This window comes from Mya arenaria, chromosome 10 (assembly GCF_026914265.1).
Source record: "Mya arenaria isolate MELC-2E11 chromosome 10, ASM2691426v1".
NCBI lineage: Eukaryota > Metazoa > Mollusca > Bivalvia > Myida > Myidae > Mya > Mya arenaria.
In genome coordinates, this window is record NC_069131.1 from 24,259,425 (window position 1) to 24,331,513 (window position 72,089).

General features: G+C 33.2%; 3 protein-coding genes across 6 annotated transcripts; 1 reads left to right on the top strand and 2 right to left on the bottom strand.

The window, feature by feature from the left end:
- Positions 1 to 17,267: 17,267 nt before the first annotated feature.
- LOC128206474 (perlucin-like protein) lies at positions 17,268 to 22,150 on the bottom strand. The gene is made up of 2 exons (XM_052908907.1): positions 21,781 to 22,150; positions 17,268 to 20,470 (listed from the first exon to the last, which is right to left on the bottom strand). Exons 1-2 carry the CDS (start codon positions 22,087 to 22,089, stop codon positions 20,096 to 20,098), a joined length of 684 nt encoding a protein of 227 aa, XP_052764867.1. The 5' UTR covers positions 22,090 to 22,150; the 3' UTR covers positions 17,268 to 20,095.
- Positions 22,151 to 37,223: 15,073 nt separating this feature from the next.
- LOC128204489 (hepatic lectin-like) lies at positions 37,224 to 37,490 on the top strand. Its single transcript, XM_052905902.1, has one exon. The coding sequence runs from the start codon at positions 37,224 to 37,226 to the stop codon at positions 37,488 to 37,490; it is 267 nt and encodes an 88-aa protein (XP_052761862.1).
- A 4,220-nt stretch (positions 37,491 to 41,710) lies between these two features.
- Positions 41,711 to 54,772, bottom strand: LOC128206626 (uncharacterized). Of its 4 annotated transcripts, XR_008256523.1 has the most exons (6): positions 54,466 to 54,772; positions 48,251 to 50,362; positions 47,856 to 47,976; positions 47,501 to 47,541; positions 46,935 to 46,975; positions 46,324 to 46,628 (listed from the first exon to the last, which is right to left on the bottom strand). XR_008256523.1 is itself a non-coding variant. In XM_052909209.1 (4 exons), the coding sequence occupies exons 1-4, from the start codon at positions 48,315 to 48,317 to the stop codon at positions 46,498 to 46,500; spliced, it is 360 nt and encodes a 119-aa protein (XP_052765169.1). In that variant the 5' UTR covers positions 48,318 to 49,128; the 3' UTR covers positions 46,324 to 46,497. The 4 variants fall into 4 exon arrangements, 1 of the variants encoding a protein (XP_052765169.1); XR_008256524.1 differs by lacking the exon at positions 46,935 to 46,975; XM_052909209.1 differs by lacking the exons at positions 46,935 to 46,975; positions 54,466 to 54,772 and having other exon boundaries at positions 48,251 to 49,128.
- Between the last annotated feature and the right edge of the window lie 17,317 nt (positions 54,773 to 72,089).

Genomic DNA, 72,089 nt, shown 5'->3' on the forward strand with positions numbered 1-72,089 from the left:
ATTATTTCTTGAAAGGTGCGTGAAAACTGTTTTATGGTGACATGTGAAGCGAGAAATAATTAATAAGCGTTTTAAATATTGCAACAAGACAAGGTTTCCATGATGCTACAGACGACAGTCTTCAACAAGGGAGGTATACTTACAATGTTGTGACCATTAAAAAGGAGTTCCATACGGGAATGTTATCTTCGCCCGTGGGCATGATAAGAATTTCTAGCATAGTTAAATTATTGGATCTACTTATCTAAGGTGGGAGAAAATTATTGCTTCAGATTCAATTCAGACTGATAATACTGTATTTCCGAAGGCGACACACTACTTTCATTATCGAAATCTGACGACGTATACTTGCTTCAAATTTAAATCATATACCTGAAAGGATCGGTACAGCAGGATCCGTTCAGGGAAACGAAATCGATTACGTTATTCTACAATATATGACTAATTACTTGTTGCAAACTATTTTCGTGAACATACTATTCATTTAAGTCATTTTATTAATCGGCGTATTTTGTTCCTTAAAAGCCTGGTAAACGGAATGTTTTGCTAAATGCTGACATGCTTAATGTTCTGATGTCATAGCGGAGAGTCATATTCCATGTGTTATGTTGAAATAAAAAGAGAACTAAGGCTACAAAGTCTATCTTTCATCATGTCGATGGTAACATACATTCAATAAAAAGAGAAATAAACGTAAGTATTTATTAAAAACTCGTGTGACTATTCCGCTTGTTTGGTTGGAGTGGGGAGCAGGGCGTGACTGTTTCAGGACTATTTTAATTTAAATGATTGTTCTAATGAACTTTTACGTCCTGCAAAGTATAAAATGTCCATAAAAAGCTTCATTCGATCGTGACACAACCAAAGATTAAAATCCAACAAACATGTATACTGTAATACACGATTTTACTAAACAAACTAATAATTTTGCAACCTTATAATTTATATTATCACCTTTCATAAGTTACATATTACGTGGCTGAACTTCGTCAGAATAAAGATCTCTATTTGAGTGAATATCCCAATTGCACATGTTTGAGTACGCTTAAATAGTTTCAGTATACTCGTATCTGAAAATTAGACGACCAAACAATGTTATCAAAATGTGCAGGCTTTGTTTATTTTATAAACAGCACGTTGATTACACTAACACTTGAACGCTTTATTTGCTTTATTTTATAAACAGCACGTTGATTACACTAACACTTGAACGCTTTATTTGCTTAAGTCAGATAAACATGCCCTTTGTGTACAACGTATTACTATAAAGGGTAAATGTCGCGTTGGTCTTAAAATAAGCCTTTGATAAAACGATGAGGTATAACTAATTTTAGACAAACTGTACCTAATCAATTTAAAATTGTTTTAATTAACAAAACTAGCTTGTAAATCGCTATTAGATGGATTTGTATTTCGTTTGTTTATTTTATATACATACACGTATATTAGTGTATTTAAAGCTGTCTAACGTTATTGGTGAATATCAAAAAGGGTTTCGTAATATAAAACAAACTATACTTGAAAAGTGTTTATGATAAGTTTGTTTAATATTCTTTAGTAAAGTAATACGAAACCTCTCTGAGTCAAACAGTGTAAACATTTTTTTTTTATTTATTTCAATTGAACCCTTCTTTCACGTTTAAATCAAGTGTCATCGGGCACAACGCTTGCGACAAGGTAGCTTGTTAATGTTTTCGTTTGTTCATTTTAAATACATTCACGTGTTTTGGCGTAATTTAATGTTTTCTTATGCAAGGTTCAAATATAAAATAATGGTTTCATAACTTATATATAAAATATGTTAAGTGTAGAATAGTTGATGATATGTTTTCTGGTGGTTTATAGTATTTTTTCTTAAATTATCAGTGGATTGAAATTATATTTTGAAATATATTTTACTGTTTTAATGTTAAAGCGACTCGTGTTGCTCACTCGGTGAATTATACGCTTAAACAAGCCATTGTCATCAGTGTCTTCATGAAGATTGTTATACATTGGAATGTAATTATTGTACTTGTACGTTAAATTATGGCAAAAGTTAGTTGAATTGATATTCATATATTAAATGTACGCTATTGTATATAGGGTGCACTAAATATATAGAAACATGGTTTATAATGACACAATATACCGTACAGGGACAGACCCAACATTTTTGACTTGCACTTATAACGTTGATACGGTCAACAAAATCTTAATAAGAACACACTGTATGTTTAAATAGTTTATAATGATACTATACAATGACTTAAAATATAGAAAAACTGTAACAACGAAATACCATTCATAATGTTTAGACATATTAACTTACGTACATTCATAAAGTTGATTTATCCAAAGTCCTTAAATATGTAACGATGATTCAATTGAGTAAACTCTACCAACAGCTCATTCTTTTTCAAATGATTAAGTATTGATCGGTGGGTACTTAAACTTTGTGATCGTATATCAATCTAGAAAGACAAACAATCAAATGAGTTTTAAAACATTTTAAAGGCGCATAAGAGACTTTGGCACACATTTATTAGAATCAAGCAAATAAACATAAGGCTGACACAGATGGATACAAAACTTGCAATGTATGATTTAATCAACAAATATGTGATTACACATTTTCTTAATTTGAATTACTTATGTCACATCTTAAATACATTATGCAATATTTCATTTAATGAGATTTATGGACGTGCGAATTTTTTTCAACTGGCTGTAAATAGATCGATTCCCAATACGACTGATGCCTTGTAGACATTTTTGTTTGCAACTCCACCAACGACGTATGTTTCCAACAAGTACACGAGTACGTTAGGCACTATGGTTACATCCATAATGTGCTACTATGCTTTTTTCAACCAGAAATAATATGTATAATATTACAACGAATGATCCACCCATATAAATACAGTTTTGCACATTTGTTTGTTTGAACAATCATTGTTAGCGTATCTATTATATTAATTTTAAACTATTTATTAACAGATTGTCGTATTTTTTGTTTAATCCTCATACTGCCCCTTTAGCTATAAAATATCTTCCGCGTAGGTTATATTACCTTGTCCTTCACTAGTGCGATCTTTTGTTAAAATAACACCTACGGTATGCTATAAATCGGTCGTATCTTATATCTGCTTAAACCTAAATTGGGAGAAGTATTTTGTCATTAATATTGGTATTGTTTTGTATAGAGTCGATATGACCTATGATTTAACACCTGAACATATTTATTTCAACAAGCTATATTCTTATTGAATTGTTTTCAATTAGTATTTATTATTATCATTATAATACCAATAACAAATAATTTAACTGACCGCATTAAGGTTATATAAATGTGTATTGAACGTTACTTGGTACATATCTATAACTACGACTTAATATTATACAATTATTATCCTCACCCATTGACGTCACTGGCATGCATTCAACTTATGGTCAATTTGATATAAAAACGTGCTCTGGGAATAACGTTAAGTCTTAAAAATTGCTCACCTTTCAAATCATTTTAATCATAGACAAAGAAGGAACAGAAAGACATCATGTCTTAGAAATTGCTAACCTTTCAAATCTGTAAAATCATAGACATAGAACGATCAGAATGACGTCATGTCTTAGAAATTGCTCACCTTTCAAATCATTTAAATCATAGACATAGAAGGGTCAGAATGATGTCATGTCTTAGAAATTGTTCACGTTTCAAATCATTTAAATCATAGACATAGAAGGATCAGCAAGTTTCCGGTTCCGGTGTAAGCAAACGCATAAAAAGTGCTCTCCCGATTTAGTTTAAATAATGTGCTTTAAATTGTGAATTAAGCAAAAGTGTTTGGATATTTAGGACACTCAGTGAGTCATCTAACTTTGGCAGAAATACAATCGCATTTTGTTAATTGATAGCAGAGATACAGAACATTTTAGTAAATCTCTTTGTTTCCACTGTACTTTTGAATAAGCCATTGTGTGTCACTTGTAAAGGTGATAAGTGTTCACCTAATATGATTGAAAAATCGTCACGCTTGCATGGACAGCAGAGCGTGTAATGTAACGGCAATTTCACTGCCATTCAAATAACAGTTACCAATTACGATCATTATTAAGTACTTAAGAGCTCTACTAGCAGTCAAACGCAACGGCCTGCAGACATGGATGAAACCGACCCAAAGACGTTGATAAATAGCAGCTTAATACGTATTAAGCAAGAACGATGTAACAGTGGGAACCTTAATAATTCATTATGGGACGCAGATAGCTGTATCACCGAAGATGAAGACTGCTCCCAAACGTTTCTACCCCAACGGGTTTTCCAAGACATGGACAGCAACCTAACTGGCTTAGCTAAAGGCGACTATGTTATACAGCTTTAAAGCGTTTGTAACAACAATAATCGTCGCATTGACAGCTACAGGAATGTACTCGCCGACAAAGCGCGCGAACTACACGGATGTCCACACACCCGCCTTATAAATCGCAAAACATTCTCGCAGACATCACGAGAACGGAAGTGTGCTATAGACTGCTATGTACTTAACGCATACATCTCCGGAGAGAACACGAAATATGTTTACGACGTATTTGCTAACACTGCCTCTCATGAAACTACCATTATCGATAATGACCTTACGCAGTCACAAAACCAGATATCCTCGCCTTAGTAACAAACCTAAGTACTGAAGTTCTGAAAATATCTAAGCAGCAATCATCTGACTCTGCGCTTCTCAAAACCATCCAATCTGATGTTTCGAACATTGTGAGTAGTTATAGGGTTCTGAATGGGACAATGAGAAGTGTGCTAGCGAGATTGCCTGAAACAACTGCAGATTCGCAGTTAAATAAGCTTCAAAATGATGTTGATGGATTGGGGTCTACGACTGCCACTGTAAATAAGAGATTTGTAGAGGCTACCCGATCAGCAACCAAAAACCTACTCAGAAGCTATCAAAAGCCAACCCATGCAGCAGACGGCCGATGTTACAACAAACCCGCGCATCAAATCAGTGACTGCTCATAATGTGTCTTACAGTACGGTATTAACTGAGAATTGCTTTACGGCCAATAAGATCATTAACAAGACTGTGTCGAACAATCAGAAGCCGAAAGCTATTGCAAACGTGGTCGATAAACCAGTCAAGACAAGAAGAAGTAACAACGACACTCATGCATATAATCCAGTGGAACGTGCAGAGCCTCCAGCAGCTCCCGCTACACTGGAACGTCCGCGCGCAACGTCAGAAAAAAAGGGTCCAGTGAACATACCGGTTTCACTGCCACCAGAAGGAGAAAGAACGTCTCGTACTACATCGGAAACATTGATCATAGGGCCACAGAGAATGATATATACACGTATTTCAAGGACAACGATGTTTATGTATCCTACATTCGTGTATTCCAATGCCGATTTGGCTCATCGGCGAAAGTTAACGTGCCAGAGAATCTTGAAACAATTATTGCGGTCCCGTTACCAATACCAGCGTAATGACAGTTATGATGGCTACAGTGACTACGAAGATGACAGTTATCACTTTAAATCGGCATCTAACGTTTGGTACCGGTCCGATAGATATAGTGATCGCAGATGACGCATGCGTGACGACACTTGGCGTAACCATGATAACAGTTACAGTGAAAACTAGGAGCGACACACGTACTGGGATATATAAAACAACGGGAAGAGAACACTGACGATTGGAATCCTGCGTCATACTAGAGTGATCTGCGCTTTTTGATATTTTATATATTTTTGTTTAGTGTCAAATTTGAATTATGTTTAGGTTCACGATGCTTGCGCACCTACTTATTTTAATCTGTGTTATGTCATTGAATCTTCTTTGTTGGAATTGTAGGGGAGTTATGTCATCAGCCTACTCTTAAGCAAAAATGTTAAATCAGTATAACGTAGATATTGCACTTATAAATGAGCATAAACTTTTACCTAGATCTGCAATGTTTATTAATAGCATTCACTTAGATTACGATTGTTTTGTTAATACTGACAAAAATTGAGATAATATTGGTCCAGTTATGGCAGTTAAAAGCAGGCACAGCGATTATGTTTAAGAAATCACTCTCATTTAGCATAAATCAGTTACCATATAAGGAAAACCATCGTATACTTGGAATTGAGTTTAATAGTCATGATAGATTGCCCTTATATATGTTTTGTGTGTATATGCCATCGTGCAACAAGTCGGTTTTAAGTGAAATCCAGTCACTAATAGCCTATTACACCCAGGTTGGGGACGTTTTACTAGCAGGGGATTTCAATGGACAGCTAATTGGAAACCATAAGTTCAAGAGTGTTAACACCATGTCCAGATTGCTGACAGAATTAATAATGACCAATAACTTGGTATCATTACAACATGTACTTGGAAATATATATGACGGTACGTTTGTGCCAACGGGGAAAGTAATCGACCACATATTGCTTGAATCATCATGTGTTACTTTGTGTACTAACTTTATGATTGAAGACAGTGCAAACATTATGACATCAGACCACTTGCCACTAGTCTGCAGTCTGAGTATGACTCCTATTTGGAAACCGGATCCACCACTACGTGTCAACGTTGCTTGGAATAAATGTACAATTGAAAATTATCATAGCTATCAATATATGTTACAAAATGAACTGAACTGTATACTCATAGCTGAAAGAACAAATTGCTGTCCAGACCTTCTTAACGAATTAATAACTAATGCAATACACCGTGCAGCTAGTATTCTTCCAGTAAGCAAATATAATAAAAGGGTGCAACCCTACTGGTGTGAAAAAGTAAAAGCCGTCCACACAAAGGCGCGCCATCTACGCCGATTATGGATCAATGAGGGTAGACCGAGAGGCTATATCATCGATTCATTTTACGGATACAAAGTCGCTAAAAGGGAATTTAGACGAGTTTAGCGCTGTAAACAAAAAAAATGAAAACAAAGCTATCGATGACCTGAACATGGCTGCAGAGCTAGACTACCGATTATTTTGGAAACTACTCCGAAAACGAAGCGGTAAAAACTATTAATGTGTAACGAATTATCTCTTGATAACAAAACATACGCAAATGAAAACGTTATAAGAGGTTTTGAAACATATTTTACCAGGGTGTTTGAAGATAACTTCGCGAATAAGGATGAAAAACATAACGAAGATTTACAAACATTTTTAAGGGAATATAACGATATAGCAATGTCACTAGAAATTACGAAAGAAGTTACAAACGAAGAAATTACAAGCGCAGTGAGAAGCCTGAAACTTCGTTAAAGCCCCGGAATCGATAACGTTTTAAATGAGCACATAAAACATGGTGGTGAAGTATTTACAAGAGCATTATCTATTCTTTTCAACTCCGTGCTGTACAATGAACGAACACCTAACAAATGGAGCACCAGCCTTCTTATCCCTATTTACAAATGCAAAGGCAAAGACAAGACCGACCCTGGCAGTAACAGGCCCGTCTCCCTCAGTCCATGCTTAAGCAAACTATTTGAAAAGGCTATATTTAACAGAATCAATGACGTTATAAAATCGCAGCACATAGACTTTCCAAATGAACAACAACAAGGTTTCCGTAAGGGCCTCAGCTGTGTTACCACCGATTTTAATCTACAAGAGACTATTTATCAACAAATAGAACGAAACAGCAACGTGTACGTAGGCATGCTTGATCAAAAGGCTGCGTTTGATGCTGTGTGGCATGATTGACTGTTCTTAAAGCTTGGCCAGTTTGGAATTGTCGGAAAAGCCCTCCGTACACTTAAAGCATCTTATAGCAATCTAAAATGCGTTGTTAAGCTTCATGGCGATACATCAGATAGCATCAACATACAACAATCAGTTCGTCAAGGAGGTGTTTTATCTACATTTTACTATTAAATCTACGTCGAAAACCTTCAGAGAGATCCTGAGATCAGTAACAAAGGCTGCTGTGTTCTTTCAACCAAGTCCGGCAATCCTGCATACGCCGATGATATTGCCCTGTTGGCGTTATCTCCCTTGAATCTTCAAGAAAATAATGGACATAGTATATCGCTACTGTAAGTCATGGCGAATAGACATGAATGTAAACAAGTCAGAAATAATCGTATTTACAAGGAAACGTGATCCACCCAAAGTTGCAATAATGTTTGGTGACCAGATAATCCCTCAAACTAGTAGTGCGAACCACCTGGGTGTGAAACAAGTTTCTAACATGAAGAGCAAAGCAAAAATTAAAGAGAGATGCCAAAAAGATGAAAATGCATTTTTTTGCAATGACTGCTCAAGGTGTACATCCACATGATCTTAATCCATTAGTTTCGGTTAATCTCTTAATGCCAATTGTTCTCTTTTGTAGTGAATTATGGAATAATATTGTACAAAGCGATATAGCTTCAATTAATCGCTTACAACATTTTATGGTTAAGAAAATTCAGGGATTTCATTTTCGCACGAGATCTGATATGTGGGAATCAATGCTTGGGCTTCATAAATTGTATTCATCGGTGATCATTATGCTATTCTTACATTTGATACTTTGTCTAGACTCTAAATGCACCACTAAGAATATTTTTCTACGACGACACTTTCAGTTTGTAACAGATAAAAATGTTTCTTTAGGTTTTATTCCTGATATATGTAAAATCACATGTACACATGGGCTTCAAAGCTTTATCAACAATGCTTAAGTTAATCCAGAACGAATTCCCTCTAGACGTCAATGGAAACATGGCGTGAGACCACAGTTATTTTTACTATATGTTTCATATAGACACTAACCTGGCTTTTGACTTAATAAACATCCCAATTGAACAACAAGCACATGGCATCTCAACAATTCAAGATACAAAATATAGTCACAAGGAAACACCATGTTGACCATTGACCCGACTGTCAAAATTAAGTTCAAATACATAACCCCTCCGCCAAGGAGTCAATCGGCTACAAACAACTAATTGTCAGACTTCCACAGGCTATGATTTTTCCAATATTTACACTGAAAACTATCAATTTCTGCAATAGAGTGTTAAATTCAGTCAAGGTCTCTGCAAAAAGAACATTTTTTTGCTTCTTTTTCATTCAATTTTAATAAAATATTGATACTTAAACACAAGCACTCTTTTTTCTGTATTCACATCCGGATCTTGGTCAACGGGGGGCAGATAACTGTGGTCTTGAGCCACATACAGTTAAGACTATTGTTCCATTGAAAGATACCTCATTATGGTCAGCACGAACTTTGTCAGACGAGAATTTTGCAACCGGGTGCAGTGTATGATATATTTGACTTAAACTTTTATTAACATATTCGAATGTTTATTGCAAAACTGTGGTGCAAAAGGCCACCACAATTGCCACAACGATGTCATGGATGTCAAACAGTAACTGACAATTTGGATATAAACATCATTCACGGGTGCACCAAACATGAGCGTGAAAGTTGGCGTCTAATCACTGACGTCATGAAAATTGACATGGGCCTTGCACAAGAACTGTTGTCAATGGATAGCATAATGTTTTTCTTAGCACTTCTTGGGGCAGAACTAAGTGAACAGAATTACCAAGCAGGGCGAAAACAATTCTTGAGATGATCGTTTGTATTTATTTATAACTGTCTCGTGAATAGTGAAAACACAAGCTCAATATGCATGTTGATATTATATGCTAATTTTTGTGTATGTACATATATCATGTATATAATTGCTCCATAGTAACTATGTGTATATAATATTAATATCACCGTTAATGGTGGAAATAAAGATTAGTTGAGTTGAGTTGAGTACTAACACAGTTCATTTATCGGAGTTATTCGTTAATTAAAGTAATTGTTTAAGGAATGGCTGTCTTGTTTATCCGTAGTTTTTTAGCCTTATGTCACAGCAGAGTGCCACATTATCTGTGTATTGTTTAGTAACTAATTGCCAATTAACAAATTGTTCAAAGAAAAAGGGTTGCACCGGGCGACATACCATTCTACCATGTTCATTAATCTGATTGTTGAAAACATTAAAATATTCATCAAAATAATATATACGCAAGCTAACAATGATTGTGATAAAGGCTGTCGTAATTGGGTGTATAACATTAAAAGGATATTGAATGATTTGGTTTTTGTTACGTTTATGATGATATTTGAAATATTGATGTTCATATTTTTTTAGAAGTTCTCAAATGTAGAATACATGATGCGTTTAAACAAGATTGGTTTGGCACTTCAGAAAAAGCACGGTGCTAGATATGTTCAGAAATTTTAAAACCAGACTAGAATATGAGGGTTGTTTAGACATTTTATCCCAAAATTTAAGATTCTTCTTTTGTACACTACGGCTTTCAGTGCACCCACTTCGTATTTAGACCGGTTGATACGCTGGACACAATATTGTACAAAACCAAATCTACGGTCTTTGTTGTAATTCCAATGATATTCGAGATGAATTCCACTTCGACTGTGGGTATCAAGCTTTTAATGATTTAAAAAAAAAATATATTGAAAAGCTTATTAAACTATGTCTGTTTGTTAAAGATTCGCTTAAAGTAAGATCCACAATAATAATTGTTAGAACTTAATATAATAACTGTTAGAACTTAATATAGTAAAATTTGTTCATCCTCTGATTTAAATAGATGGAATTTTGTAAATATACTCGTTTGTATTACTTTGTTTGTTATTATGCATACAAGTTGACATCGGTCATTGTAATCATATGTATTTATGACGATCTACACTGTACAAGTCGAAATAAAATGTTTGTCTGTCTGTTTGTCTAACAACAAACATAAGAGTGCAATAAGAGCTGAGACCAAATATTTTTTATTATTATTTTTTATTTATTATTATTATTATTATTATTATTATTAATATTATTATTATTATTATTATTATTATTATTATTATTATTATTATTATTATTATTGTTATTATTATTATTATTATTATTATTATTATTATTATTATTATTATTGTTATTGTTATTATTATTATTATTATTATTATTATTATTATTATTATTATTATTTAGTTTCTAGCTCGCTCTTTAGCTCGGAGGAAATTTGGATTATAGAATCACAAAATCACCCATGTTTTAATGAATATAGAGCTAGATATATTAAGAGGTACTATAGAGTAAGACCAAGTATGTTTAAATTTATGGAGCTGTTGAAGACAGAAAACAAGACTATATTAAGAAATCTTAGTTTGTATTGTAAAAGGGCATTGGAATACAGAAATACTATCAAAAACACTATTGTTAATTAATTTGTACTGTAAGAAATATAAATAATTAATCCTACCACAGAATTTGTACCAAACACATGATCTGTTTATATGGAGTATTTACAGGATAGTAGAATCAGCCACTGGCACTGAGATATAAAATATTTCACAAAGAATCCTTGCCAATTTAAAGTCAATACAGACTACAGTATAGTTAAATATAAGTTGTTATAAATGTATCCCTGTATATTTCTGTGTTGTCTACATTTAAGCTCTGTTGATTAAGTTTAGAAGGTAGATTGACCGTGATCTTAAGATGTCTTTATTGTATGTATTTAAATTATATAATTACTGCATATTTCAACAATGTTTACTTATCTGACGTGCAAGTTGGCATTTGCTGTCTCGAAGTTAGTTAGAAATGTTAATCCTATGCTAAGTGTCATGACTTAGTTTACACATAGACATCCTCGGAATACATACAGATTTATAGTTAAACGACACATATCATATATTACTTCTTTAATATAAACAATCATACTTTATGCTTTTCAAGATCATAACATCACGTGTTATCCGATTTATTAAATGTCCGGAATGATGCGTATATTAGGTCACGTGATCGTATACGACTACAGTCCGGTTACCGGTTTCCGCGAATGACTATAGTTAAACTTGAAAAGCTTGATACGTCAATAATACTTTCTTTTTTTTTAAATATACTCTAGGATATATAATGTGCTACGATATACTATTAGCGTTGTACAGTTTGTCTATAAAGGTAGCATTAAATAGTTGTTTTAAGAATGCTACATCCTCGTTTTCATTTAACTCACAAACAAGTATTGCTCTATGATGTTGTATTTCTTTTCCTTTATTTGTTTGTCTGTCTGGTGTTAGTTTGGTGTTCTGTCTTGTTTTTTTTTTTTTTTTTTTGTTTTTTTGTATTTACCTGACACGTGATTGTTTACTATATTTATTTATATATACATATCATCATACATATTGAATGTTATTTGTATATTTCATGAAATATGTATATGTTTATAGACAATGTACCATGTACACGTCGGAATAAATATTTCTGTCTGTCTGTCTGTCTGGTAAAAGCGACCCTGATAGCGCACGATGGCATGTCTTGATTGGTGTAAAGTTAATATAACCAAAAAACTATGACACTGGCAACACACCACATCATAAGTTGATATATATTTATGTTGATACGCCATTTAAAAAGGATGTATTGTAAAAACAATTTTAAGTTTCTTTCACTTTTAAGATATACATGATCTAACGGAAGTTTTCATTCGATGTAATGGTCTTGTTGGATGACTGGTCTTGTCATTGTAGTAGTGATTTTGGAACTATTTATTTTTATTAAACATAAACATGTTCATATGTTCTTGGTTTAAGTAAACACCATCTACAGATGGCAGAATGTATGAATAGGCAAATCTGTTTAAGTTTCAGATAAGTCAATCAGAGATTTTTTATTCAACGGATTTTTTTTATTTATGAGCTTTCATCCCATCCGTATCAAGTAATTGACGAGATTTAGAATTCGGCAGAAACCTCAAAGTAGAATCGGTCTATTGATAAATGTGTCCAAGCACACATATATCCCGAAGACAATATTTACCAGTAACAGTACAAAATCACGACCAACATTCCTCTTAAGTTCAGAATAAGCTTTGCTGACGTTCTCATATTATGGATCGGTCAGGTAAGAATTACAATTGATAAAAATACCTTATGTTCTTATTTCTAGTTAAACTGTCTCTTTCTAATATTTACATACTTAAATCTATTATTTAATATGTTTCAGTGATTTTAGTACCTTGACCGTCTGTTTAAACAATATGAACATAAAAAAATAATAAAATCGAAAATCGGAAGTGAAAAGGTTCTCAAGATTTGGGATAATTGTTTTAATTATCCGTGTTTACGTGTTCATCTTAATATATTAAATCAAAATTAAATAATGTGCTTAAAAAGTTAACAATTATTTCGTTCATGAAGTAGTTAACTTTAACTAAGTTCTGAACAATCGCTCATGTATCATAAACAAATTAACAATTATGTCGTTGATGAAGTAGTTAATTTTAACTTAGTTCTGAACAATCGCTCATGTATCATAAACAAATTAACAATTATGTCGTTGATGAAGTAGTTAATTTTAACTTAGTTCTGAACAATCGCTCATGTATCATAAACAAATTAACAATTATGTCGTTGATGAAGTAGTTAACTTTAACTTAGTTCTGAACAATCGCTCATGTATCATAAACAAATTAACAATTATGTCGTTCATGAAGTAGTTAACTTTAACTAAGTTCTGAACAATCGCTCATGTATCATAAACAAATTAACAATTATGTCGTTGATGAAGTAGTTAACTTTAACTCACTTCTGAACAATCGCTCATGTATCGTAAACAAATTAACAATTATGTCGTTGATGAAGTAGTTAACTTTAACTTAGTTCTGAACAATCGCTCATGTATCATAAACAAATTAACAATTATGTCGTTCATGAAGTAGTTAACTTTAACTAAGTTCTGAACAATCGCTCATGTATCATAAACAAATTAACAATTATGTCGTTCTTAAAGTAGTTAACTTTAACTAAGTTCTAAAAAATCGCTCGTGTATCATAAAAAAATTAACAATTATGTCGTTCTTAAAGTAGTTAACTTTAACTAAGTTCTGAACAATCGCTCATGTATCATAAACAAATTAACAATCATGTTGTTCATGAAGTAGTTAACTTTAACTTAGTTCTGAACAATCGCTCATGTATCATAAATAAAATAGTGTATGTCCTTGATTGTATGTCAGCAAACCTGCTCATATCTACTCAGTTACTATAATTAGCACAGGTGCAGTACACAACGAGTGCACAATGTGTAACGACCTTGACTCGGAACTGTGGGTGTAAGTAAGGTCGAGTTTGTAACTTATTTTTTCTATCATATATTATCATATCGTTATAAACGTAATATATTTTATACTGCTTTCTACCTCTTTGAACATACCGCAAAGGAAGGGACAGTAGTCTGCGTAGCTCAGTGTCGTAATTGTCTTGTAAGAGTTTAAGTACATGGATGTACCTAAATTAGCTTAATTGTTATGGCTTATTATTTGATTCAAAATAACAGCAATATTTCGATAAAAAACAACAACAGCTAGTGGTATCGTGCTTTTTCACGCTACTGAAGTATTGTTCTGATCTAGTAAACGGTTTATTCATATGCTGCATACACTTATATTTTATGTAATAGTATAAATATAAGCAGAATACACCAACCATATTATCTTAAGATCAATACAAATGATGGAATATTATTATTGTTCAGAGAAATTTAAAATCAATGAATAAGCAATGTTTAGAATACTATTTTATTTCTGTTTGATAGTTCTGTATTATTTCTTTTAAAACAAAGAACATAAAAAAATTGTTTATTGACTTACTAGCAGCCCAAAATAACTTTGTTTCTCATTGTCTGTCTGTATGTCTACTCAGCTACCTAAATAACGTAGACTTGACACATGTTTACTTTTACCCAGGTCTGTGTATGTAATGCCAAGGTTGCAACTGTTGTTTGCCATCATATCGTAATTTAAATGTGTGTTTTTTTTTATACTTTTCCTACTTCTCTAAACCTATTGATAAGGGACATTAGTCTGCACAGCTCAGTGTGGCATTGAAAGACTTTGGGTCCATAGATTTAACTAAATTAGAGTTGGATTCGAAATAGATGCAAATTTTAGTTTCGATTTAAAACAACAGCAAGAGGTTACGTGTTACTTCATGTCACTGAAAAAATCTGGTATGGTACACGTTTGATTTTACGTAATTGTATGAATATAAGCAGAAGTTAATAACACTAAACATATTATCTCAAGATCAAAATAAAATGCAGGATTATGATTATTGTTTGGAGAAAATTAAAATTAATTAGGAGTGTCGAAATTATGTTTAATTGCGCTTGGTAATTATTTGATTATATAGGTTCTAGATACTCTCAGTTTTTTTTTTAATTTCATTCGTCTTAATAATCCACATACTATGAGAACGGCTGGTACGGAAGGTTACCCCCTAACATACGTTCGACTTTGATCATAATTTTATCTTGATATCGTTGAAGAGCCGGTCCTTCATTAATAACTGTTTGAAACGCGTTCATATTTTCACATATTTTCGTTTAAGAAATAAACAGAATTTTCATATTTATTTATGAATACCAGAGCTTTGCTGCTGGATATTTTCATGAAATGGATCCTTCCGGTGTTTATATTCTAGATAATAATTAATTTAATGGTGCACATGCGCGTTGTTCTTGCGTGCGGTGCCCGTTAGGCCTTGTTTTATAAAGAGGGGATACGTTATAATATTAGCAACTTGGATTGTCCATGTAGTTTCAAATTTGAAAAAGGGAACCTAATTATTAGATCTGTATGTTAATAGGAATACCTTAATCATAAAGCGTTACCATTTTGGTCGAAAGCAAACTGTTTACCCTTTTGAGTGTCTGCAAATTGTATGGTGAAGGGGGATGGTAGAAGATGCATTCGGCGATTTCATATATCTTAGATTAACCTCTATTAATTTTGATTACATAATAAGTTCAAACATAATAACAAGTAGACAGAGACGTCACAAAGAATCATGAGTGTCAATATTTGCGAGTATGAGATGGCAAGAAAAAGCTCAACAAGCAATCAAAGTGACCATTTACAGAATTGAGAAGTAAGCATAAATGCTTTTTCTTAGTCTCTCTTCTAACGCATTACAAGCAATCGAGGGTTATATTTATAGATGCGACAAAAACAAACCCAAATGGCGTATCGTATAATCAAACGTTTAGCTCAATATTAAGTTACATATCTTATTGTCAGCTTTGTTTGCAAAGTCAAATAAATTCTGCCAAAACTAGCCACTTACAGCCTTAGTTTCGAAACAATACTTAAATTTACATATTAAAAACAATAATTCGAAAAAGCAATGGAAGGATATATGAGTTGACTAGGTGGGGTAATGAAGGACATGTTATCCCAGTATGAGGACCTATATGAGGTGGTAGATGTATGTCTCTCCTACAACACCTAATAGGTGGTGCTCCGCCTTCTGCACTCTAGTGAGTACCAGATCAAGCCGAAAAACGTTTATTGTGTCTTTTTTTTAATTTTTGGCTATCTTTGCAATTGGTATAAGCGAGTTAACGAGTTTTCCCAGTATGATGACGTATACGAGGTGGTAGGTGAATGTGTCCCATACAACACCTTAATTGGTATTCCGTCTTCTTCACTCTAGTGAGGACCTTCCCTAGCCGGAAAATGATTATTGTTTCAATTTTTGTCCAATTTTGGCCACCCTTCCAAGTGGTTTAAACATGTTAACGAGAATGGCTACCGACCAATATGGGGTGGTAGGTGCATGTGTCCGCGAAGGCCGGCCATAGATAATATCTTGTAAGGCGTTATATGTATACAGTGTTTAAAGAGTATTATGAAGATTACAGAAACCTGCGTTTGGAATGTATGGACTGCTGAGATCAGTCACTCCCTACATCGGTCACAGTGTCGTTATTTATAAACTGGTCATGTGTGCTCTTTGCGTTTAACAGACGAGTCATATTATAAGATTTTTCTACTATCATATACAAATGTAATGATTACTCACTCTTTGGTAGTCAGGGTTAGTATTGAATATCTCTGTAAAACAAATCTAATTACCGCAGATACCCTAAATTTTGATAGGCAAATTTATATTTAAAACATGGAAAGGTTAAAATTGTTTTTAATCAACTACTATGACCATCATTAATGATATTAGTTTATATCTGAGGACCTATATCTAGTATGCTTCGTTTCAGTCCAAAAATGCAATATCACAATACAAACCGAATGTTCACTTCGACACCGAATATGTATTGCGTTGCGGAAATCGATCATATGTTCAGAGACCGTCGTATATTAAATGTAAAAATATACAGAAAAAAAAAATGAATAAATAGTTTATTATTACAAAAGCACATTTTCTAAACAAGCAACATTGAATTTGACAGTGCATATTATAATCATAACTTATCAAATGCCCTAGCAATGTTTTTGTTAATTTTGGAACACGCGTTTGGGAAGAAGTGTGAAATTATGTCATCGAGGGAGTCATAAGGTTTTGTGCATGATTTGTGTATTTGGGACCGGCTATTGGCTCCACTCATCGACTTGTTGGGGTTTCGATGCGGTATATTTTATATGAAAAAGAAGTTATCATAATAATGATAATAATAATAATAATAATAATAATAATAATAATAATAATAATAATAATAATAATTATAATAATAATAATAATTATAATAATAATAATTAGCCAAACCTTGTAAAATAACAAGTGAAACACCGACGTTTCTGACGTCACGTAAAAACAAGACGCAATTACGGCATTAAAGGAAGCAGTTCCTGATGTATATGGTATATGTTTAACCAGTTTGATATATACTCATTATAACATTATAAATGGGTACGTAGTATTACTTTTGAACCGAAGTGTTACGTTCAACACAGGTCTATATTTGCAACCTCTGAATCTGATAATGATTATGGAGACGGTAGTCAGTGTAAACAAACATGTTTTACCAACTGTTTACAACTAGGAAAATAATTGTAACTTAATAAATTGTCATCAACATATGGATGTTGTTATATCAAGACCTTCGGAGATTGATGGAATCTAACAAGTTGAATCAAGTATTTAGCTAATTGCTTATATTTAAATATTTATGCGCAAAGCTACAGAAACAAGCTCAGTAGCAAAAAGTTTAAACATAAACCCGGTTCAATGGCACTTTGTAAACGCCAAAGACATAGATAATAAAATCACAAACACGAAACGTGGAAGAACAGCACAAAACTCCACAAGTACCACAGTGCATACATACTAGATATAAAAAACTAGGTATGTTTATCAAGGATTGTTAGGTACCGCCTTGGAACGATTAGTAAAATGTAAATTTACTGGGGGTTTAAACCAGTTTATGTGCACAAACCTCACTCTTTTCCCAACAATCCTAAATAAAGATAAAATGCAAAAGGTAAATCTTATCAAAGTATGCATTAACTTGAGGAAACTTAACAATAAAACAAATAATAAACATATAGGTAAACCCCAAGTACTTCTATGATTAGAGATCTGAACTCTATCTGCAAACGGAGGAATACAATTCAGATCACCTAATGCAGACACTTTTCAAAGAACGATGTAGTCATTGTTTGAAACTATGAACATCACACACAGTTTGCCTTATAAAATAAAAGGTTTAAAACTGTGTGATCATAGAGTTTCATAATAATAAGCATCATTGTACTAAAACTGGGAACAAATAAAGAAACCATTATTAAAAATAAAAGCGACATGAATTAGCTAATATTTCCTTCCAAATGATTTGAACATGTACAATTGTTGAAGAAAATGAATTCACATGCCAAAACACTCCGAGTCAGCCAAAAAGGTTTCAGCCAAAAAAGGTTTTAAAGATAACATGAATTAGCCAAATCTTCATAAAATCAAAGGACTCAAAGTTTAGTTATGTAAGGATGCTATATTCAACCCTATATTTTATTTTAGGAATTCATCTTAAAAAAACTAGAAGGCAAGTGCTCTTCAAAATATGGCCTTTATATCCACGGTTTAAATAAAATCCAAGTTATTCATTTAGTCTATCTGCCCATTTACCTGCTGGAAACATTTTAATTTTACAAATTTTCTTTAAAACATCACCATAAAAATCTGGATGAGCAATACTATTAGCAATCAGCGATTTAAGACTACTATTGTACTTTGAAATGAGATTATAATGACCACAATATACGTCTATATAATGCTCAATTTTTGTTTTGTAAACGTAGCATAACATTACAGATATGATTTCAACAATGTTATTTCCCCTTTGACAATTAATTTTGAAAGCGTTATGAACGCGCTGCTTATTGAAGTATTTAAGTTGTTTTGCATGTCAAATTAAGACCTCAGAGTTATTTACATGACACCATGCAAATGTTACCTGTAGGTGATTTGACTCCATTAGCTATATAGCTATTTACTTTGTTGTCATTAACACACTCATCGGGCAATTAAACTCAACTGATTGGAATAATTTGGAATAATTAATCATATGTTACAAACATTTTAAAAAGATAAAGTGATCTTCAGCAATAACATTGATAACCTCTTAATTATTAACATTACATATTATACACTTATTAAATGGCTTTTACGAGAACGTACAATACAGGATTAAAACTGGTCTTAATTGGCAAAACACACGGTGTGTTATCAATGCACCACTGGTTCATTTTAAATCATTTTTATTTTTTTTAAAAATGCATATTTCTAGTCCGGTTCAACGAAATGCAAACATGTTTCCTATCGTAACAGCATGGCTTGTAACTTTCGGAAAAATCGGCTGATGTTTGCGTTATTTTTTTCGATAATTAATATATCAATCAAGCGAAGTAAAGAAGGAAATTACTTCTTAAATAAACGTGTGTTTTTTGTTAAAATGCCCGTAGCCATAGTATAACGAGTTGTTGTAACACATTTTTTCACCAAAGCTTTTTACAGTATATAACTTTAACCGAAATGTAATTAACCCATACTATAGCTATTATATACTTAAAAATCATTCAATATGCATATGTGACAGCAAATATGGTCAGACATATCAGCCAGCAGTCCTTAACCTTAACATTTTAATATCATTTTTAAATATTTGTATTAGTGTATGTTGGTAGGTCTATTTAAATAAAATAAATCCTGTATATTGATGGGTTTATATCCACACAATTTTTAAAGTGTATGTTCATAGGAACAGTTATGGCCCTGTATGTTAATGTATTTTTATGCACAACTGTTTACTCGCACACGTATGCATGTAGATCGCTATCACAAGGATAGTCCCCCCATCCGCTGCTGGATCGAAGAAGACAGTTATTTTGATTGTCACCAACGTAATCATTTAGCCAGAGCGTAAAGTTCCACTCCGCTCCAGTAACCCAACGCCACGAGCCTTCCAGATCTTTGTCCGACGCTCCAAGCCAAGCAAATTTGTGTTCCAACGTTTGAATAAGTTTCCAAACAAACTCATCCTCATCCTCATCCGTGACAACAGCTAGCGTTGCTCCTAAGTTCAGACAGCTATTTCGGGCATCGTGCCAGTTCAGTTCTTCAGTCGAAAGAAAGTAGCAGGAACTTTCGTAGGAATGCCAACCCTCCTCACACCCAGCATCCTGCCAAGAAATAATCGTTTTTAGTGTATGCTGCATAATTAGTAAATTGGGGGAACATGAGTTTTAATGGAATTTACATCAAATGGACTAAATACAATGTCACAGGTCAACAACACTACATTAAGTTGCTGCATGTTCATATACTTTCAATACCAATTGTACATGCGTTCTACATTGTAGCTCTGTGTATTCCACTACCGGAAGAAGATGGAATGGGACAGACCGAAACAGATTTTCGTTTACCGTTCCTTGCACGCCCATTGAAACAATTGAAACAGCGAGCATTGAAGACCCAACTCAAGAAAAAGAAGGGTCATCACTAATACATTTGGCCAAAAAGTGTTTTTGAGTATACTATTATTATAGACAATTTATCATAAATTTAAAAAAACAATAGAAGAAAAACATTGTTGTTCAATCGAAAGATTAAAATTATTTTTTAGTTTAAAAATGTATTATATAAATCAAATGGTTTAAGATATTTTATATGTTGCATATTATTATACGTAATTTTTATGTAGAAGAGTCTCATTGAAATATGTATTTTGACGTATCGTAAATGTTTATATATAACACATGATTGTTTGCGCATATGGTAATGTTATCAGTGTTTAGAACATTTTTTAAAATAAAACAAATATATTAAACGAAGTAAATGGTATGAATGGAATAAGTACTGAAGACGAAGGGTCGACAACACTGAGGACGCGACGGTTACGACAGCGACAGGGGTTGTGGTTAACACTGGTTACGGGACTATAAAAAGTAACGAATTCGGTACCAATGTACAGTGAGAAATATAAATTGTAACGTAATAAAAAGAAAAGCGACTCATAGGTAGCATTCATTTGTAACGTTAAGAATAGAAATGACGACGGGATTGGTACAAATAATAACGAGGCTAATTGATTGTTGTTTGATTTATGCAAACAAATAAATTAACCATAACAAAGAAATAAATCAATCGTAACATTTCTGCCCGTCTGTGGCCTAAAACATGAATATGTTTTTATAATTGTGTGGAACCATTTTAAAGAACATATTAACATTATACAGTTTGTCATCGACTTTGTACAATTTTATTTTCGATTAAAAAAATAATAGCGCTTATGATGCAAAAGTCATTTATTTCATTGTTTAAATTCAATGCCACCATACCTGGCTGAAATGTTTTTATTTTATCGTCAGCCACTCTACCTGACCACAAACACCTCGCAATGTTTGTGTTCCGACTTAGTTTAAGAAGGCTCCATTGGTTGTCTGTCAACATACCGGAATTGCAAATGCATCCGAGCTGTTTTTCAACATACCCTGTTAACATAGACCTTCCATTCGTTTGCTGACATCCATTCAACCGTTCCCAATCTATCGCGTGATATCAGTTCACACGCGCCTGTACCGCTGTTGTAGCGCGCTGCGTAACATACTTCGCTGGAAGTGTGCTGATAACCAGCACACAAGGTCAGGCACTGGACAGCCGACGGCGCAGTGCTTAACTCCAAAGGTTTTCCCTTCAGTGTTGATGTCCCATTGTGTCTCTTATAGGCTTTGGTTGATACGGAGCCAAGTGCATTTGCAACGAGCTGTAGTAGCAAAATACAGATTTGGATAAAGTCCATTTCGATCAGACACAGGTCGCGATAAATATTGCAGTCGTCGATTAATACTGAACAGCGTCGTTCGACGGTTTGCTTCAAACTGAAGGCGGCACGCTGCCTCAGTAATATATGGCTGATATATGCAGCCTTGACGACCAGTTGCGCAAACTCGTTAAAACATAATAGCTTATTCAATATTCGTTTATCGGAGCTTCGCAAGCTGTGTAACCAAAGGTCCATGAATAAACAATGTAGTAATGTCACTGTTTCATAAAACAAAGGCTATCTCTCACACTGATTTTTCTGTTTACTATCGAAATGCAATTGCATCACATTGCAAAAAAATCGTGGAAATTTGCAATAAAATTAATAATATCAATAATAGTAATAATAATAATAAATAATATTAATAATAATAATAATAATAATAATAATAATAATAATAATAATAATAATAACAATAATAATAATAATAATAATAATAATAATAATAATAATAACAATAATAATAAGAAGAATAAAAATAATAATAATAATAATAATAGTAATAATAATAATAATAGTAGCAATAATGATAACATACAATTTATAAGCATTGAACTCACCTGAAGGTATACATGAGTTATAAAACATTTAATAATAATAATAATAATAATAATAATAATATTAACAATAACAATAATAATAAGAAAAAGAATAAAAATAATAATAATAATAATAGCAATAATGATTACATACAATTTATAAGCATTGAACTCACCTGAAGGTATACATGAGTTATGAAACATTTACTATGATCGACAACAAAGACTTGCTCTCTAGCGGCCAAGGTTACTCATCAAACTGCGCATGTGCACACGAGCACTTTACTTATCAGTTTTGAATAAGCGTCATTTTATATAAAATTGTCAATAAAATGCATACAGAAGGGAGATATGACGAAACGAATGAAATGACAGAAACATGCATAGGTAAGAGACATTACATATCATACTACACTTCAAAGCAATACAACTACTCTGAATTCAAACATGTCACAATTTTACATGCCACATACTTTGTGTGCAATACTTTGTGTTGTGTATATACGTATATCGATTTCAGATGTTGTATAAGTAATGTATAATAGTATTTTGTGTGTGCTAGAGTCTCTTATAACTTATACACTGAGTGGCAATGCATGTTTTAAGGTATATTTATTATGTGATGTATATATGTCGTATTGATGAGACTTGAATAAACTATCAAATATACTCCACCAGGAATAAAACGTGTCATCTTACGTTTGTAAGCGGACCGTGCACGAAAATTTCGAGTAATCCAACTAGCCGATACATTGTATTTAGAAAGGACATGATAATAATTTAAACTATAATATTTATTTATTTATAAATATGTATTTATTTATTTATTAATGCATTTATTTGCTCACTTATATATGCAATACACTTATCGTCGTATAAATCCGATACAGGTTCTCGTTTTTTCTTCAAAAGTGTCCTCTTACAGTAGTTAGAAGCCGTTTCAGAAATATCGAAAAATAGCTTACGGTCCGAAAATGTATAAGTCCTGTTCAAACCTTTCCACCAACTTCCAATGATCATCCAATGAAAACCTTCCAACCAAGCTGCCATACCGCATCTACAGTTTAGTCAGTGGACAAACTCCTCCATCCACATACTCTGAAGAACTCGTCTGTAGCGGTAAGACGTCCGGTTCAAGTCGGAAGAAGGCGTCTGTGGGAAGGCAGGAACAAAAACAGGGATACAGGGAGTAAATCCCGATATCTTACGGCGGATGAAGTTGAACGCGTTGACTTTAGTTGGAACAAACACCTTACAGTTCGCCTTTTTGGCCTCTGCTGACGTGCCGAGCTTATGCAAATGAAATCTCCGAATAGGTTCTGTATCTTGTGACTAGCTCAAAGGATATTTTTGACCCTGGAAGATGCTGGATCTTTATACTTTACCAGCTTCCAATTATGATCGCACAACGATTCTTTTGGCGTCACATCTACGTACTGTGAAAGGCTCGAATGAAGGAGATGGCTCGGACGAGACCACAAACGCCTGAAAACATCTAAGCTTCACCACTGAAGACGACAAACACATTGTCCAGAAATTTGCATCGATGCTGGCAGGTTTAGGCTTGTACTTCATCATCTTCTTTCGGTGGTCAACAAATGATTCATTGCCTTGCTAGAATAATCACTGTCCTAAGACATGCATGTTAAGGGTTCCACAACAAGGCGCCGACGCAAACAACCAGTAACCACCTAATTACGTCCCAGGTTAAACCAAGACAAAATTCCCCTGACATTAACCCAGCACGAGAACGAAACCGGTCCGAGTCCCCCGCGAATTGTGCGCTTCAAATCGCTTTGAGTAAACATATAGGACTCCGCAAAAAGGCAATCTGAACAACAGTGACCCTATTACGTCCCAAGTTAAACCAATGGTGCCTACCCTAGTGTGGATTTTCGCATTGCAGACTTTGTTTAAACAGTCCAAGTAGCGACTCACCCAATTTCTGGTGTTCAGGCTGTACATGGAGCAGTATCTCGTCGCTAAGTAAGTAAGATACTATAATATTGCTGAAAACATGAGTATAGAAATGTGCATAAATATTTGAAGCATGGAAAGTTGTTTCGTCAATACAATGGTTAATATGATTTAGAAATATGTCGTCAAATAAAAACATGCTTATTCAATGTGACACTAAAAACATACTTCTATGTATAAACACGTATTCTTTTCTTTTAATTTGCCAATGAACAAAATTTAAAATCGTCTTTAATTAGGACACGTCTCAAGGAGAGTTTCGAATATTGACCCAGAGTTTTGGACTTGCATCAACCAGGGTTCATTGTTGATATATAGTATAGAAAGAATAACTTAAAAAGATCATTGCCAAAACCAAACGTAATAGAGCTGATCTATTTGTAGACTTTGTTTCTTTTATAAATTCAGAGATTTATTTAAATTAACTGAAGATGACCGAAAAGTTGCTTATTACTAGAACAGAAGCAGAAATAATCGGCCTAGTTAATACTTTTACAATTTACAGCTAACAAAAGTGTTATGACCATGATTATTTAAACTGTTAAGAAGTGATCGTTAGGAATATATTTCTAACGACAACATTAACCTTAAGTCACACTCAAAGTTATTGCTCTTATATTTTTCTTTCATTAACATACAAACATTAATATTATTTTCAACTAATGTTTCTACAACTGAACTCAAAAATGAATCATGTATTACAATCGGTCTTTCATTTGTTCAGTTATATCTCTAAAATTAATTATCATGAACCCAACTAAAATAGCAGAATATATTTACACTTAAAGAAGGTATCGGATCATATAAATGTTTAAATTATTATAATAATAGTACACCAGGCATTAAACCACCTAAACAAAATACCAGAAATTATTAATTAACTATTTCGTATTTGACGAGATACAGATACAATTGCGGTACCAATACCAGACAATTGAAGACAATATATGCCAGAACTCGCTTAATATCGACCAAACTCGGCCAATATCAACAAAACTCGACTAATATGAGTTTCCTCCATTTTAATTGGCTACAAAACTCGCCTAATATAGGATTTGAGAAATGGGTCATTTTCATTGGCTGTCGAAACTCGCCTAATATGAGAAATATGATGGAATTTTTTTTAAAGGTAGCCATTTTGTTTTCCGTTTTCCGACTGTTTTGAAAATTCTGTGCTTCGTATAAACGTATTTGGAATACTTGAACGTATTGAATGATTAAACGACTTTGTAAGGTTTGATATTACAGTTGTATTTAACCCGTTGAAGGATTTTACGAATATTTTGATTTTGTACACCGACAAAATGGACGACGAGGGTAAAACATGACGTTTTGGCAAACGCTTAACGAAATTAGGAAGAAAAGACATGCTTCCTTACAATGTACAGTGCTTTATTCATAAGTATGTACAATGTCACTTTAAGGATGTATGTCAAAATCAACAAAGTCAAGTCTAGAAAATCAGACACCCTGAATGAATAAGGGATACATAAGGGTTCAATGTAAACTAAAGGTAAGTTATAAGAATGTTTTCAACCGAAATGGTAATAGTTAATTAATAAAATACTTATTAATTAGGTTATTTCATATTGGCCCTGTTATTTGTCCTCGGTCAGCTGTATTTGCATTCGCCCTTTCTTTAAGAAAATAAAGATAAGGATATAGAATCATTTTAACAATATTTTAATCCCCATGAAAACGTTTTGTTACTACATTGTTTACCTTTGCACATTTTAAGTTCGGTGACAAGAAATAGTAATTAGCGCCATGTTTATATCAATCTGTAATACAAACATGAGTGGGGAAGGCCAAGGATTAGAACGTTCAAAAATGTATTTATCTCTTTGTTTCGATGTTAAACATTTTTAAAAAATCTATTACCGTTCCATTTATTTCAAATGGAATGTTTAGTCGACAATATGATTTGTTTGTGTGCAAAATGCATCATCTTATCAAAATTGTCGTTAGGCCATTTGATGATATATTTGCAAAATGAATAGATATTAAAATAATTGTGACTTTAAAATTTATTTCCTTATACAAAAATACAACAACGATTTTCCACACAAAACGACGATGTTGTCGGGATAGTGTCAAGCAGTTATGCACACACAACAGTTACTATTATTGTAATTCCGTAGCATTTCTGCACTTAGATACAAAGATTTTTGATTGAAGTTGTATACAAATTATATTTCTTAAAATTTGGTTAATTTTTAAACACCACTTAACATGCGAATGATAAAGATTTGAATTAATACCTTTATCAATAAGCTCATTTATTTAAATGGTGTGGTTTGTTACTTCAAACCAACAGTTGCATTGTTGTATTTCGACGTGACATGAAGACTCGAAACAAACCGATATTGTAAACATAATTAAACTATGTTAAATAACTTGCACTCATAAGACCATCACCCTCAGAAAAGAGTGTCGATTTAAAACTGGTAATCAGTATTTCATAAACATGCTTACTATCACCAGATTCATACATTCAATATTAAATTGCTCCCAAGTTGCAAACACCTTATAAGTATTCTATTTAAATCAAATAAGTGACCTAACCTTAGTTTATTCACAAATCGAGTTATTGATTTGAGATTTACTTAAACTGACACATCTTGAGTTGTAAAATGTTCAATTAAATAACACTTAAAGCAAATCAATGGTCTCAATAAACAACATTATGTCGAAGTGAGTATTTTTGTTGTTGTTTGGTGATTGTTGAAATAAATAAACTAACATAATCATTATGTACATAGCTTGAAAATGTTGTCGCTAATATAAACAATACATGCCAACATGCACCTAGAAACAAATCAAAACAATAAAATCAATACAAAGTAATCATAATTTTTGGTTACACTTTATAAAGTATTTATAGTATGCCATATAAAATTATGTTAATATATGTGTGAGCATGAGAGCGTGTGTAAGTGAATTCGTGCGTGCGTGTTAGTGTGCGCGCGTAGTGTGTTTGTGCTTGCGTGCGCTCGTACATGCGCGCGTGCGTGATTGTGTGCGTGCGTTCATGCGTGACTGCAGCTATATGTGTGAGTGAACGTGCGAGTGTGCATGCGTGCGCGCGTGCGCGCGTGCGCACGTGCGTGCGTACGAGCGTGCGTACGAGCGCGTGTGCATGCATGCGTGCGTTCGCACGTGCATGCGTGGATATGTGTGTTTGTGTTTGGATACACACTATCAAAATATATATTTTTTATCTTTCTGTTCCTTTATACATTAACTCCCATATTGGAATGGTAACAAGAAGAACCGGCGTATCCGTTCTAGAACTACACGCTATTCATTCAACTTTGTTCATAACAGCATGGTACAAAACAGTATACATACTGTTTATATCACTTGAAAATATCAGATTATTCATTTCCTAATGCCCTTACTGGATAACTTTAAATGTGTCTAACATTTGATTGGTCTGTTCTGAAGAAAACAAATCAAAACTTAAGCCGGATATACATTTTGGAAATCGCCTATTTAAAACCTATTTTTCAATCCGAAAAATATTTTTACCATTCAAATGGAGATCAGGTTTTATACAGTTTATGTAATATGCTGAAGTTAGAACTGATTTAACAGGTCACAAGGGCAGAAAATTTACAAAAATGTGATCGTGACAAGTTTCATTCCTTACTGTATACGCGAAATGATTTATTTGAAAAAGTACTTTTAAAAAAGAGATATGACTCTCGAACTAATATAAAATGTAAATAATGTAAAAAAAAGACCTGTCCACCGGAAGAATCAACACATTAAACACTTGTGAATATTAGATTATCCTATGACATAAACACACAGTAATCATGCAGTCAGTTTACGATTTTCCTTCGTGCTAACTGCTTGAAAGCTTAATATTCTAAAAATCACTGAATCCTTTCAAATTTTTGACAATGAACTCTCTTGTCCCTCTTCAATTATTTTATTTACTACTGTTAATGTAATGTTGGCACTTATTGTAAACTGCGTCGCTTTCGAATCAATATCTTCTTGTCGTTGAATTTCCATTAACGACTGCACACGTTCCTCATATCGATCTTCCTTTTCCATTTCCTCGCTTGTTATCAAAGTATCTATATACTCAGTAGCCGATAAGGGACTAGGTCTAAATAAAATTTCTTCCAGAGTGTTGTTGCAAATGCTTGTTATCTTCAACATTTCACTTACAGCTTCTGTGGGTTTTTTTCAAATTCTTTGGTCTTATGTAGTAAAACCGTTTCAAGTGATGGCAGTTTCTCACCTGCATCTGTATATTTTTGCTTCATTTCCTCGTAAATTCTTTTTTCTGTGACATGTTCAATCGTATAAATGTATGGTGAGTTGGTGTGTCTCGACCAATGTCATTTTCTAGGACAGTAACTGCAATATCCGTTTGACCCCATTGCATTGCATTTTGATTTGTGGTTATCGTCTCTTATATCACAATTTTCATGACATGTCAAATTGCAATTTCTGCAATTTGCGGAATGCTTGTTGGGGGGGGGGAGATTTTTGTGCACTGGTCTTGGAAGTTTAACTGTGTACTCAAAGGTTTTATTCTCTCTGATGATACTTTGAGTTTTTTCAAAGTCTTGGAGTTTTTGCTCGATTTCATTCATGTTTGCAAGACCTTGGTCAACCAATGGCATCAAGTTTCTCTTCGTTGTTTCGAGTGATGTAAAACGTTTTTTGTCATTTCAAGACTTCTTGGCGAAAGCGTTGTCAGGAATGTAAAGAACTGCTCACTACTTTTTAACCCTAGATTCCAAAACATTCCTGAAAACCTGCTACTGCTCGTGGATTTTTTTTCTGCGAACAATGCAGACTTGTTAAATCTGAAGCTTTCTCAAAATGGTAGTGTTGATGTCTTTAAGGCGTGAAGTTCAGGTGGTTCCTTTCCGTCGGCAAACGTTATCAACGTGCAGATTATATTTTCAATGTCTTTTCCAAACAAGGACATTATCTGATGAAATATGTATCTCTGAACTGTTGTTAGTCTTGCGTCCGGTGATTTGACTAGGAAGCAGACGGCATCAATTTCTGTCACTCTTTTCAGAGGTTCTTCGGAAAACAAATGTCGAATCTGATGGATGAGCTCCTGGTTGTTTATTTTCTGATCGAGCAGGGATTTGAAAATACTTTCAATATGTACCCTTTTCACGCGTTTTATCATTGAAATTATAGGATTCCTCAAATTTGTAAATTTGTCACCAACAAATGGTCGGTTTGGCGTTTGGTTTCCTTGTATGGTCTGTTTCGTTTACAAATATGTTTTGTATTGTCTAAAGAAAGCCATCTAAGTTCGGATAGTTACTCGTTGGTTAAGAATGCTGTTATGCACCTTCAAGTATTTGTGATTTGAGAGAAAAAGCACAGCAATTTATGTCATTTGTGCGGAGCCCAGTCAAGGTAGGCAAAAGAGTCAAACCAGCGTAATCACCTTGAGTTCTATCCATATACACTCAATATCTGCATCATGCATCATTTATGCTAAGGTTTCTTTAACATATTAAATAACATCTACATAAATATCAGTGACACTATCCTTACCTTGAAGGAAGTGAAATGTGGTAACAGTAAGTACTTTGTATCGATGGATTGTAGAAGCCAAGTTTTAGAATAAGCTTTTTAAGGTTCAGCTTACATAATGACCTATTGTGAAATGGGTTTTGAAAATTGTAATGAACATAAGACAGATTGTGCGATAATTTCGAAACTAACCGGATAGAGGAAAGTGTTGGACCTAAATTAGTATGCACATCACTAATCGGAATCTCAATAGTAACACTCTAGGAAAAAATATCAATGATGAGTAATATCACAGCATATTGATGAGCATTCTCTTTCATAATAGGTTAAATAATGCTAAACATATTGCTCTGGTGAAAGAGAATAATTGATTTATCAAATAACCATTTATTTCATACTCTTTGGAGTTTATAACGCCTCATTTTTTTAAACGTAGATATGCATAAAATCTGGTCAGCAACCCGGCCTGAAATTTTAAAATATGATAGGAATGAAAATGGGGGAGGTTAATGAAGCTTCTTAATTGGGAACGTCTTGGTTCCACGTTTAATACCTTGTGAATATTTACGTTTTTCATGATTCGATAATTAGATATAAAATAGTTACCATAATATGTTAGCGAATGAGCAGTAAATGAGTTCAATGTTGTTTGCTGTTTGACGAGTGTCTTGCAACTGACGCAGGATCAATGTTAGAATAAGAAATGAAAAACACACACACACATTTATAGTAATAATATGGGACAGGCATGTCTGGAGGTTGTCTAAATAAGCATGTAAATATAACCTTGTTTGTGCGACAAAAACGAGTTGTGTTAATATCGAGAATTTAGTGACGTTACCAGTCGAAAACATATGTTGTTAAATGGTTTGCTGTATCGCCGAAATAAAAAAGTTTAGGTACTAGATTCTTATGAAAATGCAACATCTGCCTGCTACTTACATGTTCAAATTAAAGAGTCTAAAGGTAATGAAGCAAAAACATTTTTAAGGCAGTGAACACAGTCCAACCTGTTTAGCAATATACGGTAATAAATATAGTCGCTTAATATAGCATTATCCATTAGCATTAATAAGGCAATGTCAACAGTCTCAATAGCATAGCATTCGCAAGAACATTTATAAGGTAAAAGTTGCCGTAACATAAAGCATCAGCCAATAACACTTATAAAGTAGTAACTTCAGTCTCAATGATATAGGATTAAACCAATAGAAACCCTTAGGTAGTAACAATAGTCTCAGTGGTATAGCATTAGCCAATAGTATCTTATCTATTCTATAAGGAAGTAACTATAGTCTCTATGAAAACGCATTAGTAAATAGTACCTAAACGCTAGTAACAATAGTCTCAATGATATATCATTTTTCAAAAGCATCTATATGGTAGTAACTATAGTCTCAATGATACAGAATTGGCCAAAGGCATCTATACGGTAGTACCCATAGTCACAATGATATAGCATTAGCCAATAGGAACAATACGGTAGTTCTGATAGTTTCAATAATATAGCATTAGCCAATAGGAACAATACGGTAGGAACTATAGTCTCAATGATATAGCATTAGCAAATAGCATCTATATAGAAGGAATGGTATAGCATTAGCCAATAGAACCTTCATGGAAGTAAGTATAGTCTCAATGATATAGCATTATCCAAAAGCACCTATACGGTAGTACCCATAGTCTCAATGATATTGCATAAGCGAATAGCAACAATACGTTGGTTACTATAGACTCAATGAACTAGCCAATAACACTTATACGGTAGGAGCTATAGTTACAATTATATAGCATTAGCCAATAGTACCTATACGGTTGTCACTTAAGTGTCAATGATATAGCATTAGCCAATAACATTTATACGATTGTAACCATAGTCTTAATTATATAGCATTAGAGCCAATATCATCTTTACAATTGTAACCAAAGTCTCAATGATATAGCATTAGTCAATAGTATATATACGGTACTAATTATTGTCTCAATGATACAGCATTAGCCAAAAGCATCTATTATGTTGTCACAATAGTATCAATGATATAGCATTAGCCAAAAGCATCTATTATGTTGTCACAATAGTATCAATGATATAGCATTAGCCAGAAGTATCTATTAGGTTGTCACTTTAGTCTCAATGATATAGCATTAGCCAGAAGCATCTATTAGGTTGTCACAATAGTATCAATGATATAGCATTAGCCAGAAGCATCTATTAGGTTGTCACAATAGTATCAATGATATAGCATTAGCCAGAAGTATCTATTAGGTTGTCACAATAGTATCAATGATATAGCATTAGCCAGAAGCATCTATTAGGTTGTCACAATAGTATCAATGATATAGCATTAGCCAGAAGCATCTATTAGGTTGTCACAATAGTATCAAAGATATAGCATTAGCCAGAAGTATCTATTAGGTTGTCACTTTATTCTCAATGATATAGCATAAGCCAGAAGCATCTATTAGGTTGTCACAATAGTAACAATGATATAGCATTAGCCAGAAACATCTATTAGGTTGTCACAATATTATCAATGATATAGCATTAGCCAGAAGTGTCTATTAGGTTGTCACAATAGTATCAATGAAATAGCATTAGCCAGAAGTATCTATTAGGTTGTCACTTTAGTTTCAATGATATAGCATTTAATTTAGCCAATAACATCAGTACGGTTGTAATAATAGCCTCAATGATATAGCATTAGTCATTAACGTGAAACCTCTTTTTTGTATCTCTTTTTTGTCTACGGTTATTGCAATGTAGATGTCAATCTCTAGTTCAGTGTTTCCTATTGACTGTATGTTAGTGTTTTCATTTGATCCTTGTTCTGTTAACGATTATGGTTACAAGACTTGTCAACTTACATTATAACTGAATGAGTTTTTATTCGACCAAAGAAACTTATATATTTTATATTCTTCCTTTTTGGCCAAAAATATGGAATATCACAATATAAACTTTTATCCACATTTCATCTTCCCCATTTACATTCTTGCTATATTATGAAGGCTTGATGCGACTGGTTATTGGCATTGGGTCAATATCTAATTAAAATACTTAAACATTTTTGTTTTATGCTACAAGTGTTTAAAAATAAGAAGATTTTAAACATTAATAATTGGATGGATATGTTAGATTAAAGATTTTTGCTTCCATATGTTCTTATATTTCGCCTGTAAAATACTTAGTAAAGTACAAACGTTTTCCGTTCTGCTCAAAGGAAATATTATAACGCTATGATAAAAGTACGGCATTAAAGAAAACTGTGCCTAAGGTTTACGTAATATGAATAACTAAGACGATTTATTCTGTAACTAAAGGGCAATCGGTACCAATCTGAACCTAAGGGTTATGTTTAAATTATGTGGATTTTAGTATCTTCTAAATCTGATTGTGAGTTTTGAAATAGCATTCATGATTCGGGTACGGTAGTACAAGCACTCATTGTTTTCAAGTAGACATATTAATTGTATAACTAAATGAACAATAGTAGTCAATAAATGTATTATGTTATGTAACGTCCATTTGAAAACACTGTCAAGATGGAAAGAATCGAATAGCTTGAAATCCGTATTTAGTAAGCTGCTTATATTTTATTAAACACAAACGTCAATCTCATGTTCATATTCTGTTTTATAAACGTAACCTATTATTACAGTTTTGCTTTTCAATTGATTTAATTTCTCGCTTACACTGATTTATGAAAGCGTTTTCAATGTGCAATGTTTGATTAAAATACTGAGGTTTCACAAGTGAATGGAAAACCTCTGAATTATTAACATGACACAATGCAAGTATTACCGGTTGATGAATCGGCATATCAACTATGACATGACATTAATTAAATCTAGATGTTGAAACAAGCTAATGGAGTTGATTATTATTGATTATTCAAAATGTTTTAAACTTTTCAGTAATATTGAATGTTGTTATGTGTATGAATTGGATACTTCTGAAATATTTACACCGCACACAACAAATTGTAATCACTTGCTGAATTGCTTGCCAATCGTTTGTCAAAATAAATTGTCCGACGTCGGGAAAGAACCGGTGATTAATTACAGTTTCTTGGTCGTTCTCTTACCCTCTTTAAATACATAATTATACAAGGAATCCTATAAAAACGGGTTTCCACAACCTAAGAGTTCAAATACATGTATTAAATAGCCATACCTATCTCTTTTCAACAACGTAATGGTCTGAAACTTAGTAATTGTATGTATATATTTCCTTGTACCGTCGGTGCATATGAAACAATCTACACGTGGTTGTTCTCACCTGCGACATATAGAGCCACTTATCATCGGTGTCTTGAACCTTACTTGATCTACAATTCGGCTGTAATACAGGCCTGTCCCTGCAAAATTCTCGAGAAAGTGTCGTTCGTTTCCAGTGATGTAGCTTAGTTGTCAGTCACTTGTGGTCTCATCTGAGTCATCTCATACCTTTGAGCATATCACGGTATGACGATGAGCCACCTCATGAATACATTGTGCGGTTATGGTTGAAGCTAGAATAGTCCAAAGATACAGTATATTTAATGGCATCCGTTTAGCAAGTCACAAGAGTCAGAACCAGTTCAAAGACTTCTTAAAGAGTACCAATATGTGTAGCGGAACGCTTTAACAGAACCACTTGTGTTTGCTCGGCACGTTGGAAGATGCCCAAATTAGAAAACCTTACACCTCATCCGTCGTAATACATCAGGCCTTATGCATCATATCCCCATGTTTGGCCATGTCCTACCACGGACGCCTTCCTTGGAGTTATAATGTACGCATTGCCGCGTACACCAGAGTATGTGGATGTTTGCACTTAGGCAGGTGCTACGGTTGGGTGACGTTTATGACGTTTTAATGTGACATGTTTTTTGAATGTCATTGTTTGTACCATAAACGGTATGGTTTAAATGCAATACGACACGGGTACTCTATCTAGCCCTTAGCCTGTTGTTCAGTTATAAAGGAAATATATAAGGAAATAATTGCGGGGCTGGTGTCATTATCTTGGTATGAACGCAGTTGTGCTGGTCAAAGTGTGTGGAGTCCGATCATCAATAGTTTTTATGTATATTGTTATGCGATAAATTGCGATCCGAACATATCCGAAGATGTTGCGTTCATCGCTTGAAAAACGTAATTGCCGAAAGGCGGTTCGATCAAGGAACGGAAGTTGAGGTGTAAATATGTTTCAATAAAATGAGTTGAATACATTAGACGATATAAGACATTGGTATTAAGTTAAGGGTATGCCATGGTGTTTCCCGAAGCATTTATGCTTGATGTTTTGCTACGTAGTCTATGTTGTTGGAGAGTTTCAGAAAGACATTTTTACTGGTGGAGAAGGATGTCGCAAATTAAATAAATCATGTTTGAGTTGAGAATAGTGATATTGCAATGAATTGTTTTATGATGAGTCTATTGTCTTTCTTTCATTTCATTTTATGTGTATTGCCTTTTCACCCATTTCCTGTGTTTTGTCTCACCCGACTGCATGCATTGTAAAACTGTTATGTAGGGAACCTGAGTTCACATGTGCATTCGAAAAATAATATAAATTCGCCGCGCGTTAACTAGCTTTTGTTGTCAATCATATCCAATGTGTTTTAACCAATCTCTGTGTCTTTACAGGTAAGTGCAGTGATTATGAAATGTATACCACCGTAAATGATTTTTTTAGTCTGATATTCCACGTATCTATGTGCAATACCTTGCAATTTGCACGTTGATGATAAACATTTGTTGCATGCACGCTAACTGGCCTTGTTTAAAGCTGCACTCAAACATTTTTGCCGTTTTGACATATTTTTTATTTTTTGTCTTGGAATGGTCCAATTTTTGAGTCAATATCAGCTACCCAGTGATATAAGACTGCTGTCAAAAGATCAGATCAATCATTTTCATATTCCGATCTGAAAATTAAGGTTTCACGGCTAAAAAAGTTACTAACGGTTTAAAAAATGCATAAAACATGTTTTGTTTAACTTAAATATGAAAATTCGCGATCTGATTTTTGTCAGCAGTCTTACATCATTGGTTTCCATGCAATAATGAGCACATTCCAAGAAAAATTAAAATGGTTGTCAAAAGGTTCAAACTGTTAGAGCGCTGCTTTAATAAAACAACAATTTACTGCATATCTTATTCATGTAGCAATTGTTATACAGCATTTTTCATCAATCCATTATTATGTTTTTTAATACTTGTTTTAGCAACGGGCTGATATGTTATGGTTGATTATTTTATCTTAATTGTTGATTGATTTTATTTGCATCAGCAGAATGATTTAGCCTCTTCCATAGCATTTCAAAATCGCCCAACAAAATATGATGATATGGGCTTCTTGGATATTTAACAGTCAACGGTATGTTGCGCATTGTTATATCAAGGGTGACATAGAAAAGCTCATAACTCGTAAAGGTGCTTTGATAACATCTCACAAAATTGATTAATACGAACCTGACAGAGATATATCTTTGAAATATTGAATCAAACACAGTTAGAATTCGATTGTTACATGAAACTCTTTGTTAAACGTGGTCTACACACACTGGAACTGACCCACGGCTTGTGAAAAAAACGAATTTGTTGAAAAACAGACAGAATCACAAAACAGGCTTCTTTAATTCTAATCCTAAAATTATCAAAACTCTATCTTTGATGGAGATACAGAATAATTCTCAACTAGTAACACAATATGCAACATATATCTTATTATATTTTCAATAATTCAACAATTACGTTAGAAAATGATTTTGATTTTTCAAGTAACAAGATTTAATTTTGTTTTCTTTTGTTTATAATATATCATGATAATGTTTATAATAGAATACCATGAAACACTTCTTTCCTAAACAATGATTGTTAAACATGTTTATCCTAGTATTGTTGTTTGGTAAAGACAGTTAAATTAGGGCACTTCCTCTAAAGTTCATTAATTTAAACTGGTATAAAACTTATTTTTGGCAGGATGCAGGGTGTAATGATGGTTGGTATTCCTACGAAAGTTCCTGCTACTTTCTGTCGACTGACAAGTTGACCTGGCACGATGCCCGAGAAAGCTGTCAAAATATGGGGGCTTCTCTAGCTGTTGTCACCGATGAGGCAGAAGATGAGTTCGTTTGTAACCTAATAAAATCAAAACAATCACATGCATGGCTTGGAGCGTCAGACGAAGATCTGGAAGGCTCTTGGCTCTGGGTAACTGGAACGGAGTGGAACTTTACGCTCTGGATGGAGTCAAACCAAATTTTCGAACAAAATGACTGTCTTCTCCGATCACAGTACGGATGGGAGGACCATGATTGTACTGATATAGCTGCGTACGTGTGCGAGTAAACAAAAGTGTGCACATTGACATGTCCATATACGGAACCCATCATTCTTAACTAGTCCAATGAACGTACATTATCATCATTCTTTAAAAAACGTTATCAAATATTAAGAATATAAACAGCTGATGGATATGTCTGACCTTATTTACTCATATTTGCATTTTGTATTTTTTGTTGTAATAGTTAAGGTTAAATGAAAGTATACTGTCGTGAAAATGTATTAAGACAACTAAATATATAATGAATTGAAGCATTTGAATAAAAAATATTTAGAACCATATGTCACTTTTCTGTGTCTCATTGCCATATGAACCGTCGGAAATTTAAGCCAACGTAAGACGTTTTACAGATAGTATTACCAGGCATTTACGAGAGGGAAATCTATCTCCATTTATACATATAAGACGTTTATGTCAGTTGTGGTTTAACTTACTGTATTGCGTTGGTAAGAATGCTCATTCCACCAGATACAAAAGAATAGTAATTAATATTGTTTGGAATTAAAAATTAAACTATTGTATGAGTGTTACTTAAAACATTGTAAATGGGCATAATTGTGCCGCGAAAATAGACTGCAGACCGAACGATACCAAGTGTGCATACTACTGCCGCTGAATCACATTTTTTACTTATTTACTTTTAACTCTAACGTAACATGAACCATCCGTTATAAATCTTTAAAAATATTGTAATTTGAAACACTGACGTAAAGAATAACTTAATAATTGAAGTCAGCTTCATGCGTTGCAGTGAAGAGCTCGAGATTTTAGATGCACGTCAATGTTTATTTATATCGAACGTTACTTAAACTCCTGTCTTATTCACTTTAAGTGCAAGTACTTGTTTTACCAAAATATATATGGCACATACTGGCATAGTTTATACCAAGATATGAACATTTATTCTATGTCTCCAGGGATGAACAAAACATCCATATACAGCATCCGGATTAAATCACGAATCCTGAATCTTTGAAATCCTATTTTCTGGGCTCTCCGCCCGATGTTTCTTATTTTGTACCATGAACAAGCTATATATTTGGACTACTTAATGCATTATTAGAAAAAAGATAATTTATTGAGTATCGGCTATATAATTAAGCATTCTGGTCGTACTAAGTGAAAACAAGTATTGTCAACTCGGCCTTGACCTTAGATGAATGCCCTCAATATAATCTCTCTACTGATCATGATCAATCATCCTACGAGAAGAAAATGTTTCTTCTACTAAACACCACTCGTACCATCTCCATTAACCTGATGTTTGTTCACGATTTATCACTGAATTGTTAATTAATTCCCTGTTTTCTTGACCTTTGTCTTACTGACCAGTAGGGATCATTAACTAGCCACATATATCTCTAAATGTTTGTTCACGATTTATCACTTAATTGTTAATCAATTCCCTGTTATCTTGACCTATGTCCTACTGACCAGTAGGGGTCATCTACTAGCCACATATATCTCTAAATGTTTGTTCACGATTTATCACTAAATTGTTAATCAATTCCCTGTTATCTTGACCTTTGTCTTACTGACCAGTAGGGGTCATCTATTAGCCACATATATTACACACGGTTTATCACTTAATTGTTAATCATTTCCATGTTACCTTGTTCTGCCGTTCAATAATGTGTATTCATCATAAAATATACAAATTCATGTTTGTCTATATGCACAGTAGTTTACATTTAAAGTGACACCTTTATTTAAATTTAAACATACACTTGTATAACACACATCAATTTTGTCTGATACAACTACTTACTAAATAATGTAATTATGGAAAAATATTAACTACTGATAACATTTTTATAACCGTGTATTTAATTACAGAAAGCGCAAAAAATAGTAAAAGATTGGTGAATGCTAAAACATTTACAGTGGTCTATTATAGTCTCATAAAGTAGAAATACAGTGTTAAATGCTCATTTCTGTCAAATTAAACTCGGTATCCTTCATAAGCAACATTGTTTTCTATATTTAATTATCCTTTCTGGGATGTTAAAACATTATCATTATTTGTGGTAAATCGTATTTGGGAGTAAGAGTACATCTTTAAACGAATGCTTGTTAGCAGAAACATGAAAATATCAAAAACCCTTTAACATTAAGTCAACTAATCTCTCAAACGCATTCGATGTTTTTGGAATGATTTAAAACGGAATGAAATAGGTGTTTGTATCAGCTCACGAAACTGCATAATTGTCAGTGCTACTGTCCTTGACATTCTGGTAGTTTTGTTGTTTCGTATGTTCTTCTAGCTGTTCGATGTGTTCAACTCTTTGTCCGCTCTTGCGTCTAAAATGGTACGTAAACATATTTAGTCATGTTAATATTAAATAATTTTGTAGAACCATTCCGACCATTCTTATGTTTAATAAATCACCAGTATTTTGATAATTGATATCTATGTCTACGTAAGTTGTGTTTTCTTTGCTCTATTATACATAAAGAGTTAGCAAGTATATGTGCGTAAATGCTATCTCAATAAGACGGTTCACATATTAATTATTTATACCTGAATGTTTGATTCCAAGAAATTTGGATTTAAGGACTCTTCGCTAAATAATCAGAACAACTGAAGGGAATTTATATAAGATGTGACAATTTATCTAAAGCATACTATGCAGGTAACAACAACAATAACATTGGGGATATCGAATCATCCAACCAAGAAAAAACAATATAGTCAACATAATGAGGGACCGAATGTGATTACCCATGTCGATAATGACCTTATCCTGTAGCAGTATAACATTATATCTCCTCACAGTATACTTATTACTTGTAATAAAAATCGTACATTTTGTTTAAATCAAGGTTTTGTTTCCATTTCACAATAGTGATTTAAGGAAGCATGGGCAAACTAATAAAACGTCGCTGCAGCAAGATAGGTATAATATTTCTTACCTATAGCTGATTCTGATTATTGTTTCAATGTATTCTCTTTTATTGCGTCTTTAATATTAAAACACAAGCTTAATTTGTAAACTGTTTGAAAACCTTTTGTATTGTATGAGCAAAAAATCACCCAAAACGAAATAATGACATACAAGACAAACGCCTCTGTATTTTTTTAAGGTATTCAATTAGGGGAGCATACAATATTTCACAATAGACCTAAAGGACTATACAAACAAGCAAAACAATGTTCTGTAGTCGTAGTACATCTCCGGTACAATTTCAATTTCATTCACATAAAACATATTTCCCGCTGAATCCTCAATCTCACCCAATGCAACAACTAAATGTACTACCAAGTGAAGTACATTCAATGAATATGTTCGACTCAAAGTTTAGCCTATTTTAATGGGTACTTCAATTAAAATGACAAATCAGGAAGCATTACATAACATTATGAAAAGCATATGAACTTGGGAATGCACATATCCATGCGATGTAGTTCATATCAAGCTCATGTTATATGTAAAACATCAAATAAATAGTACGAAATTAAAGTCTTACCTAATGACATGCAAAACAGAACAAGTTTTCGAGATAAAAAAAAAACTAGTCTCAAAATGAGGAAAACAACTTCTTAAAAAGACTGTAAAAATACTGTCCTTGCTTAAGCATTCAAGTTTTAGCCGATATGATGCATGTGCGAATTATTTGATTGGTGTTCCCAATTACATCCTACTGATTTACTAGCGACAGAGAATAACATAAATAACATAACATGACATGACCTTGATTAATTGTAGTGCATGGCATCGAGCCAAAAAGAAACAAAAAATAATATAGCATAGTTAAAGTGATGTTTAATTGAATTTATGATTGTAAGTATATTCGATGTTTAAGATATAAGATATCTATAACATACAGACAGTGTGAAAAATGCATTAGAAACATTTGCTTCAATCCGTGAATATATTCAAAACTCTGTGCACGTTGATACATCTTACAAACTATCTAGATAGTATTTCCGCGTTGTAAATACCGTCACAATAAATTTTGAAATTGCAACACATGACATATTTATACATTCTTACATCAATAATAGAATAAATGTGGACACATAGATTTATCACCACATAACTCATTTAAATAATCATACTTTAAGTTGTCATAAAGTGAAAATCGTTAAAACATGGCACTCTACAATGTAAATACAGTCATATAATATATTGTCAAACTCACTGTTTTCTCATTTTCCTTCACACTGTTTTGTATCTTAAGTATACTCAAGTCATTAATTCATGCACAAATAAAAGGTGTATGATGTTGCTGTTGATACACTACAATGGATTACTACGCATCCAAAATACACATATTTGAGTATCGCAAACCTCACAATTAAGCGCGTAAGTTGACATTGGTGTGGGGATATAAACTGACCTTTCCAAGTATAAAAATGTGTATAAGCAACACCTTATTTATTAACATTAGAATGGAATAAAAAAAGGCTCTCAGCAAATGCAATCTGATCATCAAGAACGAGTCATGCAGACTTATACCTTATATAGGACAAAAATCAAATGAAAAACAAGAACGACATCTACTATTCCATTGCAGTACAAGAATCAAGAAATATGTTTTAAAATAAAATAAGGTTTTAAACTGATGTTTGTGAAACGACCAATTGTTTCACTCATCTCCGTTTCGCTTTTTGAACTGAATCTGACCAAAGCTAAAGCTCCAGTTCATGTTTCACAAATAACGGATTTCCAGAACGAATTTAAATCTATTATTTTGAAAGTCTCCTTTAAAAATGACCGCTTTAACTCGAGTCATAGAAGAATAAGATAGGGGCTACGAATGATGGCAATTGTAAAAACTATGAAAATATGGAGCATGTAGAAAAATGTTGCTCATATTAGTGTCCTGTGTTTCCAACTCTATTCAGATAAACAAAAAAACAGAATCCGATATTAAACTGCCTTCATTTAAATATGGATGAGCGTTTATCCAATGAATGGTGACAATCAAATGCACGTGGACTTGAATTACATTTTAGACATCATCTGATTTTAACGTCGTGTCAGTCACATTGTTTAAGGTTATGTTCATGCATTTTAAATGCAGAATTGTTAATAAGTGTTTTGTTAATACGAATATTCCGTAGGCAGTCGCTGAAAGGCTGTGTGATCGAATCAATTTGTTGTATGGACTCTAAATCATCTCCGGGACATCCTGTAAAGAAAGTAAAATTGACTGAATATAAATATTTTATTTTATACTTCAGCTTCTTTATAGTTATTACAGACAAAAAGTACAATAAATACAAATACATTTAAAATGCAGCTTTTGCTACTACGAAAATGAGAGTTTTAAGTCGCGATATACCCATAAAACGGAAAAATGCGTTTCAAATGTTCTTTATTGGAGATTCTTCGGAAATCGTGATTTCTACTAATCCGGATTTATTGAAGCTGCTCATTGACTGTACAGCAACATCGACAACGCCTCAACAAAAAGACCAGCTTTATAAGTAGGATAATATAAAGAAACAATAAGACATACATGATCGGCTTAACAATCAGGGTTCTATTTTGAAGAATTTTTAGAGCACATTAAACAGATTTATTAAAGCAGGTTCATATTTGAAAGCATAATTAGAAAATAAATAATCGGCTTTTGAAGAGGGGTCACATTTCGAAAACTCGACGGGACATTATTGACAGGCTTATAAAGCGGGGTCTATCTATTTGATATAATCTCTATGACGTAGTTAACAGGCTTACAAAGCGGGGCTAATTTGATAGGATCTCTTTGATTTATTCAACAGGCTTACAAGTCGGGGCCTATTTGATAGAATCTCTATGACTCAGTCAACAGGCTTACAAAGCGGGGCTCATCTATTTGTTAGAATCTCTATGACTCAGTCAACAGGCTTACAAAACGGGGCTCATCTTTTTGTTAGAATCTCTATGACTTAGTCAACAGGCTTACAAAGCAAGGTCAATCTATTTGTTAGAATCTCTATGACTTAGTCAACAGGCTTACAAAGCGGGGCCAATCTATTTGTTAGAATCTCTATGACTTAGTCAACAGGCTTACAAACGGGGCCTATCTATTTGACCGAATCTCTATGACTAAGTCAACAGGCTTACTAAGCGCGGCCTATTCATTTGATAGAAGTGCTATGATAAAGTCAACAGGCTTACAAAGAGGGGTCTATCTATTTGTTAGAATCTCTATGATATAGTCAACAGGCTTACAATACGGGGCCCATTTGATAAGTTCTCGGTGACCTTATCAACATGCTTATAAAGCGAGGTCTATCTATTTGATAGGATTTCGATGACTAAGTCAAAAGGCTAATAAAGCTGGGTCTATCTATTTCAAAGACTCTCTATGACTTAATCAGCATGCTTACAAAGCGGGGCCTATTTAATAGAATCTCTATGACTAAGTTAACAGGCTTACAATTCGGTGTCTATCTATTTGATATATTCTCTATGACTTGGTCAATAGGCTAATATTGCGAGGTCGATTTGACCGAATCTCTTTGACTTAGTTAACAGGCTAACAAAGCGAGGTCTATCTATTTGACCAAATCCCTTTGACTTAGTCAACAGGCTTACAAAGCGCGGCCCATTTGATAAAATGTATATTACCTAGTCAACAGGCGTTCAAAGTGGGGCCAATTGTAAGAATCTCTATGACTCTATAAATACTAAATAACTAATAGTATTTTTATACTGTAATAAGACCATTAAAAGATAAATCAATATTCATCAATAGCAGTACGTATTTGTTAATAAGCATATAGACGATAGACGAATGCATCTAGACGAACGCAAGTAAACGAATGGAATAAGAAGGGAACCAATAAATGCATCTAGACGGTATCCTGCGACAGCAATATTAAATGGGATTTGAAACTAAAGGCGGCTGGTATCCTTCTTATCCACGGGAGAGCACTCTCGCGACTTTTGCTACGGTAGCTGTCAACAGTTTTCGTGCATGAGTTGTCAAAATTATTTCTAGAAGAGGTAATGTATGAAATTATCTGACTCTAAAAAAATAATACTGCGTGATACTATTTTCTTTTGATTATTTTTTCCTGGATGTTTTAATTCAGTACTGAGTTAGACACATATCCAAATTCTTATCTGCGTTTCGGCCTGAATTTGAAATGTGTTGTCTGCTAGGCGGTGAGATTTTGACCAATTTTCGATGGATAACATGCATGTTTTGAAATTTATGAGGCCATCAAACAAAATCAAAGTTGTTTGAGCATAGTGATATCGTTCGCAAGAATATATGTACGCCTGGCTGCCATGTACAGAAATCTATGCATGCGTTTCAATCACTCAAATTTCTTTGACTTCACTGGCTTCAGGAAAGCCAAAGCATGTATACTAGAAATCTATTCTCAGCATCACCAGTGAATCCCCCCCCCCCCTCTATCAATCGTCCAAGTAAACTTTTTATTTCAATATCGGAGACAAAAAGTAATAAAATACGCCAGAATTGCACCATTTCGGACAAGATATTGTTAAAATTATTTTGAGAGTACCCCCAAACACCCCTGCCAACACATTAAACCAAGAAAAAATGGTTCTGATTGAGGGGTGGGTGTCCAAAACGTTGCGCCCATAAGTTATGCCCCCTCTAACGTCAGATCCTGGATCCGCCGTGGATATTGCCTGACACATTAGCACATTTTTTTGGCGTTTGGGGGTACTCCCGCAGATAATTTTAACAATTTCTAGTTTGAAATGATCTGATTTTATCTCCGATATTGAAAATTTGGTAACATGTAAGTTGGTACAATTATGTTCTTACTCCTATGACTGTAATAACCTCAATTGCAAAAAGTGCATTAATGTATAATTTACTTAATGTAATAATCAAAATAGCATTAATGATAGGAAAATGACAGGATATTACTATGTCTTCATTTTTGTCTGTCTAAATCAGTTTCAAAGTTCTTTTTAATCACCTACACAAAACAAAGATAGTCAAAATAAATGCAACTGCGGCTCCCAATTATGAGTATGTGCATTAATTAACAACTTATTAATAACTAAGTTGTTTTTAGGATTTTCATTTAGAATTTGAATATTAAAAGATATATGCAAAGATATTTAAATGAGATAAACCAATTAAAGTGCCACTCTTATTCAAAATCAATATATACACACATATAACAAAAATAACTTTGGACTAGTAAACCTTTAACTACTTACTAAATTATACATTAATTGAAAATAATAATTACTGATAACAATATGAAAAACCTGTATTTAACAGCTGAAAACTCAAAAATATTAAATGATTGGTTAATGTTAAATAATTTACTGTGGTCTACTATAGTCTCATCAGGTAGAAATACCGTGTTTATACTCATTTCTTTCAAATTAAACCAGGTATTCTTCATAATAACCACTGTTTTTGACATTTATTAATTCTTTTTGGGTTATGAAAACAATAGAATTAATTGTGGTTAATCTTATTTGGGAGTAAGAGTGCATCTTTATCATATATGTAACTATTTTTTTTAGAAAAAAAATTAAAACAAAGAACTGACTTTTCATAAAAATAATTTTCATTATAATATACTTCTTCAGTAACTCTTGTAAAACAAAATTTTGTATCCACTGTAGGGCCTATATAATGTCAAGTCCGACGTCTTACCACAATTATACAGACTTTAGAATATGCAAATTCTGTGCCTGATGGAGTCCCATAATGATTACTGGTGTGTGCTTCTATACTGTTCCATAATCCGGTTTTCGGAATGAACAATTCTTCAAAACAAAACAGCGAACGGACAACATGTTTATTTATAACAACACATTTTCGAATACATGTATGTCTATAAGCATAGTGCAAGAAGTAAAACACTATGCCAATGTAATTACACTTATGTATGATAATCTAGGATCTTAATTACATTTTAAGTACACTTGTTATACGTAATAGACATGTACATGAGTATATGTTATCAGAGGCACTAATACTTTTCAACATCTTTTATACTGTAACACTATACGCTGTAACAAATAACATCTAAAAAAGCGTGGAAGTATATGTAAATTATACAAAAAGAAATAGAGATTACATGTTTGTATCTGCAAACAACACGGAATAATTGTCAGTGCCATTGTCCTTGACATTCTGGTAGTTTGGTTGGTCCGTACATTCTTGTAACTGTTCGTACGTTCGAGCTTCTTTGTCAGCTATTGAGTCTGAAATTACACGCGGATAAAATGTTTTCCTGTAAATTTTGTTCATAAAGGACTTAGTATTTTGGACAATCAACAGACTATGGGAGGCAAATAACTATAAGGATGATAACAACATCATTCACGTTATATTATTTTCATTGTTCTAACCTAAATAAGTGCGTTCATGCGAACTTACTTTTACGTTTCTATAAGAAGTGCATATGCATGTGGCCGAAAATGATGGCAGACTGAGCCGTTCAAACAATGGCAGCGACAACTGCACGCATTACAAATATATATATATATATATATCAGAAGTTGTTTTACCCTATTGGTCGGATTAATAATCCTTCGGTCAGGTTTGTTCCCTAGAAGTTTAGAACAATCGAAATGAATTAGCATACGATGTGAAAATTTAACAGAACCAACAAAAACACTAATCTTTGTTTGTTACAACGGCAATGAGTTAAGAAAATGTAGATAACATGCTGACGGACCCGAATGTGATCATCTATATCATCCATGTAGAGTTTGGCCTTCATTTGTAGCAATACAATATGACATCTCCTGTGTATGATTATAGTATATTATATAAATGCATTGTCTGATATCAAAATAACTAATGTATTATGTGTATAGTGTGTACAGTCCTTTTACTGATGATATCTTTCCACGATGATTATAGTTTATAGTATATAATCGATGTTCGCGCATGGGCCTCTGGGCTCTATCCATTTAAAATAAATTTTTGATTTTGTTAGTGGTAGGCTATGCATATTGTGTTTAAGAAGTTAAATAGTAGTTTACAGCATTACACAAATAAGCAGAAGTTATATTATCAAAAATTAGATCAGCGAATTTGGTACGTCGCTTCAGTCAAAAAATACTCCTACCTGATGCTGATCGTTTCTCCGGGTGTTCTCTATTTTGTCGTCTTAAATATGAAATGAAGAACAAATCAAACTTTTAAATTGTTCCGTTAACTGAAATCTATATTCATGTTGGATGGGTAAGTTTTGTTTTTTATGGGGAAAATGAAACAGATGGTCAGTGCATAGTTTGCATTTGGTTTACGCATTACGCTAAACAAATGTTTTTTATCTTGACGTACTGAAATTTAGAACACATTGTCTCATATTATGCCAGTTAAAATTCCAGGCAATAACATATCCGACACGTTATTAGGATTGTTTAAAGACAAGCATTGCAAACATTCAAACTAAGCAACAAATATGTGAGAAAATGTACCTTTTCATGAAAACATTATAACCAACAGAAAGAGCAAGCGAAACCGATAGAACAGCAATGACTCCGCCCGTTATGGCTGTCTCCACAACACCGTTACTGCTATCACTGTCGGGCACAATTTCTGAATTGTTAAAGCTTAAACTAGATAACGGAGCGAAAGCGTATTAATTCTCGCTTTGACATTTAATACCCCATGGCAACATAATGCAAGATGTCCACATTAAAACGAATGCAAATTATAAAGGTGATGTTACTTTAAATAAAAAAATAAATTACTGTAAAAAATGAAATATAATGGAACATCACCGTGGAAATACAAACTATTGATGTTTCGGTTCAAATGTTTATTGTATAAGTTCCGCCTAAAACTGATGTGACATTTGCATAACCTTTACCTTCTATGTATCCTTTAGTTGTCAGCTTATACCCTGCCTCACATCCTAGGGTACACTGTCCGTCCATCTGTCTGCACTCACGAACCCCATTTTCAGAAACGATACACTTTTGGTCACATTCAATACTGCAGAGTGAGCCGTGAGTCCCATGTAAGCATCCATATTTGCATTCACCAGATCTTATGTCACAACTTGACAACGACTCATTTATATGTGTACAATTTTCGCTGCAATTGTTCAAACAGTACTCGCCCCAAAAAACATACGCACATAAATCACATTCGCCGTTGACTTGGTGACACGATTTGCAATTTGATGGACACTACATGTTACAAAACGGTCCCGAATATCCATCTACACAGCCTTAGTCACATTGACCGTTCAAAGCGTCACAAGAATTGTTCGCACATGCATTATTGCAGGTGTTCCTACATGTGTAGTATGATCCATCATAGCCATGTCTTCCATTTTGACATGACAAACATTCATTAGTTTGGCTACGTGTACATGTAGCACATCCATCATTGCAAGGAGTATCGCAATAATAACCACTAAACCCGTCTGCACATTCAGTCTGACAGTAACCATCATTCTTCCTACAGGTTGTTCCTGACCTGCAGTTGCTACATTCGTGCTTACAGGTATCTCCATAATAATACTTATCAACACAAGAAATACAATTATCAAACGAAATACATGTGGAGCAGTTAGCTTGGCATATGCTTCGGACACATGTACTATCTTGAAATTTGTATCCGTTTTCGCAAGTACATGCCCCACTGTCTTGGTCGCACTTATTATTTAAACAATTGTCTGGACATCTATCATTACAGAGATTACCATACATCCCGCCTTCACATTCACTACATTTCACTGCATTTAAAGTTTCTACAGGGCATATATTATCTTTACATCAACTACAGGTACGAGAACATGAAGGCCCAAAATAATTACTTTTACACCCTATACAGTTTTTCCAGCTATCACAAATGCAGTTCGGCGGGCAAATCTTTATTTCACACATTGATCCAGTAAATCCGTCCTTACAACCTGCTTTACAAGACCCGTCTTGATTGCAGTATCCATACCTGCAATTTTGTGAACAGGTCATATTGCAATAGTCGCCAAAAATTCCGTCTAAACATGATTTACATTTACCAGAGCTTAAACAAACTGTATTATTTAAACAATTATCTGGGCATTGCATCATCGTTGTGCACGCGATACCCTTAAATCCTTTTGTACATGAAGTACAGTGTGTGTCAGATTCGCACAATATACAATTTAAAGGACAAGCATTCTTACACTGATTTCCGTATTTGCCATCAATACATATATCCCAGTTATCACCTATGAAATTGGGGTCATTACATTGCAGACAGTTTCCATATATATCGCATAGATAGTCTTTGCACTTGTTACTGCATATCAGTGAGCAATCACTTCCATAATATCCAACACCACTCTTAACCTTACATGCAGTACAGGATGTTCCATTGGTGCAAGATAAACACTCTGTCTTACACAAATATAAACACGTTGTCCCCGACCCCCTGTGATATCCGTCCTTACAGGATGTCCATACTGTACTAGAGGTGCACGTGGTACACGTAATGGGACATGAGCTTTTACACTGGTCGCCGTAATACCCGCCCCTACAGGATGTACATAATGTACTAGAGGTGCACGTGGTACACGTACTGGGACATGAGCTTTGACATTGGTCGCCGTAAAACCCGTCCATGCAGGATGAACATAATATACTAGAGGTGCACGTGGTACACGTACTGGGACATGGGCTTTGACATTGGTCACCGTAATATCCATCATAACATGTATCGCATGTAGTCTCTGTTGAACATGTCTGACAACGTTGATTATTACAACATTGGTTGCCGTAATACCCATCATGACATGCATCACATATAGTCTCTGTTGAACATGTCTGACAACGTTGGTTAACACAGGGTTTCTGACACTGAGGACTCATGAATCCATCAATACATCCTTCCCAGCAGTAGTTGAATATCCCGAGTTGAGTGTTGTAGGAGCATCCCGTTCCTTGTCTGCAGCAGGAACACGGGGAACAGTCTTGGGAGTGTGTAAGCGAAGCTGTAAAAACACAGTAAGCGAAACAATTTACTGAGTTTGTAAAATGCGAAAATGCACTAATCTTTTAAGTTGATAAATCACATGTTTTAAATGTCGTTATATACCATTTATCTCTTGATATCATTGTGTATCGACTGCTTATATATGTCCATACTTCTTGATTAATATATGCCATAGAAAGGAAAAAATAATTCCTAGCAGAAAATTAAATATTATTGTTCTCAACGAAGATAAAATAAATGATTGACATATCGATGTAACGACTTCATTAGAGTGGACAATTCGTATAGTGAAACTATTGTATCAATTTACACGTGTCCTTACCAAGCATGAGTCTTTATAATATTACTGAATTATTAGAACTGCAAAGGTAAACACGGATATTAAAACGGCAGTCTTTGGAGTGGCAAATATACTTTTTTGGATTATAGTAGTTTTTAAATGATACATTAAATGATTTTACAATTTCAGTTCATAAACTCCTTTTAATAAACATACGGTTTTAAATTATAATTCTTAATTGCTATTTTTTAAAACCAAATGAGCTCTTATAGCACATATTCGCAATATACTTTTCTAAAGACACTAATCATCTATCAAAGTTGAAAGTTATGCATTGCATCAGTAAGCATAGGGTGTAAAGATGAGAGCCTGTCAAGCAGAGTAGTAATTTGACTTAAATAAGCATATTTAAGTGAAAAACATCAAAGAAAATAAGGAAGTAGTTATATTTTTTTATATTGTTACGACTCGTTGTTAGGGCGTATTGTGACATTTTATTGTTACCCAAAGGAATTATAAGCATACAATATTCTACCTGACGGTTTTAAATATTTAGTTTGGTTCTGCTTCCACGTTAAAAATGTATTTTAACATCTCACAAATATGATGCCTATGGATTTTTTTTAATTCATAAGGACAGGGTTTACTTAGGGAAATGTTAATACATGATACAATGACATTGTCTTGAATCTCCACCACAGAGTTTACAATCAGCAATAGGTTAACACTGGTCCACGGCCTTTTGAGTGAACATCATTTCTTTTGTTTATTGGTTAGGCGAATAATTTTATTCAGAAATATCATTTCAACTGACAGTCAATTTATTACATTCATTATGCCGTTATCAATGGATTAAACGTTTGACCATTTGTCAAACATTTGTGATAGACACTTTCCTTTTCAAGGATATTACAAATGTAGTTCGTGTCTTCAATTAACGTTGCTTTGATATAGTATATCTGTTAGCATATTGCCAGACATCTGATATGCCAAATATTATTCTAATATTAATTGTCATGATTGCATTTTGATTTATATATTACGCGCGAACTTAGGTAACGTGAAGTGGCGCCGTTTGGACTTCATATCGACGTGACTTCGGTTGTATGTTTTATATGTGAATTAAGTAATGATCGAAGTTTTTCAAACGACGTTGTAGTAATCTACAATATTATTACTGCCAAAAGATTTAGCTAGCTTGAGAAGTAAGGATGGCTGACTGCATATACATTACGGTTTGTACGTAACGGCAGACTCGACATCTCAAAAAGGAGATTTGAAAATGTGAACTGGATGAGTCGGAAGAGTTATGAGTCCGAAGTTGTCGACAAACCATGTTTGATGAGGAAATTGGGAATTTCAATTCCAAAGGCGGGTCGTATACCACTGTTGAAACAACTGAACTGTTTAAAGAAAGCGCTAGTGCTGTCATTTAAGGCGGGTGCATTCACAATGCGCCTGTATCAGAAAACACCAAATTCCCGAACTTGATTCCCAAGAAACACTCGTCTACACGTTTAGTTGTGAGAAATGCAAATGAGAGACTGCTACATGCTGACATAACTTATACTGTTATTTATCTGTGACAGAAGAATTGTAAACAGGCAATACGACGTACTGTACAGTCAATGTAACGGACCTGCATCGTGTGTAGAGGTTTAAAGGGAACTGTTCCGAAACCATTACATTTAGTGCAGGCTGACGACGGCGATCCATTCACACTGATGAGAGAATACTTTATTGATGCGCTGTTTGTACGCGAAAGAGAAGGGCATTTACAGAAATCATATATTTGTCATTTCACCTCTGCAGCAACACTTTTTCTTGATCTGGAACTTATCTCAGATCTTACAACAGAGACATATCTGCAAGCGTTCCGCCGATTCCGATGCCGGAATTCCCTACCACGTCTGAGAAACGAACAGCAACGTATCCAATTAGTGCATTTCAAGAGAAGTTCAATAACAAAAGGACAGAATGGCGTTTCATTGTTAAACGGGAACAGTGGTAAGGAGGATGGATGTAAAGCCTGATCGGTTTAACCAAGACTGCAATCAAGAATTTATTCAGTCGTTCATATATTTGCTTTCAAACATCAGATACCGTTGACACTAAGGTAGGGTTCGTTTTCAATGAACGTCCATTACTTTACGTCACTTACGGAGAGGTCGAAACGAAGCCATAACCCAAGCACACTTGCTATACGGAAGACGACTGATAAAGTTGCCTTTTTCCAGAGACATTAAACTTCCGGAGCCCAGCGGGTGTACCTTTGAAAACATGACGAGGCGAGAAAGGCTACATTAAATGTAATAAACGATTTCCGCGTATAATAAAAGAATGAGTATTTAACCACTTTAAGGGGGCGTGTTTGTGCTTCTGCCAAACCCCAGTTGACAATCAATTATTGCGAAGTGATCCAAATCAACGACGAGAAACCGAGGTCTTCATCGAAACTAGCAGTCACCATTACCGCAAACGATTCGATGATTCGTGCGGCTCGGATTCGGACCCAAAACACACGTTGCAAAAACCGAGTTATCGTCAAACTGTATCGCTAAAAGAACTGTGTGACACCCACCGTTTAAGATAATTGTTTCATTCGTCGCACCGGAGTGTCATAAATTGCATTTTGTGTTTCATTACGCGCAAACCTGACGGCACATGTATATATATATGCGTTTAGTATAAAAATCCTACCACTGACACGACGTTGTTCTTTTACGTTCCGTCTTACAAAGGCTTTAATATCATTTCTAAAACTTTATACCGCTTTTCAAAAAAATTGTAAATGATCCGTGCAATAACCTTTTATTGTTCATATACATTATCCGCAGTTCTAAATTAGTTGATGGTGTACTATTAAGCCTAGTATAAAAATATTTTAACAGAGGTGGCGTCAGTAACGTCACTTGATCGCAGGCGTAAAATTGTTATAACAAAGGTATTCAAGAGATGTTGCGTCAAAATTGATACTTATATAATATAAAAAGAGCAAACGTTATTTGAACCAGTTCAATAGGCAATACGTATTTAAATAGGTACGATATATTTCTTTTGATGAAAAATGCCCTAAAAACAACCTTCAATGCTTGAAAATACATATCTCCTCCAATAGATAATATACTTCTTTCCTAATCATCAAGACTTATATAATAGTATTTTGTAGGAATTAAAGCGTTCCAACCAGATGGTTGTTCTGGTAGGTCATGGTAGGATTGAATATGCTTCAAATGCAGATTTTTGATGAACCAAATTGTTTAAAAAAGCTACATTCAGTCTCGTTTTATTCATTGTATCCTGTTCATTTAAAGGTTTTAAATAAAATAAATGTCGTCATATACAATCTCGTTTTTATTATTAAACTTATTTCTTCGTCGGAACTACTGTTAAACTAATAATAAGTTGTATAACATGCATTCATTTGTATGTTTAATTTTGAATTTGATCACCAAAAATCACGAGAACAATATAGAATGAAAACCAATATAATTTTTCCTCACCTTAACGCGTTGTAAGTAAATATGAATAATGCTAACTTTGAACTTCAATGGGTATGGAATATACGATTTTCCAATAGTAATTTTGATTAAACATTTATTCAATATTGACTTCATCAAGCTAAAGCTATGCAGCTTATTTATGTTTGTGATAAGCATAAATATAAATATCAGTTTGTTATATGCGTGTTACATATAAATACAGATTCCATTTATGAATTATCAGCACTCGTACTTTACAGATGCAAAACCATATTAAATTAAAAATGTTTCAAACGAGCGGAAGTAGCGATGTTTTATCAATAAAAGCGTTGTCCTTACCATAAAAAAAGATAATGCCCAAAAATCTGACTAAATCCATATTTGATGTTTAGATGCGGTAATACCTAAACAAGCACTCGACCAGGAATCAAAGCACTCATTGAGATAACAGTGAATATAATTCTACTTATCACATCTTATTATAGTCGTATTTAGTTGAAAATTCACTTATATTTACACTTTAGATGTTTAAGTGTTTTCTTCATATTATTATTCCTAAGTTTTTTTATTGTTCTTGATCTTTACAATATTATCCGAAATCCACCCGAGAACAAATACTCCAATAAAACAGCCGTACAAAAGTGATTTGTTGAGTTCAGTGATAGTTGCGTCAATGAGGATGTAAACTTGTTGAAAGGTTTGCAATGCATCACCAAGTAGCAGGGTATAAAACTGAGATCCAGTCGTGCGGAACAAAAACTTAGCCCGGTAAGAGGGAAGTAATGGTATGCTGTTACGCTTAATAAACTCGTATTTTATAAATATTTTGAGTGATTTCCATAATCAATGAGAGTTTGGCAAGTCATTTCTCTAGTTCTACTTATCTTTATTAAACGGCAGTTATTACTCAAGTGAACAGTGATTAATGTAAAACAAACATGATCAAAGCTATAAATACTCGTTTAAAACACAGCCGGTGTCTTGAAAATAGTTGTGTATTGAAACAAGACTTTGCAGGCACTTAAAGATAATAGTACATTCATACTTGTGTGTTGACCTTTTTACGAGTTTCATAGTTGAAATGCAAGTATCAAGTTCGAACAAAACAAATTATTAATGAGAACCAGTAATTATATCTATAAACTCTGTATTGAGACTCGTAACAAGGGCTCTCGCAGTATGAACCCGGATGTGTACACATTTTTAATGCGTTTCGCTCGTTCGTTATTTTCAGTCGTACTGGTTCAAACTCGTACTTGCATGTGTTTGGTCACTTGTAACATAATAATAAAAATATGAACCCTACGATATATTTTGACCTTGTTACGAGTCAATTAACGCCAATTAAATTCCTTGTTATTTTAATATTTTATGAAAGAAACAGAACATGTGTTCAATTACGGTGTAAAAAAACTTTTTTTAAAAAATTGTGATCGCAGAATGTTTTTAGGAGTGGCGCAGCATTCTATAATCACTAAGTTTTAATTTGTTTGTTTTTACACCGCAGTTCAGCAAAAAAATCCTTTATACAATAAATAACATATACTTTGAGTTGAATACCTTTGACTGTAAACACTATTTGTCTTATATGGAAATGCAGAGTTTTAAATTCAACAAATAATTCATTAATAACACAAAGCATACCAGAATTGACATAAATAGTGTAAATAAAAAGTGCAAGTATTTCAGTCCCGGGGCCTTATATAGGTATGTTAAATACTGTTAATATTAGTCAAGAAACTGTCACCTATTGCGCAAGCCTCTTTTCGCATCATTTGAAATTTTCAGTTTAAAGTTAAAGACGTTAAATGTACTTTAAAATACATTTCGATAGAGATATCCCATATTAAATTAAGTACAATTAAAACAAACAAACCAAATATCGTAACACCTTTTTGGACGTCTCAGTTAGAATACTTAACAAGACGTTACATTATTTATTCTAATAGAGAATAATTTTTAACAAATTGTTTGGTATAAGCCTTTTCATTGACTCCATTTCATTTTGAAGTATAAATTAAATCTCATTGCACAATAATGCATATATGTTTAAACGAAAATATTCGAAAAACTTGGTTTACAGTTTGTGAAACGCAGAATAAGTGCTCTTTCATTTGTTCTTTTAACCTGATGCATCGTCGTAATATTTACTAAATAGTTGAATGGTGTTACATAATGTGATACTGAAATATGTTTGGTATAAGGTGAAATTACTGTCACAGTCAGTGACATGTACTGTAATATGGAAGGGTATTTAAGTAAAAAATCAATTCATATAAATGAATTATTCTTGTATGTAAATTACATTAATATTATGGTAAATTTATATTCTATCATTACTGCTAACATGCGCATTCATACTATTGTTACGCACATTTAGAGATGTTACTACATCTTAGTTACAAATAGCTGCCATATATGATATTCATATAAATGTATTATTCTTGTATGTAAATTACATTGATATTATGGTAAATCTTTGTTCTATCATTACTGCTTACATGTGCATTCATACAAATGTTACGCACATTTAGAGATTTTACTACTTCTTAATTCCAAATTGCTGCCATATATTAGAAACTTGTTAATTTTAGATTTTATCTACAGACTGACAAATGTCTGCTGACTACTGCCTAATAACTGCTTGCGTAAATCTGAACGAATAGTTTATTTATAATTCAAATTAATAAGTTAAGGTTATGCTAAGCGAAAACATCCAGTACTATAACACAGCCAGCAAGCAGTAGACAACAAGCATTTGTATAAATCCGTGACGAAGCTAAATTCATATAAAGCTGGGGACCATTATCTTCGGTTGTTTCCGTGATTCGCAAGGTGCGCACCGGTGTTACCTGAAAAAAATACCACGGCAAATTCCTACCGCGAGGAGCGTGTTCCCTCTGGTCGGCCCAGTTGTCTATCCTAAATTATGATCGGACCTGCTTGAGGCCATCAGAATTATTAATGTCGTTCATCTTTGTCGTGATATTTTTTTTTTCCTTTTATGTTATAAAAGGAAAGGCAATATTACTATATTATAGTATATTCCATACTTTTTTAGGAGTCGATCATGAACTATTTTAATGCAACGTTTATAAATACGTTGAAACTGTTGTCTATCACAGATTATTTAGCTTGACGAAATAGGCTATTGAGCAAACAGATTTTAGGCTTAAAAGTATCACGTTTATGAAACTGTTGTCCGCATCTCAATAATATGTACCTTTTAATACGAAGTTGTTAGTGTCTATCAAAGAAATATTTTAATTGATATTTATGTATGTCATACAAAAATAACCCTATCATATACCATTTCTTTTATGGACATTTGAAGGTACATATTAACAAAATCAATTGATATATTTTATTTTTTGCATCAAATATGTTCTTTGATAATATAAAGAAAAGTACATTGATCAAACAAGTGTAAGTGAGAAAGAAATAGAATTGGCTTCGATTGCCAATCAATAATTTCTGCTCACAGTCTGCAGTCTATCACAGATCAATGAGCAATTGCAATGACCAACAGTTAACACAAACGCTTCCGTGGGAGGGGGGATGGCACACCCGGCACATGCCCCATCACTAAAGTCTTCAAAGTTTGCATTCTATCTCAAAGGAGTGGAAATTAATAAACTACACCTTTCAAATGCCATCATGTGCAGGTGATGTGAACTCATAAAAACAACAAATTCAAACAGCGCAACCTCCTTTAATTATGTCCTCTTGATGTTTCTTCATCCGTATATAAACAACAGTTTCCACGTCTTCCAACAATTTCCAATACTGGTGAAAATGTATCCATCATCCGTGTGATATTTGTTGAAAACAAGAAAAGCATACATGCCATAAAACTGAGAAAAAAGTTATTTTCTCCAGTCTTGTAGCAGAATGCAATCCTTGAACATGTGCAAGATATGAAGTCAATATCACCACTACTTGAAGGCCACCGATGTGTTATGTTCACTTGTATGTCTTTCTGATGTCTTCACAAATTGCTTACGTCTAGCGGACCCTTGGGGGGAGGGGTACGCCCCTTAGGTATGTCCTCTCTTGGGGAGCGGAGTACGCCCCTTAGGTATGCCCTTTCTTGGGGAGCGGAGTACGCCCCTTAGGTATGCCCTTTCTTGGGGAGCGGAGTACGCCCCTTAGGTATGCCCTTTCTTGGGGAGCGGAGTACGCCCCTTAGGTATGCCCTCTCTAACGTCTATTCCTGAACTCTCCCCTGCTTTTAAGATAAACTTTCATAACCAGTATCACTTATTACCTTATTATTATAATAAAATTCATTAAACTTATCTTGAAGCCATATGATGGCAGATAAACAATGGTTATTTTTTTTATTGATAAGATTAATCCCAGTATGAAAGATTCATTTTATATTAGAAAATAAATAAAATATATATGTTTAGGAAAGACAATTAAGAAAACCATGTTTTATGATAGACAATATTTTTTTATGTAAATGATAAATAAGAAAAAATATTCTTATTGTCTATCATGAAATATATATTTCTTATTGTCTATCATGAAAAATATTTCTTACTGTCAATCAAGAATTGTTTTTATTATTGCCTATCATGAAAAATCTTTCTAACTGTCTATCATAAATATTATCATATTTTATGATAGACAATAAGAATTTTTTTTTAATATTTCTTATTGTCTATCATGAAAAATATTTCTTATGGTCTACCATGAATTATTTTTATTATTGTCTATCATGAAATATTTTTCTGTCTATCATAAATTTTAATACATATGTTTAAATTAAATATTTCTTATTGTCTATCATGAATTTTTTTCTTACTGTCTATCAGGAATTATTTTCATTAATATCTATCATGAAATATTTTTCTTACTGTCTATCATAAATTTTAATGAATATATTTTATGATAGACAATACGAAAACAAATTATACATAATTACAGTAAAGCAAAAACCATGATTGACTGTAAGAAACTTACTACTTGTGTTTTCATGTAATTATAGGACAAATAAGAAAAATATAAATAATTCTTATTGTCTATCATAAATTTAAAAAACAACAACATATTTTACGATAGATAATAAGAAAAAATCTGGATAAACAGATAAGGCCTGTAAATATGAAAATTTGTTCATGCTCAAGTCAATCGTATGATCAAACTTCAAAAGATTAAAACAGTAAAATGCTTAATGTTTTACTGATTTTCAATATTCCAACTCATTTTAGCTCAAGTTAGGCTCTTCCCATCTTTAATTTAGACAAGAGACATAGTGGTCCTACATCGCTCAACTTATTAAAGGGTTACAAAAGAACCATTGCAAATAATCTTTGTGAAATAGCCACCTCAGGACCGCTAAGACACACAAGGACATGCAAAGACACCTCAACTTTAAGGGAAAGCTACTTTAAAGCACTGTACTAGGTATTAAGCAGTTAAGAACTAAAAAAAAATATCACATAAAATCATTTTTACCGGTTAAAATCGTTTTTGTTTGTAATAATTACAAAAATGTAGAAAGGGCTCAAAGTCTCAACCAAATGTTCCCCTTTGTCTTGTCTGGTTTAGAATGTCTATTTCTATGTTATTAACCTTGCCGGATCAAGTAGAAATTGATCTTATTAACCCTTATTAACCCTACCCTGGCCCTAAATCCTAGTGGTTATTTAGGTTTGTCGTCAACCAATTAACTGTTAGTGTTTCTTATGAAACAGTACCTCTCATGGCACTCATAATATGCATGGACTATTTAACACTATTAAAACACGTTATTTAGATTTTGACGGACTAAAACATTATAATTGATGTCTTTCAGTACATATTTTAAAGCTTTGAAATAGATTACCCACTACTGTTAGTGTCTTTGTGTCCTAGCTTGTGTGTCTTGGCGGTATTTACCAATAATAGTTGAGCTAAATTTTGCCCCCTCCATTTGTGATTTCTTGGTTAGATATTTAATTATTTTTCCAGTAATGCATATATACCTGGTGATGATTGAACCCGTGTAACTAGAAATCCTGCTCTCTACCGCTAACTGAGCTAGCTGGGGACCTCAGAGTAAACAGTGGCTCAGTTAGTAACGGCATGAATTTACATAATTTCAAAGACTTCTCTGCCCCTAAACCAGCCCTTTTTACGATTTTTGATATTTCATGTTGCTGGTGTAGGGTCAGAGGAATTTCTATAGTGAAAATGTGGGACTCTCCTCCCCCTCCCAGGAGAGGAACTTTAAACCACTATATCTTTGTAAAACATCATTTAATAAACATTTTAACACTATGCATCTGTTATCTAGATATTATTGAACCTATCTGAACAGAAAAAAATGTTTTGTACACCTCAGATATGTTGTGGTAAAGGTTACAGCAAATATGTATGGCATAAGTACATTTATACATGAGGCATTTGATTTGTCAGATAACTCTGAATTGGATTGCCTCTAACTAAGACCTAATGGTTTAAAAAACAAAAGTTAAAGTTCAGATAAGTTAATAAATATATTGATAATATATTTGTAACATTGAAATATTAATCCAATGCATGGTTACAGAGATATATTGATTTAAGTTCCTCTCCTGCGAGGGGGAGCAAAGTCCCACATTTTCACTATAGAAATTCCTCTGACCCTACACCAGCCACATAAAATATCAAAAATCGTAAAAAGAGCTGGTTTAGGGGCAGAGTAGGCTCAGATTAGGTAAGGGGGGCCAGTCTTGCAAGTTAGACGTGGGTTCAAATCATTGTCCTACACTAGGTATATCTCCATAAAAGTACAATTTACGTCTAAACAGAACTTTATACCGATCGGTTAGTGCAAAACTAAAATTGATTATAAGATTTGCACTGACCAGACAATGTCGATTTCCCTTGAACACTGTAGAACGATTTTGCTTCTTCAGATTTTTAAATTTATATAGAAACTGTGAGATAAATAGTCATTGTTCCAGTTTGCGATGAGTCATTTAACGTGTACAACCCAATTTGTAAAACATTAAAACTTTCGCACAAGTTGCAAGTAAAACATTAAAACTTTCTCACAAGTTGCAAGTCCAATGTATCCGGATTGACGTATCCGAATTGCATGCTTGCGGTCGACAAATATAAACTTCTATTTGGACAAATATATACTCCTGATTAAGACGTAGGAATGTTGCGGCTTGTTTAATGTAATTTTTCAATGTACAATGTATGTTTATTGATATTTACCTCATACGACGTGTATATAATATGTGTTGTTTTGTTATCGTCGTTGTTCATCGTATTATCTGGGGCTGTAGGAATCCGGAATCGGGTAATGTTTATCCATGCACCGTCTTGTCACGGAAAATCCCGAAGTTATGAAGATGCTTGACAGAGTGACCTCCCGTTTATAGCAATTTGCGCTAGAATTTTGTTTTTTTATTACTGGTTCCCTTCCATATCTCGAATAACACAATGCACAATGCTTTGTGCGTTATGAGTGCTTATATTGCAAAAATCAGAACATTGAATTTGTGTATTTCTAATTGATATAAGGTAGAAGTGCAATTTTAACATTAGAATCTACATGTTGAAGGAAAGTTTGATTATGCTGCATGCAGAAGTAATGAAGCAACACAATGAACTCGCTCAATTACATGCACGAATAAGACGGTTATTATTTACATGCAATAGCATGCATAAACATCTTGGTAATAATAATAGAATGTCGATTTACCATTTGAGACTATGCAGTTGTCACTAGTATGAAAACACATGTCACTAGTATGAATACACATGTTAGCAGTCATGATAGAATATAAATTTACCATAATATTAATGTAATTTACATACAAGAATAATGCATGTACATGAATTGATTTTTTACTTAAATACCCTTCCATACTGTAAAGACCTTTTATGTGCACTTTGATTAATATTAAACATAAGCGTGATGATAAATAAGAGTAAATTGAAATGAAGATGCAAACAATGTCCTTACCATGCAAGAAAATAATGCCGAATAATTGTATTTTTCCATTTTTGTTTTTACTTAAAGGATCACTTCTTTGTTAAGCTTTTGTCAATATTACTTATTACTTACAACATTTGTAAATAATTTAATAATTCATATGGGAATTCTTTCCTATTGGAATGTTTTTAACATATTTAAGCCAATTTCTTAAACTTCTCTTTTGGAAGTATCTATTGTACTTTTATTGCACAACAGTCTACCAAAGCAACCCATGAGCAATATACACTTTACGTATCCATATTTTGAAGTCAATGGCCCATGTACTGAAGATAAAGTATTTTAATTGAGCAGTTTACTATTCATACAATTGCAGCAGCGAATGATGTTCAGCTCCTGTCGAGCGGAGCAGAATCTTAACTTAAAAACTAGGAAGTAGATATGCTCGTATTGATACGCCTTTTTAATAGGATGTCTTTTGAAAATACAATTTTAAGTTTCTTTCACAATTTAAATGTACATGTTGTTACAGAAGTTTTTATTTGATGTTACGCTCTTGTTGGATGACTGGGCTTGTCATTGTAGCAGAGGTTTTGGCAATATTATTCTGGTTTACAAACCATACACATGTTCAAATGTTCTGGGTTTCAGTAAATACCGATTATAAAGATGGCGGAATATTATATATACATAGGCAAATCTGTATTGGTTTAGATAAATTAGCGATCCTTTATAGCTTTAAATTAAATTTAACATTTTATAGCTTTCAATCCATGTTTATAAAGAAATTGATAAAATTGACAAGAAACCTCAAAGTAGTTACGGTCTATTGCTTTATGTGTGAAAGCATCATCATCTTGTTGCCGATGATTAACTTGAAATGATGTTAAATTTTTTGTTTCATCATGAGCTATGATTCAATTAGGAATGGTTTAAAAGACAACATGGTTCTACTGTCATCAATATGACACAATCATGTTATAAAGAACTTGTATTAAAAATCCCTTATATGTATGTGGTTCTCGAAAAGGATTTTCTTGGATTATATCTTTTATAAGTGTTTTACTAAGTTTTGATTAAACTAGGGAACGCTTATTGTCATGTCATCGTCAACAATTAATGATATATTAAATTGTGATGATATATGTAATTTGTAATATGAACAAGTGTCATTTAATGAATGGTTTTAAAGACAACATAGTTCTACTTCAATCAATATGACACAAATATTGTATGACATTGTTCGTTTAAACAAGATATTCGTAAATAGTTTGCTTACAAGGCTAGTTTCTGTAGTTTACAGTTTTCTATAAACAACGAGCATCCAACTTGTAAAATATTTTGTTTGGTTAAATTTGGCTTAAGTATTGATTGATTGGTCAATATATATCCAAACATTTATATCGATTATTTAACTATCTAATAATTCAAATATGCAAACCAGCCTACAGATAATCTGTGGACATCTTATCCAAGTTGTATATAATTGACTGCAGTATATATAGATCTGTCATCCGTGGTAATCGAAAAAGATATTTCATTCTTAAGTTGAATGTATATCGTTTACCGGGAGCCGAAATTGTAAGCTTGGAACATTTCAATGTAAAATAATTACAAATATTTACATAAATTTAGCAGAATTGTTCACAATGCTTAATCCCTATAAATCATCACGTAATCTCTTTAATCATCACCTAGAAGAATTTTCCACCAAAAATAAGGGACATAAGTGGATTTGATATTGTTTCCAATACTATATTTGCCAATGAATATGATTAGCTAGTGATCCGCCAACAAATTCATTTATTGCGGTTGGCAATCGCCGAGTAATTAAATTATTCGCAGAAATCCTGTACACGTGTGTATGTACAGAAGCACATGTATTAGTTTTTCCTTCAGAAATGACGTTGTTATATTTGACAATCGCTCTGCCGATCTGACTATGCAATCTTTAGCTCCTTTGAACCTCATATTTACGTGATTTTGTTTATGTTATATAAAATGTATTCGTTCCGCGTCATCCCGTCACTAACGTCCCACCAGTCTGAAGAGTTCTCAAAGGGAAAATATGTGTTCAATTTTGTTTCCACGTTATATAATGTGATGCTTTTCAATTATTATTTTTTGCAACTTTAAACTAAGAATAAAACTACATTCTACTACATTTATGAAGTAATCGTATTCACTTGGTTGTTTCTTATCGAGTTTGATGAAGCGTTTAAATGATAGTAATTTGGTAAATGGCTGTACATTATATCCGTATATAATATCCGAATTATTAGTAACTACTTTCGAGTCGCTAAAACACGTGACAAAAACACCTGATAAATCATGTCAAATTTTAATAATTTTATTTCAAAACATTACTGAATGATTACCCACTTTTACTCACTTCACCAGTAGTATGTAAATATTCAGGAACATGGTTTTTAAAGAAGCATGAGGATAAGCACGAATCAGAGAACACTTCCGATATGTCAAGACAACCACATGTAGTTGTTTGCCAATTCGTATGTCATAAAATGTAACATAACCATACACATGCCCAACTCACCAAAACAACAAAGAAGGCGATTCTACGTCATCGAAAGTGATAGCGATTGACTCACCAACTTCATTAAGTTATGAATAAAAAATTATAATGATTTTGAAACAACCCCGCAAACATTCACTTTTGTTAAAAGTGCCGCTTTACGTCTTTACAAAATGATGAATTGTTTATACTCGTCAAATCGTTTATGTTTGTGTTTTTTTTCTGCAGTATTATTTAATAATTGTTTTTGTATTAGCAATTTGTTTATTTTGCGGAGATATATAACGTTATCTTCTTATTTTGCTAAAAAAAACGTGAATTCTGTAATATCTGACTGGTTTGGCTGGAGTAGCCTCCCTTGACTTCAATACGTAAAATATCTATACACGCAGTGGCAGTAAATAGTTTGACATTAGACCGATAGTGGTAAATTTAAATCAAATTGAAACCGAAAAATAAATAATAATAAGTAAGGTATATAAGGAATGTAAAATTACTATAACAAGTTTTTTTTCTGGTAACCTACTGTTTGAGAGTAAGCACGAATTTTTATCTGTTTCCACAATAAAATCGACGTAATTGAGGTTACCAGTAAAGCGTGCTATCATAATATCCCCAATATATATAAGTATATAAAAATGCTTTCAAACTCTAACTGATACTGCCATGTATGACTAAACTGTCTAAATGAGCAGATGCTAATAACGCTTAATCTAAAAACATATAAAATTCAATTATGCAATGTTTTGTGGAGAAGACTAAACACACAGACACATTTCAAACAATTATTCGATGTGCATATCATAAAAAAACACGAATAATATGTACATGAATTTCATCAGAACTATATGCAACAAAATTTGTGTATATCTAAATTAGCAGGACTAGAATAGTATATCTTCGATGACAGGCGTTCTTCGTCACCATGCATCTTCGTTGTATTGTCAATATCGTTGGCAACCGGTGCTATATCACGCAATCCTCTGAAATAGACAGTTGTTCCATTTAGATACATTTTGTTAAAGTTTCTTCTGTGTAAATTTTGATTGTTTGCCATGCAATTTATGCTTTAATAATATGCTCAAATCACGTACAAACTTGACTTGTCATGTTTCGATTTTGTATTGCTGTTACGGATATAGATGCATTTCAAATTTGTGATTGCTTAGTTTACCTGATTTGTTTGATGTATTACAGTCTCGTGTTTGCGTGACTGCATACATACTGACAGTGTTTCAATTTTTTAATTGATGTCATTGTGTATGTATATTATATTACGAGGTCTAATCACATACGCATGCCACAAACTACAGATAAACCACTTAAAAAACATGGGGTATCATAAAGACAATTGAAATTGACATAGTACAAGTGCCATTTATTAAATGGAATGAAAATAATTCAACAGAACCAGATTACAAGAACGTTATCAATTACACTTTATGTATATAAGTATTTTCATTCACACTTAGGGATAGCCGAATGTACACTGTGTTTTTGTTCAGCGGCATTAGAGTTTATAACGACTACTATCGGAAATCGTCGTTTACAATTGAGCTCGCAAACTATCAAAATCGACTTTCGCTATATGGCTTTACTTACCATTATAGATATAAAACTAGGGTACAAAAAAGGTTAAAATACTTTAACTGAACTACATTTCTTATTCTAGCTATTTAAAACATGTTTTCAAAGGAACACACGTAATAATCAATGTGGAATCAATATGGAATGCACTGACCTTCATTTGTATTAGTTCTCAAACATTTTTAACACAATTTGTGCTTTTCTATGTGATCATTCCGCGTATTTACGAACATCCTCCCTTAACATCAGAAATTTCGTTTATGTTCATTCTTTGCTAACTTTACAAATTTAATTTATTGAAAAGAATATTATGGCAGATAATTTCGTTGACCGAATATGATCTTAGACCGTTTTCCTATCCCTAATCTGCAACTGAATCAAATACCAAATGACAGTCATGCAAAGGATATAACTAGACTTACAACTTTACACAAGCGATATTCATACAATACTTCAGCCATATATCAATGTTTACCTCGTTGTCACCGTCCAGGAACTTTAATCCAATGTTATTGCTGATTGAAAGTGATAGATTACGTTCATTAAGTACATTTTTTTTTATTTTGTAAATTGTAGTTTAGCTGGCGTTAAAATAAAAAAAAAGTGCATTTGAAAGACACAGCCAAAGGTAGAAAACCTGAACTGAGTTAAACGTTTGTCATTACAGATCATATTGCATCACCAATTCCCATTGTTGAACATTGACTACTTTAATGAGTAGATATCCTTGTGGCACTATCTTACAGCTTGGTACATTGACTAACCTAAACATACACAGGGTATAACTCAGCATCATTTGTACAAATACAGAAAAGGGGCTTTGTTCATTCTTACGTACACTTGAAAGCATTCAACAATCAATGCTTATATACCAGTATAAGCATTCATCATTTACCGTTATTTGTAAAAGTACCGCCGAAATTGGACACCGGTATAAATTTCTGTGTGCATGCAACATACGACAGATTTTGTTAGCCGCTCCAGATAGAATGTGTCCAAAGATTACAAAGCAGAAGTGCATAATCAAAAAGGCAAGCAAAATATAATTATTCTGTTTTGAATTAGTTGTTAACTTTGTTTCGCTTTAATAATGTTATGATTGATGTTACGTATAATTTCATGCGTCACTAACAAAACTTTTTGTTACGATTTCTCGAACAATCTTAATTTTATTCTTACAGTTGTTTCAAGCTTAGCTTTTTCATCTAATTTTAACAAACTGTGAACGATTCTTCTTGTGTACAGTGTTGAGCTATTAAAAGAAGCTATTCTAGTAATAATCAAGATTAAATATAAGTCTACTTAAAGTGTTTAAATTGCTTTATGAAAAAATAGGCTTTTTTTCCATTTGTCAGTTGTTTTTTATAACTTTTCAAATAGTTGTATAAGTATTTTTTAGCTATTTGCGTTAATTACATAATTTATTTCCCCAACAACACCCACTTTACATTGTACGACATAACTTACCAACACAGCATTTCTGATAACAGCAAAATCCACAAGCACCAACACACAACATAGCAGCGATTGCGCAGACTATTGCCGTGACTAGAATCGCTGTCTGAGCAGTACTGAAAACAAACAATAAACGAATTATGTAACGCAACTTTTCCGTTATTTACTTGTTTTAAATACGATTTTCAGGTGAGTGAAATTATTAAGTATTTTTGTGATATTGAGGTCAGCACTAAAGCACTCTTGGCAAATCATTGTAGGGAAATTAGTTCTGTTTATATTGATGTAAGGACTTAAGTTGTTTGTGATAGTGATATAATGTCTTCAGTATTTTGTGATAACGATGTATGGACTTTAATATTGTTGTGATATTGATATCAGGACTTCAGTAGTAATGTTTAATTCATGTCTGTTATAACTTGTTATTTACATTTAATTGATTTTATACAGTTTTAAGCTAATGATATCAGGAAATCTGCTGTGCTTGTTTCTGTTTTATTTCTTCGAAAACCCGTAGTGATATTTCTGCTGCACGATTACATGAAGACTGTAGTGTCCATAGTTATGTTGAATATAAATACATCATAACAGTTTACATTTTTATGTTCTATGATAGAAAAACGATGCGTATATTGGACTACACATCAATGGCATAAGAAGTTTATTTTTCTTTATATCATTTATATAGCAAATCTGTCCTCCAGCCTTCTAAGTCACACTTCTGTTGAATGAGTTCTGACTAGTATCACACTAATAAAATACTAACCTTGCATTGTCCCGATCACCTTTAGACTGGCCATCTGAAACCTCTGAAAACATACAGGATGGAACGTCAAATAGTTTTACTTAATTGTGTTCTTTCGTTTGTGCAAAGGCAAATATACAACAGCACCTGGAAGAGATACACTAAATTAGTATATTTTCGCCCTTGCATGTCGGTCTGAAATGTTAACGTGTTGGCCCCGCCAACAAAATTAGGCTACGACATGAAGGCAATACAGTATTGGGCGCTTTTTCACCCCGACAACACAACAATGCACCAGAAAATACATATTTTGGGCATCTGTTTATTCTTGTTTAGTGTATTGGTGTGGTTGCGCTATTTTGGGCACACAAGTGCACCAGTTGGAAAATATTGAGTCTTTGTGCGCCTTTTAAGGCTTTACCATATGCGGGGAGAAAATTAATGTGTATTTTGTTGTGTCGCAATCTAAATGCCGCTCGGGGGAGTCGATTTCATTGCGTTCCGCCAACACAGTTACATGCCAGGAGGACTGATATTGTATTAGTCGTTTTAGTTCCCTTTGTATGATTTTGGTCGCGTTTAGTAAATTGGCGCCAAGCAAACACACACCATACGGAGAAATAGAATATAAAAAAAATTCGGCGTCCTTTGTTTGCTTTTCAAAAGGTGGCAATAATCAGACACAACACGTGTTTTTTTTCTTTGTAAGGAGATTTGTCGAAACGAGTATACCTGGTTTCGGTTATAATTATCCTTACAGTATAAAATACATATACCTTAAACTAAGAATTAATTGTCTTATTACATAACGTTTCTACAAAGAAACTACAAAAAATGTACATTACATTACTTACGCGCATTGACGCCTAAGCAGTAAACAATCACGAGAATAAATAACAACAGCAGCTTTTCTCTGTCCATTCTGTATCATCTTTGTCTATACCTGTAACATATACATTATAAAAGGAATTAATCACTTTTAATTTTAACTCTTAAGCCGATCGTCTTCATAGCTGGTAGCATTATTATCGTTTGTCACATCTGGAAGCTGTAAGGAAGAATTTACAACCTTTAATTGTCAACACTTAAGCACGCTGCCTGGATTATTGACTACATCTGAAAGTTTTAAGAAAAACTTTCTTAAATCATCATTTGGTATATGTTTGATGCTCTGACTTCATAACAGTTCATTTCCATAACCTTGAAAAGTATGTCAAACCAAAAGCAGCTGGTAACCTAACTTACGTCGCTTTAAAAGGCTTTTAGAGTGTATATGTTCATCATTGACGTGTTAAAATTTATGCGACTTTTATATTGCCTAAGACTCCAATAGACGACACGACGTCATAACAAAACATATAATCAAAAATACTGCAATAATGCAGCTTTTCTTACTCCATCTAGCTTCAGTTAAGGTATTACTAAAATAGTTATCTAACATACATAAAACAGGTTCGAGAAAATCATTTTAGCATTTCTAAATAGTCATACCATTTGAAACAAATAGTATGAATGTTATCGAAATAAGAGCAATAAAATACCATGAGTAATGCTTTTGTGATAAACAGTTAAGATGATGAGGCGCCAACGATAATCTTCTTTGAAAATATCTTAGAAAAATATCTGAAACACTTTGAAATATATTTTCACTAAGAATCATTATATTAAAAACAAATGTTCTTAAGCACAACGCCACACAATGCATATTATATTATTCAAATTCGAACTGTGATATTAAAAGAAAAAAGAAAACGTCTGCACAGGTTATCTTTGATCATGCCGATGGTAACAAACATTCAATGAAAGGAGAAATAAACGTAAGGATCAATTAAAAAACGTGTATGTATATTCTGCTTGTTTGGTTTGTTTGAGGGAGCAGGGCGTGACTGTTTTCAGAATGTTTGCATTTAAATGCTTGTCTCATGATTTATAACATCCTGCAAAAATCATATGGTTTATAAACAGCTTCATTCGATTGAGACACAACCAAACAATGAAATCCAACATACATGTATACTATAAAACAAGATTCTATTAAAGACACACAAAATACTTTTGCAACCGTATAATTTAAGTTATCAGCTTTCATAAGTTGCATTTATACGTGATTGAACTTCGTCAGAATAAAGATATCTTTTTGATAGATTACCCCTATTGCACATGTTTCAGAAGAGAGATTTAGTAAAATCAATTATGGTTAATTCTCAATTCTGTGATTTACTCACTGTTTATGCGTTTTATCACTCCTTATTTTCTATGTATATTATGGATTTCTGTAGCTCAAATTCTTATTTACTTTCTTCAATATTTTCTACAATAAATACTGGTTAAACCATTTGCACATGTTTGAGTCCGCTTTAATAGTTTCAGTATACTCGTATCTGAAAATTATACGACCAAACAATGTAATCAAAATGTGCAGGCTTTGTTTATTATATAAACAGCACATTGTTTACACTAACACTTGAACGCTGTATTTGTTTAAGTCAGATAAACATGCCCTTTATGTACAACGTATTACTATAAAGGGTAGATGTCGCGTTGGTTTTAAAACAAGCCTTTGATAAAGCGATGAATTATAACTAATTTTAGACAATCTGTACCTAATCTATTTAAAATTGATTAAATTAACAAAGCTAGCTTGTAAATCGATATTAGATGGATTTGTATTCCGTTTGATCATTTTAAATACATACACGTATCTTAGTGTATTTAAAGCTGTCTAACGTTATTTATGAACTTAAAAAAGGGTTTCGTTATATAAAAAATATAAACTTGAAAAGAGTTTATGATACATTTGTTAAATATTCTTTAGTAATGTAATAAGAAACTTCACTAAGTCAAGTAGTGTTAACATTTTTATATTCATTTTACTGTTTGAAATTGAACCCTTCTCTCACGTTTAAATCAAATGTCATCGGGCGCAACGCTTGAAACAAGGTAGCTTGTTAATCCCTATAAGATACATGTGTATTTCGTTTGTTCATTTTAAACACATTCACGTGTTTGGCGTAATTTAATGCTTTCTTATGCAATGTCCAAATATAGAATAAAGGTTTCATAACTTTAAAATTATATGAGCTGTTAAATAGTTAATGATATGTTTTCTGGTGGTTTATAGTATTTTTTTATATTTTTGAGTGAATTAAAAATATATTTTGAAATTAATTTTACTGTTTTTAAAGTTAAGACGACTCGTGATGCTCACTCGGTGAAATTGACGCTTATACAAACCCTTATCATCAGTGTCGCCATGAAGCTTGTTTTACATTGGAATGTAATTATTGTAAACAAGTACTTGTACGTTAAAATATGGCAAAATTTAGTGGAATGGATATTCGTTTATTAAACGTACGCTTTTGTATAAAGGGTGTGCTAAATATATAGAAACATGGTTATAATTACACAATATACACTACTAGGACAGACCCAAAACTTTTAACTTTCACTTATATCTTTGATACTATCAACAAAATCTTAGTAAGCACACACTGTAGGTTTAAATCGTTTATTATGATACTGTACAATGACTTAAAATATAGTAGTTCTGTAACAACGAAAAAGCATTTATAAATTTTGACATATTAACTTACATTCATAAAGTTGATTTATCCAAAGTCTTTATATGTGTAACGATGATTCAATTGAGTAAACTCTTCAAACAGCTTATTCTTTTTCAAATGATCAAGTATTGATCGGTGGGTACTTAAACTTTGTGATCGTAT

Excerpts from the sequence above, each read along its gene's own strand:
- LOC128204489 (XM_052905902.1), top strand. The coding sequence starts at position 37,224 with ATGGGGGCTTCTCTAGCTGTTGTCACCGATGAGGCAGAAGATGAGTTC.
- LOC128206474 (XM_052908907.1), bottom strand. The coding sequence starts at position 22,089 with ATGGACTTTATCCAAATCTGTATTTTGCTACTACAGCTCGTTGCAAAT. Across the intron at positions 20,471-21,780 it reads GGAAGGTCTATGTTAACAGG|GATGCTGGGTGTGAGGAGGG; the intron begins GTATGTTGAAAA and ends ATTTCTTGGCAG.
- LOC128206626 (XM_052909209.1), bottom strand. The coding sequence starts at position 48,317 with ATGGACGGACAGTGTACCCTAGGATGTGAGGCAGGGTATAAGCTGACA. Across the intron at positions 47,542-47,855 it reads TATAATGTTTTCATGAAAAG|ACGACAAAATAGAGAACACC; the intron begins GTACATTTTCTC and ends TTCATATTTAAG. Across the intron at positions 46,629-47,500 it reads GGAGAAACGATCAGCATCAG|ACTCAATAGCTGACAAAGAA; the intron begins GTAGGAGTATTT and ends GTGTAATTTCAG.